The sequence below is a fragment of the Triticum aestivum genome, chromosome 1B, assembly GCF_018294505.1.
Source record: "Triticum aestivum cultivar Chinese Spring chromosome 1B, IWGSC CS RefSeq v2.1, whole genome shotgun sequence".
Lineage (NCBI taxonomy): Eukaryota > Viridiplantae > Streptophyta > Magnoliopsida > Poales > Poaceae > Triticum > Triticum aestivum.
In genome coordinates, this window is record NC_057795.1 from 621,381,605 (window position 1) to 621,453,693 (window position 72,089).

The 72,089-nt window shown below is 43.8% G+C and overlaps 2 protein-coding genes across 3 annotated transcripts in view; one reads left to right on the plus strand and one right to left on the minus strand.

The window, feature by feature from the left end:
- LOC542804 (ABA-inducible protein PHV A1) overlaps positions 1-2,486 on the plus strand; it is a 15,223-nt gene extending 12,737 nt beyond the window's left edge. Inside the window, exons 1-2 of one of the 2 annotated variants that reach the window (XM_044561718.1) lie at positions 1,449-1,691; positions 1,792-2,486. In XM_044561718.1, the coding sequence (XP_044417653.1) occupies positions 1,632-1,691; positions 1,792-2,241 (510 nt within the window). In that variant the 5' untranslated portion in view covers positions 1,449-1,631 and the 3' untranslated portion in view covers positions 2,242-2,486. Of the gene's footprint in view, positions 1-1,448; positions 1,692-1,791 lie in introns of those variants that run through there. The other variant, XM_044561698.1, reaches the window with a different exon arrangement.
- A 37,012-nt stretch (positions 2,487-39,498) lies between these two features.
- LOC123142984 (uncharacterized) lies at positions 39,499-43,652 on the minus strand. The gene is made up of 6 exons (XM_044561726.1): positions 43,331-43,652; positions 43,096-43,246; positions 42,329-42,589; positions 41,471-41,552; positions 40,204-40,397; positions 39,499-39,965 (listed from the first exon to the last, which is right to left on the minus strand). Exons 1-6 carry the CDS (start codon positions 43,567-43,569, stop codon positions 39,657-39,659), a joined length of 1,236 nt encoding a protein of 411 aa, XP_044417661.1. The 5' UTR covers positions 43,570-43,652; the 3' UTR covers positions 39,499-39,656.
- Positions 43,653-72,089: the final 28,437 nt, after the last annotated feature.

The following is a 72,089-nucleotide window of genomic DNA, read 5'->3' on the forward strand; positions in this document are numbered from 1 at the left end:
CTTCCAACCACAAGCAAAATCCCAATAGACGTAGTCGTTGTCAAAAACAATTAACTTCCGACAACGTACGGAATCAAACGTATGCATAATTTGAGGTGAAGAAACATTTTAATTTTTTTTAAAGCACATCTTTTCTGAAACACTGGCTAACACAAGGTTACTGCCCTGCGAGGATATGAGATAAAAAATCAATTATTAATTCACTGAACTAGTTGTCGAACATGTTACATGTGCCACGAAGAGTGCATAAGTTAGAAGCTGCGCAAACTACGAACTACATCGCACGAGCCGACTTGCACTAAAAACATATGCTTAATGAATTCATCGCGGCGGCAAAATAAATGGCACTTACTATCATGTCAATCCGGGTGTGTAAGGTTGTCTATAGTCAAAACTACTCCATGGTTTCAAAGCCAGAAGAAGATCTTCACTCAAAGTGGTGGTAGCGGCGCTAGGCAGGACGCACTAACGAGGCAAACAACAGAGCATCAGTGTTGAACAATGCTGATATATCTATAATGAACAAAGAAACTGCCATCACGCCCCAGGCCACGGGCCTTGCTGCCTAGGGCTTGACGCCACCACGAACTAAAAGTAACACATAGCTGGACACACATGACACCAAATTTGATCTCCCATTTTCTCCACTCAACTCGACCATGCCATGATTCTTGCAGTCTTCTAATATCTTAATTTCATCTTCAGTGGCTTTCGAAGCTACATCCATCTCGCACTATTTCCCCTTCAGCGTGCACCAGCTTCTCGTGTGTCAGATGGCCATCCATCATACGACACGTTCTAGCTCATTGAGGCACAACTTAGAAAATCGAGCAAATTATGGCTCAATTCTTTTGGCCGATTTTTTCAGAATCTTGAGAAACAGACAACCTCCTAAATAGCTAGGATTATTAAAAAAAAAGTTCAAGATTCTGAGAAAAATCTAAGAGGAGGTTTGATTCTTAAGATTCTGTGAGAATTAGCCAAAATAAACTAGGCTCGTGCTTAAAAAATCTAGGCCTATGTTTCGCTCTTAACAAATTGTAGTATGATGAGAGTGGTTTCCCTTGTGGTAAGAAAGCACGGCTCTACTAAACACCCAAGAATAGAAAGAAAAAAAAATGAAATCTTGCAATGAGAATTGGACACGTAGATCAAACAGGGGCTAGGGCTTTGAAAAAATGAAAACAGATGTTAAAGCTAGGGCGTGGCCCGCCGATCACCTCATATCCTAGTTGCAGTACATTTTCTACCATTTCTTTGCATCGTGAGTAACGTCGGCATTGGACTTCACCGTCACACTGCCCCACCCAATCTCCTTCCTGAACCTGCCTTTACACTTGTGTTTGTGTCCTACTTGGCCTTGCATGTGTTGGATCGAATCAGCAGCTCGTGATATGGGTGAGCGATCGAGCTTCGCGAAGCTACTTTCAATACGTGGCGGGCTGGCGGCCACCGCCGCGCGACGTGTCCCGTTGCTTCTACCTATAAATGCCAACGGCTCCAATCTCCTTTCCAACACACACAAGCAGTCGATCGATTCATCCAAGCCAGAGTTGAGCAATACTAGCAGTGAGATTTACAGTGATTTCACTTCGTGTTTGTTGGTGAGAGAGAAGAGCAGAGAAGACAAGATGGCCTCCAACCAGAACCAGGCGAGCTACGCGGCCGGCGAGACCAAGGCCCGCACTGAGGTAACCGTCGTCTCCTGTAGTGCTTACCATCTCATCCTGCTGCCGCGCGCATGCGCCGTTGCTTCCGGCGGTGATCTGAAATGCTCTCTTGGTTGTGCAGGAGAAGACCGGGCAGATGATGGACAAGGCGGGGCAGGCCACGGAGGCCACCAAGCAGAAGGCCGGAGAGGCCAAGGACAAGACGGCCCAGACGGCGCAGGCGGCCAAGGACCGCGCCGCCGAGAGCAAGGACCAGACCGGCAGCTTCCTCGGCGAGAAGACGGAGGCGGCCAAGCAGAAGACCGCCGAGGCAACCGATGCGGCCAAGCAGAAGGCGTCGGAGACGGCCCAGTACGCGCAGGAGAGGTCCTCCGACGCGGCGCAGTACACCAAGGAGTCCGCCGTGGCCGGCAAGGACAAGACCGGCAGCGTGCTCCAGCAGGCCGGCGAGACGGTGGTGAGCGCCGTGGTGGGCGCCAAGGACGCCGTGGCGAACACGCTGGGCATGGGCGGCGACAACACCAACACCGCCAAGGACAGCACCACCGAGAAGATCACTAGGGATCACTAGACGCATACATGCGTCCAATCTTGCTAATTTGCTTCCTTTACTCGTTTGGTCGTTCGCGGGCCCTTTACATATTTGTATGTTTCCCTCTTTTGTGATTTCCGCTCATTTAGTGTAAGTTTGCCTTCGATTTGATGTACTACTCGTGTCCGGTTCTGTAATGAGTTACTTATAATCCATGTTTTACTTTGGTGTAAATGGATAACGAGGACAGTCGAAGGTGTCAATAAAGTTCTTTTAGCACGGCATATTTTTGAAGCTTCAGAAGCTTTCTTCACTTCCTATCTTTTTTTTTTTGGAACGGGAAACGCGCTCAAGGCGCCAAATTACAATCAGCTCAGTATTGCGTGAATTACACATCCATGTAGATCTTGAAGAGATAACAGAGGAAGAACAGGGCAATGAGTGTGCCTAGGAGCTAAATTGGAACATCCGAAGACAGGTTGAACTGAACTGTTCAGAACCTGGTGAGCAACATTATGGGCAATGCCATTGAGACTCCTAGAAATGAGAGCTTTCTGAGATGGCAAAGAAATCTGCTAGTGATTGTCTGATAGCACAATGAATTTTCTCTGAAGTCACATCTCACATCCCTAGTTGCCGCAGCCGTCGCCAAAGTAAGATTATCTGTAAAATAATTGGGCTGATCGACATGAAGAAGTTTGGCTTTTGCTCCTGCAAGGAGGAGACTTGCTGCTTCAGCTTGCAATGGAGAATTTGTAGGGGGGGTAAGAGGCTTAAATTTGTACTTTTGTTCTCCATTCTCCTCCTGGGATGAAAATGAAGATGCCAATTCCTATAGCTGTTTAATTGGGTTGAAACCTGGAATTTTGAAGTGTTAAAAAAGCATCCGAATATATTCTTGGTCCTGCAATAAGAAGATCGTGTTTGATCTTCTTATTGACAGTGCAAGATATTGAAAAAAGGTTCATTTGGGACCTAGTGGTGATCTATGGTGAGGCACAACCAGAGAGGAAAACTTTGTTCCTGGCTGAGCTATCCAGAGTTTTCCAAAATTCTATCAACCCTATTTTGATTGGAGGGGACTTTAATATTATTAGAAAAGCTAGTGAGAAAAATAAACCAGGATCTCCTGGACATTGGAGTTTTCTTTTCAATGCCATCTTGGAACAGACTGAGGTGAGAGAGTTGGATATGAATGGGAGAAAATTTACTTGGGGCAACAATATGCAGAATCCCACGTTTGAGAAACTAGATAGAATTCTGTGTAGCACTGATTGGGAAGAGGCTTACCCCTTGACCCAAGTAACAGCTCTAACTAGGGAGAAATCAGATCATACTCCTCTTTATTTGGATTCTGGGGATCTCCAAAAAACAGAACCAATCTTTAGATTTGAAAATGCATGGTTTATGAGGGATGGGATTGATAAAATTGTTCAGAAAGTCTGGAATGATTCTTCCATTAAAGGGGACAGCATAGACAGGTTGCTGGGGAAATTTAGAATGTTAAGACCCAAACCTAAAGGGTGGAATAGAAATATGAATGCTTGGTATGTTGAGCTAAAGAAAGATATCCTACTCAAATTAGATATTATTGATAAGAATTGTGAGGTTAATGGCCTTACAGCTGCTGATAGAAAGGAACAGATTGAGTTGAGGGCCCAGCTTGATAGATTGCTCAAACAAGAAGAGGCTAAATGGAAACAGAGAGCCAAGATTGATGAACTGCTAGAGGGAGATAGCAATACTAAATTCTTCCATGCCAAAGCAAATGGGAGACTTAAGAGGAATAAAATTTCTAGGTTAGAACAAGAGGAGGGGGTGATAGAAGGGGATAAGAATTTGATGGAATATATCACTACTTTCTATAAAAACCTATTTGGTCCCCCAGATAATTCCTCTGTTTCTCTAAATATTGATAATCCTATCAGGATTCCGATGGAATATGCTAATATTTTAGTGGATGAATTTTCTTTAGAAGAGATTAAAAAGGTTGTCTTTAAAATGGCACACAATAAATCTCCTGGGCCAGATGGCTTCACGGCTGAATTTTACCAACACTATTGGGAGCTGGTGAAATTTGATTTGAAAGCTCTACTAGATGATTTTGCCAGCAGGAAAATTGACATTAGCAGACTAAATTATGGAATTATAACCCTGGTCCCAAAAGGGATTGGTGCTAATCAAATTCAGAAGTTCAGGCCTATCTGTCTATTAAATGTATGCTTTAAAATTATTACCAAAGTCTTGATGAACAAACTTAATTTGGTAGCTGCTGAGGTCATCTCCCCTGTACAAACTGCCTTTGTTAAGGACAGATATATCATGGAGGGGGTCCTGATCTTGCATGAGGCTTTGAATAGCATTAAAAAGAATAAGCAAAGTGCTATACTTCTGAAAATTGATTTTGAAAAGGCCTATGATAAAATTAAATGGTCCTTCCTATTTCAAATGCTCAAACTGAAAGGATTTCCATATAAATGGATTGACTGGGTTATGGAAACAGTTAGAGGGGGGAAAGTTTGTGTCAAAGTTAATGAGAATTTAGGAAAATATCTTTGCTCTTATAAGGGCCTGAGACAAGGTGATTCTCTATCTCCTTTAAATTTTGATCTGGCTGCTGATGCTCTAGCAATTATGTTAAATAAGGCTAGAGAAAATGGATTAGTCAATGGGGTCTTGAGTGAATATACAAACAATGGGGTTAACATGTTGCAATATGCAGATGACACTATATTCCTGCTACAAGATGATATGGACAGTGCACACAACTTGAAATATATTCTTTGTTTGTTTGAACAAATGTCTGGTTTGAAGATTAATTTTCATAAAAGTGAACTTTTCTTATTTGGTGCGGCAATTGATAAGAAAGATGAATATGCAAAAATATTTACATGCCCGGTGGGTGCTCTGCCTATGAAATACTTAGGGTTGCCTGTTGATAAGAATAGAATTAGAAATAAACATTGGAAGCCTCCAGAGACTAAGATGGAAAAAAATGTGAAACTTGGCAAGGTAGAATGTTAGCTAGTGCTGGGAGAGTTACTTTGATCCAATCTGCCCTCAAAGGCATACCCTACTTTATGATGTCCTTCTATGGGCTCCCAATGGGGGTTGAGAAGCGTATGGATTTTTTTAGGGCTAGGTTATTATGGCAAGAAGATGATCAGAAAAGGAAATACCATTTGGTGAAATGGTCTGAGGTTTGCAGGCCAAAGGACATGGGGGGCCTGGGGATACAAAATCTAGCCTGTATGAACAAGGCTTTGCTATGTAAGTGGTGGTGGAAATTATATAAAACTGAGGGATTGTGGCAAGATATAATTCTAGAAAAGTATGTTAAAAATAAAAGTGTGGGCAATGTTTTGGCCAAACAGGGAGATTCACAGTTTTGGGGGGGGGGGTACTAAAACATAGAGATCATTTTGTCTCTCTGTGTAAGTTTAAAATTGGAGATGGTAAAAGAGCTAGATTCTGGGAAGATTGGTGGATTGGCAATGCTTCATTAAAAAAGAACTTCCCTAGACTATATGATCTATGTTTTGATAAGAGGAAAACAGTTAAAGAAGTTTTAGCGAATGGATTAGACAATGTCCAGTTTAGGAGAACCCTACTAGGAGATGCAAAAGAATTATGGAGGCATATTAAAGAGGCCTGTAGTGTGGTGACATTGAATGAGGAGAGGGATGAGATTAAATGGACTCTTGATAAGAAGGGAGTTTATACTGTTAAGTCCTTCTATAGACACCTGGTCGAAAACGGTGTAAAATATCCACACTTGTATATGTGTAAGATTAAAATGCCACCTAGAATTAAGGTGTTCATGTGGTTGGCCCTTAGGAAAAGTATTCTCGCAAAAGATAATCTGATTCGTAGGGATGGAAGGGAGATAATAAATGCCCTTTTTGTGGGCAAAAAGAGGATATAAACCATCTTTTTTTGGCTTGTTCGGTTGCTAGATTATTATGGAACATATTAAAATGTTCTTTCAATCTTAAGGACATTCCAGATACGCTAGATGTTGTTATGAGAACTTGGGTAAATACCTTTGGTAAAGATGAAAAAAGTCTGGTCATGATAGGAGTCTCAGCGATCTGCTGGACTATCTGGAAACTTAGGAATAGTGTGATATTTGACAACAATAGGGTGAATGATCCCTGTGTTCTTGTTTCCCTGTTTATTAAAAACCTAAATGATTGGAATATTTTGCAGACAAATCCCGCAAGAAGTAAGCTGATGGAGGCTGGAGTGAAGCTAGTAAGTGAGGTGGCAGAAGAAGTATTCAAAGCAGCGCATGGATGGCGCCTGAAGACTGGGAGGATCGAAGGGTAGCTGAAGCCCTCCTTTGCTGCGATGGATAAATTTTGGCTCTTGCCTTTTCGTGCTGGCTCTGCTCCATTTTGCTGATATTCAGACTAAGTTGATGTCCTTGTAATATTGAGTCTACTATTAAAACTGGTAGTTTTTCCTTGTAGCCTCTGTTCTTATAATAGAGTGTGCTGTCGCTCTGGGGCTAGATTCTACGGAATCTAGACCTTGGACCACTCTTGTAGGTTCCTCCCTGCTGTCTTTGGGTTTTTGGGAGAGAGGAAGGGATGGCTTCTCCTCCTTTCCCAATATGGCAGTGGGGGTGGATCAGTTAGAAGAGTGGAGTCTCGTGTTGGGGGTTGTTATGTTGCTTTTTTCCTTTTTTTGTAACAAGACTTGGTGATCTCTGTTAATGGAAATCAGAGAGAGCACTCTCTTTTATCAAAAAAAAGAAGATCGTGTTTGATAGTTTCCCCCTGCAATAATAAAGGATCAGCAGGTTGTGATTCAATAATGGATAGGTTCTGATGTTTATCATCCTTAGGATTGTCATGGAGAGCTTGATATTCGGCAATGGCAGCAACGACATGTTGGACCTGGTGAGGCAAGCCACCTTTCCTAGCAAAAAGAGCATCATTCCTGGACTTCCATATACACCAAAGAAAATTAGAAATGGAAGGAATAGAAGCATTTGGATGATTCATATTTAACAAAGCCCATACGATATGATGCATAGAGTGAAAATTTGTAGTAAGCACAATGTCTAATATAACATGGATGATCAAACCAAGCAGCTCTAGCAAAGGTACATTTAAGAATAAATGGAGATCATCTTGCTGGTTACACCTGAAGCAATGTGAACAAAAAAACGGCCGGCTCTCATACCTGTAGGTAGAACTTTCCTAAGGAGCCTCCAAGCAAATGTTTTTACCCTATAGGTGCCATGAGCTTATTCTTCCAGACCAAGTTAAGCAAATCTTTAACCAACGACGATACTTGCTTGGGACGATTGCTTGGTTGACTCTGAATGTCCAGCAAGCAAAGCTTATAAGTACTCTTAGAGCTGCACTTACCATTAGAAGTGAGATTCCAACACAAAATGCTAGGTCCATTAGAGTGAATAATTTGGGTTTGAATTATAGCAGAGGCTATGTGCTCCTTAAACAGTGAAGTGATGAGAGGGATATCCCAAGATTTTTTATTTGTGGCCCAAAGATCTTTAACAAGAGGTGGGTAAACGAAGTTAGGTGATTGGATAATTAAATGATTGTACATGTGAGCCCAAGCAGTACACCAAGGTGTGCTCCAAAGAGATATGTTTCCTACAGTGGTTTGATAAAGTGAGCGAGCTTTTAATTTTGGGAGCAACTTGAGAACGGAGGCCCAAAATGCAGATTTAGGCAAATTGGAAGAGGCGGTTCAGATAGAGGAGTCCGAGAAATATTTGGATTTAAGGACCAAATGTAGATGGGAGGTGGGGGAGTCTGCAATCCTCCAGGCAGCTGCTAGGATGAGACCTTGATTAATGGCTTGGAGATTTCTTTTTTGGACGTGCAAATATCCTTCCAAGCTCGAAGACAAAGGCTCCTCGAAGAGTTGTCTTCTCTAATATCGCAGAAGAGACATTGACGCTAAAGAGAATGGCTTATTTGTTCCAGTTTGGTGTTTGTCCCGAGGAAGCACAAAAGTGTTGGATGATTTGCGCCATGGTGGTAGCCTCCTGCATGGTAGCATTCCCACAAACTAGAAGGTCATCAGATTCGTGTGTTGTTATCTTTGCCAGTGTTTTAATCGTTGAAAGACTAAAGTATTTGAACATAGAGGTTAGTTCAAGTAGAGTTATTTCCACATGCGGTGCAGAATAGACCCTTCTGAAGAACATATGTGGCATACTTCTCATAGCCAACTGAATTTAATTGTTGACCTCCTACATAACTTTTATACATATTGGGGGAAAAGGCAAGATAATTTAGACCAGAAATTTGAAAGTCTGTTAAGAGAACATCAAAAGTTAGCAGAAAAATACTTAGGTTTGAACAATAAAATTGATCTACTTCTACAAAAAATTAGAAGAATCAAAAGGAAGAAATCTTATAGTTAGTAAGAATAATGATTATATTAAAGAAGAGATTTATCCATAGGAAAGAATCTGAGTGGTGTCATAAATAAAAGCAAAGATTCATTACCAGGTGCTGAAATAAGACGCAATATACTTGAAGTTAAAAAGTTAGTACAAGAAGTAAAGACTTTAGTCATATCATAAGTGTATGAGCGCATATAACCAAGCATTAAAAGAAGTTGAAAAGTACTTAACACCTCCTGTTAAATTTTCATATCACGATTCATCGGAAGAATACTCCAGAATAATTATAAGGCTGAATAATACGATTCTGCAGCTACTACTCTATATTTTGGAGAAGCTAAATACTAAACGAGAAATCAAGAGAGGATTGCTTCTTGGAGGATATGAAGCTTGCATATTTGGTGATGAAAATAAGCTCAAGATATTCGCACCAGGCACATTCAACTTAAAGCCCAAGAGCCATTTCAATATTAATGACATCCAGAGATGCATACTAGATAATTTCTAGTATCAATACACCAATAAAAGAGAAGACAAAGGGTACTACATACTGGCAATTCTTGATAGCATATCTAAATACTTTAATTTATTGAACAAAGGCACACCCAAAGCAGCAAAAAAGGAACTGCAAAAAGAGAGGACGCTATGTATAATATTTGATGGAAGTAAACCAGGAATATATATGAATTTTGAAGATGTTTTAAAAGAAAAAATCAAGGTGAAAGAATGAAGATTCATTATGGAAAAGATATGATGATCTCAATGAAGCCCTAAAATGGGCAAGAAGCTTAATAGCGCAAAATTATTATATAGACCCAAAAGCAAAGAATATATCTAAAGTCGGAGAGGCAAAACTTACAATATGACCACTCCATTTTTTCCTAAATATACAAAGAAAGAAGCATCAAGCTCCCAGAAGGTCAAGGAGGAAGATTCCCCTAAATATGAAGCATACAAAGACTGGCTTATCAAAGGAGTTGATCCTTTGGACGGTGAATATATGGACTTGAAAATAGATGAAAAATATAAAGAGATCAGAAAATCGGTGAAGGCGGAACTAAAAGAAGAAATTTTGAAAGAATTACAGAGAGAAATGAATGAAAATTTTGAAGAACTAAAGAAAGAATATCATCAAAAATATGATTTCAATATTTCTGAGACAGATCATATGGACATTGCCGGACACGAGCAACCAATTGAATAAGAAAGCAGTGAGCATAATAACTGAATGTATCTGAATATGAATTGATATGACTATCAATTATTTGGGCGCGGAGGACCTACACCCGAATATTGATAAAATTAGAATATTGATGAGGTATTATCAATATAATGGGCGTGGTAGACCCATACCAAAAAATATATTAAATAGTAGTATTAGTAGTAGTAGTAATAGTAGTAATAATAATAATAATAATAATAATAATAATAATAATAATAATAATAATAATAATAATGCCAACTATGGAATGCATGCACGCATAAGAGCACAAGAGTATAGCTGAAGATTTCAGCCAAGAAGAGCGAAGACTACTAAAGAATGCATGGCTCCATTGCACACACAACAAGGCATGCAAAGTGTGTTGGCTTGTGTAAATAACTATGCATAGAGCTTCGCTTGCAAGCAACGGAGTTAAAATATTGGGTTGGTTTGTATACCCAACCATGTCATAACAATATTTTATCATGCAACAGGAAGCCGGTCTCTCAGCCACGACATGGTCTTCTGTCTGGAAAACGTTTTCACCTTGGAAAAAATTCTCAGTCTAGACAAAGTTCTCAGTCTGGATAAAAATACCAGCCTAGCATTGGAGTCAGCAAGGCTTGATTGTGCAAACATTGAGGCACTTCATGAAGGAAATATGCCCTAGAGGCAATAATAAACTTATTACTTATTTCCTTATTTCATGATAAATGTTTATTATTCATGCTAGAATTGTATTAACCGGAAACATGATACATGTGTGAATACATAGACAAACATATAGTCACTAGTATGCCTCTACTTGACTAGCTCATTAATCAAAGATGGTTATGTTTCCTAACCATAGACATGTGTTGTCATTTGATTAACGGGATCACATCATTAGGAGAATGATGTGATTGACATGACCCATTCCGTTAGCCTAGCACTTGATCGTTTAGTATATTGCTATTGCTTTCTTCATGACTTATACATGTTCCTGTAACTATGAGATTATGCAACTCCCGTTTACCGGAGGAACACTTTGGGTGCTACCAAACGTCACAACGTAACTGGGTGATTATAAAGGAGTACTACAGGTGTATCCAAAGGTATATGTTGGGTTGGCGTATTTCGAGATTAGGTTTTGTCACTCCGATTGTCGGAGAGGTATCTCTGGGCCCTCTCGGTAATGCACATCACTATAAGCCTTGCAAGAAATGTGACCAATAAGTTGGTTACGGGATGATGCATTACGTAACGAGTAAAGAGACTTGCCGGTAACGAGATTGAACTAGGTATTGGATACCAACGATCAAATCTCGGGCAAGTAACATACCGATGACAAAGGAAACAACGTATGTTGTTATGCGGTTTGACCGATAAAGATCTTCATAGAATATGTAGGAACCAATATGGGCATCCAGGTTCCGCTATTGGTTATTGACCGAGAATAGTTCTAGGTCATGTCTACATAGTTCTCGAACCCGTAGGGTCCGCACGCTTAAGGTTTTGATGACAGTTATATTATGAGTTTATGAGTTTTGATGTACCGAAGGAGTTAGGAGTCCCGGATGAGATCGGGGACATGACGAGGAGTCTCGAAATGGTCGAGACATAAAGATCGATATATTGGACGACTATATTCGGACTTCGGAAAGGTTCCGAGTGATTCGGGTATTTTTCGGAGCACCGTAGAGTTACGGGAATTCGCCAGGGAGTATATGGGCCTTATTGGGCCATACGGGAATAGAGGATAGAGGCCTAAAGGAAGGAGGTGCGCAGCCCCCCTCTGGTCCGAATTGGACAAGGGGTGCGGCCCCCTTTTCCTTCCTCCTCTCCCCCTCTTTCCCCCTTCTCCTACTCCAACAAGGAAGGAGGGAGTCCTACTCCCGGTGGGAGTAGGACTCCCCTTGGCGCGCCCCTCCTAGGCCGGCCGCCCCCTCCCCCCTTGCTCCTTTATATACGGGGGCAGGGGGCACCTCTAGGCACAACAGAAGTTGATCTACGGATCGTTCCTTAGCCGTGTGCGTGCCCTCCTCCACCATATTCCACCTCGGTCATATCGTCGCGGAGTTAAGGCGAAGCCCTGCGCCGGTAGAACATCATCATCGTCACCACGCCGTCGTGCTGACGGAACTCATCCCCGAAGCTTTGCTGGATCGGAGCCTGGGGATCGTCATCGAGCTGAACGTGTGCTGAACTTGGAGGTGCCGTACGTTCGGTGCTTGGATCGGTCGGATCGTGAAGACGTACGACTACATCAACCGCGTTGTGCTAACGCTTCCGCTTTCGGTCTACGAGGGTACGTGGACACACTCTCCCCTCTCGTTGCTATGCCATCACCATGATCTTGCGTGTGCGTAGGATTTTTTTTGAAATTACTACGTTCCCCAACAGTGGCATCCGAGCCTAGGTTTTATGCGTTGATGTTATATGCACGAGTAGAACACAAGTGAGTTATGGGCGATACAAGTCATACTGCTTACCAGCATGTCATACTTTGGTTCGGCGGTATTGTGAGATGAAGCGGCCCGGACCGACATTACGCGTACGCTTACGCGAGACTGGTTTCACCGTTACAAGCACTCGTGCTTAAAGGTGGCTGGCGGGTGTCTGTCTCTCTCACTTTAGCTGAATCGAGTGTGGCTATGCCCGGTCCTTGCGAAGGTTAAAACAGCACTAACTTGACGAACTATCGTTGTGGTTTTGATGCGTAGGTAAGAACGGTTCTTGCTAAGCCCGTAGCAGCCACGTAAAATTTGCAACAACAAAGTAGAGGACGTCTAACTTGTTTTTGCAGGGCATGTTGTGATGTGATATGGTCAAGACGTGATGCTATATTTTATTGTATGAGATGATCATGTTTTGTAAGCGAAGTTATCGGCAACTGGCAGGAGCCATATGGTTGTCGCTTTATTGTATGAAATGCAAACGCCCTGTAATTGCTTTACTTTATCTCTAAGCGGTAGCGATAGTCGTAGAAGCAATAGATGGCGTAACAACAACGATGCTACGATGGAGATCAAGGTGTCGCGCCGGTGACGATGGTGATCATGACGGTGCTTCGAAGATGGAGATCACGAGCACAAGATGATGATGGCCATATCATATCACTTATATTGATTGCATGTGATGTTTATCCTTTATGCATCTTATCTTGCTTTGATTGACGGTAGCATTTTAAGATGATCTCTCACTAATTATCAAGAAGTGTTCTCCCTGAGTATGCACCGTTGCGAAAGTTCTTCATGCTGAGACACCACGTGATGATCGGGTGTGATAGGCTCTACGTTCAAATACAACGGGTGCAAAACAGTTGCACACGCAGAATACTCAGGTCATACTTGACGAGCCTAGCATATACAGATATGGCCTCGGAACACGGAGACCGAAAGGTCGAGCGTGAATCATATAGTAGATATGATCAACATATTGATGTTCACCATTGAAACTACTCCATCTCACGTGATGATCGGACATGGTTTAGTTAATTTGGATCACGTGATCACTTAGATGACTAGAGAGATGTCTGTCTAAGTGGGAGTTCTTTAGTAATATGATTAATTGAACTTTAATTTATCATGAACTTAGTACCTGATAGTATTTTGCTTGTCTATGTTTGGTTGTAGATAGATGGCTCGTGCTGTTGTTCCGTTGAATTTTAATGCGTTCCTTGAGAAAGAAAAGTTGAAAGATGATGGTAGCAATTACACGGACTGGGTCCGTAACCTGAGGATTATCCTCATTGCTGCACAGAAAAGTTACGTCCTGGAAGCACCGCTGGGTGCCAGGCCTGCTGCTAATGCAACTGACGACATTAAGAACGTCTGGCAGAGCAAAGCTGATGACTACTCAATAGTTCAGTGTGCCATGCTTTACGGCTTAGAACCGGGTCTTCAACGACGTTTTGAACGTCATGGAGCATATGAGATGTTCCAGGAGTTGAAGTTAATATTTCAAGCAAATGCCCGGATTGAGAGATATGAAGTCTCCAATAAGTTCTATAGCTGCAAGATGGAAGAGAATAGTTCTGTCAGTGAACATATACTCAAAATGTCTGGGTATAATAATCACTTGATTCAACTGGGAGTTAATCTTCTTGATGATAGTGTCATTGACAGAATTCTTCAATCACTGCCACCAAGCTACAAGAGCTTCGTGATGAACTATAATAAGCAAGGAATGAACAAGACTATTCCCGAGCTCTTCGCGATGCTAAAAGCCGCGGAGGTAGAAATCAAGAAGGAGCATCAAGTGTTGATGGTTAACAAGACCACCAGTTTCAAGAAAAAGGGCAAAGGGAAGAAGAAGGGGAACTTCAAAAAGAACAGAAAGCAAGTTGCTGCTCAAGAGAAGAAACCCAAGTCTGGACCTAAGCCTGAAACTGAGTGCTTCTACTGCAAGCAGACTGGACACTGGAAGCGGAACTGCCCCAAGTATTTGGCGGATAAGAAGGATGGCAAAGTGAACAAAGATATATGTGATATACATGTTATTGATGTGTACCTTACTAATGCTCACAGTAGCACCTGGGTATTTGATACTGGTTCTGTTGCTAATATTTGCAACTTGAAACAGGGACTACGGATTAAGCGAAGATTAGCTAAGGACGAGGTGACGATGCGCGTGGGAAATGGTTCCAAAGTCGATGTGATCGCGGTCGGCACGCTACCTCTACATCTACCATCGGGATTAGTTTTAGACCTAAATAATTGTTATTTGGTGCCAGCGTTAAGCATGAACATTATATCTGGATCTTGTTTGATGCGAGACGGTTATTCATTTAAATCAGAGAATAATGGTTGTTCTATTTATATGAGTAATATCTTTTATTGTCATGCACCCTTGAAGAGTGGTCTATTTTTATTGAATCTTGATAGTAGTGATACACATATTCATAGTGTTGAAACCAAAAGATGCAGAGTTAATAATGATAGTGCAACTTATTTGTGGCACTGCCGTTTAGGTCATATCGGTGTAAAGCGCATGAAGAAACTCCATACTGATGGGATTTTGGAATCACTTGATTATGAATCACTTGGTACTTGCGAACCGTGCCTCATGGGTAAGATGACTAAAATGCCGTTCTCCGGAACTATGGAGCGAGCAACTGATTTATTGGAAATCATACATACTGATGTTTGTGGTCCAATGAATGTTGAGGCTCACGGCGGATATCGTTATTTTCTCACCTTCACAGATGATTTGAGCAGATATGGGTATACCTACTTGATGAAACACAAGTATGAAACATTTGAAAAGTTCAAAGAATTTCAGAATGAAGTAGAAAATCATCGTAACAGGAAAATAAAATTTCTACGATCTGATCGTGGAGGAGAATATTTGAGTTACGAGTTTGGTCTACACTTGAAACAACACGGAATAGTTTCGCAACTCACGCCACCCGGAACACATAAACGAAATGGTGTGTCCGAACGTCGTAATCGTACTTTACTAGATATGGTGCGATCTATGATGTCTCTTACTGATTTACCGCTATCGTTTTGGGGTTATGCTTTAGAGACGGCCGCATTCACGTTAAATAGGGCACCATCAAAATCCGTTGAGACGACGCCTTATGAATTGTGGTTTGGCAAGAAACCAAAGTTGTCGTTTCTTAAAGTTTGGGGCTGCGATGCTTATGTGAAGAAACTTCAACCAGATAAGCTCGAACCCAAATCGGAGAAATATGTCTTCATAGGATACCCAAAAGAGACTATTGGGTACACCTTCTATCACAGATCTGAGGGCAAGATTTTCGTTGCTAAAATCAGATCCTTTCTAGAGAAGGAGTTTCTCTCGAAAGAAGTGGGTGGGAGGAAAGTAGAACTTGATGAGATAACTATATCTACTCCCTTATTGGAAAGTAGTTCATCACAAGAACCGGTTCCTGTGACAACTACACCAATTAGTGAGGAAGCTAATGATATTGATCATGAAACTTCAGATCAAGTTTCTACTGAACCTTGTAGATCTACCAGAGTAAGATCCGCACCAGAGTGGTACGGTAATCCAATTCTGGAAGTCATGTTGCTTGACCATGATGAACCTACAAACTATGAGGAAGCGATGATGAGCCCAGATTCCGCAAAATGGCTAGAGGCCATGAAATCTGAGATGGGATCCATGTATGAAAACAAAGTATGGACTTTGGTTGACTTGCCCGTTGATCGGCAAGCAATTGAGAATAAATGGATCTTTAAGAAGAAGACTGACGCTGATGGTAATGTAACTGTCTATAAAGCTTGACTTGTTGCGAAAGGTTTTCGACAAGTTCAAGGAGTTGACTACGATGAGACTTTCTCACCCATAGCGATGCTTAAGTCTGTCTGAATCATGTTAGCTATTGCTGCATTTCATAATTATGAAATTTGGCAAATGGATGTCAAAACTGCATTCTTGAATGGATTTATGGAAGAAGAGTTGTATATGATGCAGCCAGAAGGTTTTGTAGATCCAAAAAGTGCTAACAAAGTGTGCAAGCTCCAGCGTTCCATTTATGGACTGGTGCAAGCATCTCGGAGTTGGAATAAACGCTTTGATAGTGTGATCAAAGCATATGGTTTTATACAGACTTTTGGAGAAGCCTATATTTACAAGAAAGTGAGTGGGAGCTCTGTAGCATTTCTGATATTATATGTAGATGACATATTATTAATTGGAAATGATATAGAATTTCTGGATAGCATAAAGGGATACTTGAATAAAAGTTTTTCAATGAAAGACCTCGGTGAAGCTGCTTATATATTGGGCATCAAGATCTATAGAGATAGATCAAGACGCTTAATAGGACTTTCACAGAGCACATACCTTGATAAAATTTTGAAAAAGTTCAAAATGGATCAGGCAAAGAAAGGGTTCTTGCCCGTACTACAAGGTGTGAAGTTGAGTCAAACTCAATGCCCGACCATAGCAGAAGATAGAGAGAAAATGAAAGATGTTCCCTATGCTTCAGCCATAGGATCTATCATGTATGCAATGCTGTGTACCAGACCTTACGTATGCTTAGCAATAAGCTTGGCAGGAAGGTACCAAAGTAATCCAGGAGTGGATCACTGGACAGCGGTCAAGAACATCCTGAAATATTTGAAAAGGACTAAGGATATGTTTCTCGTATATGGAGGTGACAAAGAGCTAGTCGTAAATGGTTATGTCGATGCAAGCTTTGATACTGATCCGGACGATTCTAAATCGCAAACCGGATACGTGTTTTTATTAAACGGTGGAGCTGTAAGTTGGTGCAGTTCTAAACAAAGCGTCGTGGCGGGATCTACATGTGAAGCGGAGTACATAGCTGCTTCAGAAGCAGCAAATGAAGGAGTCTGGATGAAGGAGTTCATTTCCGATCTAGGTGTCATACCTAGTGCATCGGGACCAATGAAAATCTTCTGTGACAATACTGGTGCAATTGCCTTGGCAAAGGAATCCAGATTTCACAAGAGGACCAAGCACATCAAGAGATGCTTCAATTCCATTCGGGACCAAGTCCAAGTGGGAGACATAGAGATTTGCAAGATACATACGGATCTGAATGTTGCAGACCCGTTGACTAAGCCACTCTCACGAGCAAAACATGATCAGTACCAAGACTCCATGGGTGTTAGAATCATTACTATGTAATCTAGATTATTGACTCTAGTGCAAGTGGGAGACTGAAGGAAATATGCCCTAGAGGCAATAATAAAGTTATTATTTATTTCCACATATCATGATAAATGTTTATTATTCATGCTAGAATTGTATTAACCGGAAACATGATACATGTGTGAATACATAGACAAACATATAGTCACTAGTATGCCTCTACTTGACTAGCTCATTAATCAAATGGTTATGTTTCCTAACCATAGACATGTGTTGTCATTTGATTAATGGGATCACATCATTAGAAGAATGATGTGATTGACATGACCCATTCCGTTAGCCTAGCACTTGATCGTTTAGTATATTGCTATTGCTTTCTTCATGACTTATACATGTTCCTATAACTATGAGAAATATGCAACTCCCGTTTACCAGAGGAACACTTTGGGTACTACCAAACGTCACAACGTAACTGGGTGATTATAAAGGAGTACTACAGGTGTCTTCGAAGGTACATGTTGAGTTGGCGTATTTCGAGATTAGGTTTTGTCACTCCAATTGTCGGAGAGGTATCTTTGGGCCCTCTCGGTAATGCACATCTTTATAAGCCTTGCAAGCAATGTGACCAAATGAGTTGGTTACGGAATGATGCATTACGGAACGAGTAAAGAGACTTGCCGGTAACGAGATTGAACTAGGTATTGGATGCCGACGATCAAATCTCGGGCAAGTAACATACCGATGACAAAGGGAACAACGTATGTTGTTATGCGGTTTGACCGATAAAGATCTTCGTAGAATATGTAGGAACCAATATGGGCATCCAAGTTCCGCTATTGGTTATTGACCGAGAATAGTTCTAGGTCATGTCTACATAGTTCTCGAACCCGTAGGGTCCGCATGCTTAACGTTATGATGACGGTTTTATTACGAGTTTATAAGTTTTGATGTACCAAAGTTTGTTCGGAGTCCCGGATGTGATCACGGACATGACGAGGAGTCTCGAAATGGTCGAGACATAAAGATCGATATATTGGAAGCCTATATTTGGACATCAGAATCGTTCCGGGTGAAATCGGCATTTTACCGGAGCACCGGGAGGTTACCGGAACCCCCCGGGGGGTTATTGGGCCTACATGGGCCTCAAGGGAGAAGAGGGAAGGAGGCAGGAGGGGGTCGCGCGCCCCTCCCCTTCCTAGTCCGAATAGGACAAGGGAAGGGGGGGCGCCCCCCCCCCTTTCCTTCCCCTCTTCCTCCTCTTTCCTCCCTTCTCCTATTTCAACTAGGAAAGAAGGGAGTCCTACTCCTGGAGGGAGTAGGACTCCCCCCTTGGCGTGCCCTCCTTGGCCGGCCGCCTCCTCCCCCCTGGCTCCTTTATATACGGGGGTGGGGGGCACCCCATAGACACACAAGTTGATCTACGGATCGTTCCTTAGCCGTGTGCGGTGCCCCCCTCCACCATATTCCACCTCGGTCATATCGTCGCGGAGTTAAGGCGAAGCCCTGCGCCGGTAGAACATCATCATCGTCACCACGCCGTCGTGCTGACGGAACTCATCCCTGAAGCTTTGCTGGATCGGAGCCCGGGGATCGTCATCGAGCTGAACGTGTGCTGAACTCGGAGGTGCCGTACGTTCGGTGCTTGGATCGGTCGGATCGTGAAGACGTACGACTACATCAACCACGTTGTGCTAACGCTTCCGCTTACGGTCTACGAGGGTACGTGGACAACACTATCCCCTCTCGTTGCTATGCCATCACCATGATCTTGCGTGTGCGTAGGAATTTTTTTTGAAATTACTACGTTCCCCAACATATGGTACTGTCCAATCTGGAGTGATCACTAAAACTTCCATGATCAGGTCGACCACTGCTGGGACTTCGACCTCAGTCGGATCCGCAACACTCTTAGGTTGCGGAGCTTCATCGGTAAAAGGATCTTCTACGACTGACGGAGTGTGGATATGCTCCAAGAACACATCGCTGGGGATGGCTTCTCTCTTGGATCCTATCTTCGCCAGATCGTCAGCTGCTTGATTTTTCAGTCAGGGTATGTGGTGGAGCTCTAACCCTTCAAACTTCTTTTCGAGCTTCCTCACTGCATTGCAGTATCCAGTCATGGATGGGCTTCTAACGTCCCACTCCTTCATCACCTGATTGACCACCAAATCTGAATCGCCATAGACCATCAGGCGACGGACGCCGAGTGAAATGGCCATGCGCAACCCATACAAGAGTGCTTCATATTCTGCTTCATTGTTGGAGGAATCAAAGTGGATCTGGAGCACATATCTAAGCTTGTCTCCTCGGGGGGAAACCAAAACAACCCCAGCACCAGAACCATTTAACATCTTAGAGCCATCAAAGAACATGGTCCAATGCTCCGAGTGAACTTGAGTCGGCTGCTGTTGCTCAATCCACTCGGCAAGGAAATCTGCTATAGCCTGGGACTTAATGGCTTTCTTTGCCTCGAATTTGACATCAAGGGGAAGGAGTTCAATCGCCCATTTAGCCACTCGACCAGTTGCATCTCTGTTGTGCAGAATCTCTGACAATGGTGCGTCGCTGATGACTGTAATGTCATGATCAGAGAAATAATGAGCAACCTTCTTCATGGTCATGTAGATCCCATATACAGGCTTCTGATAATGAGGATATCTTTGCTTCGATGGGGTCAAAACTTCAGAGAGATAATACACTGGGCACTGAACTTTGAAGGCTTTCCCTTCTTCTTCACGCTCGACCGTAAGTACTGTACTGACGACTTGTCCTGTGGCTGCAATATAAAGCAACAGAGGCTCTTTGCTGATTGGAGCAGCAAGCACCAGCTGGGTGGAGAGCAGAGTTTTTAACTCGGCAAACGCTGCATCAGCTTCTGGAGTCCACACGAACTTGTCTGCCTTCTTCATCAGTCGGTAAAGGGGCAATGCCTTTTCACCGAGGCGAGAGATGAATCGACTTAATGCGGCCAAGCATCCAGTAAGCTTTTGGACGTCATGCACACGCACAGGGCGTTTCATTCGGAGTATGGTGCCAACTTTTTCTGGGTTAGCATCGATTCCTCGTTCTGAAACGAGAAAACCGAGTAACTTTCCGCCAGGTACTCCGAATGTGCACTTCGATGGATTGAGCTTGATATCATACCTTCTCAGATTGGCAAATGTTTCAGCTAGGTCAGTCAATAGGTCGGAACCCTTTCGCGACTTGACCACGATATCATCCATCTACGCTTCCACATTCCGACTAATTTGAGTGAGTAAACACTTTTGAATCATTCTCATGAACGTGGCTCCGACATTCTTGAGGCCGAATGGCATGGTGATATAGCAGAAGCACTCGAATGGAGTGATGAAAGTTGTTTTGATTTCGTCAGGTCCATACAGATGGATCTGATGATACCCGGAATAAGCGTCTAAAAAAGACAATCTCTCGCACCCTGCGGTCGAGTCGACAATTTGGTCGATGCGAGGGAGAGGAAAATGATCTTTTGGGCAGGCCCGATTGATATGTTTGAAATCAATGCACATGCGGAGTGAGTTGTCTTTCTTGGGAACCATGACAACATTGGCGAGCCACTCGGAGTGGTATATCTCTCGGATAAACTCTGCTGCAAGGAGTCGAGCCACCTCCTCGCGAATGGCTTTTTTCTTCTGAACGGCGGACCATCGAAGATGTTCTTTAACAGGTTTCGCTTTTGAGTCGACTCTAAGGTGATGCTCAGCCAGCCCCCTGGGAACACCCGGCATGTCAGCTGGCTTCCATGCAAAGATGTCCCAGTTCTCACGGAGGAACTGGATGAGCGCTTCTTCCTATTTAGAGTCGAGTGTTGTGGAAATATGGGTCGGAGCTGCATTGGGGTCAGTCGGATGGATATGGACTGGCTTCGTCTCCCCAGACGACTGAAATGCTGACTCCGTGGCGGGCTTCTTGGCCCGCAGCAAATCACTCGGATCTGCATTCTTCTTGTATTCCTCCAGTTCTACCACTGTTATCTGGTCATCTGCAATCTTTGAGCCTTTCTGGAAACACTCTTCTGCCTTCTTCTGGCTGCCAGTGATAGTGATTACGCCTTTGGGACCAGGCATCTTCACTTTGAGGTACACGTAACATGGTCGAGCCATGAAGCGGGCATAGGCTGGTCTTCCCAAAATAGCGTGGTAGGCGCTTCGGAAATCCACGACTTCAAATGTCAGCTTCTCTTTGCGGAAATGCTTCGAGTCGCCGAACACTACATACAAGGCTATTTGGCCGAGTGACTCAGCCTTCTTTCAGGGATGACTCCGTGAAAACTCATGTTGCTGGAACTGAACCTGGACATCGGAATGCCCATTCCCTTGAGCGTTTCTGCATACAGTATATTCAATCCACTGCCGCCATCCATCAATACCTTCGTCAGTTGAGTGCCTTCGACGACTGGGTCGACCACCAGCGCTTGCCTCCCGGGGGTGGCAATGTGAGTAGGGTGATCAGAATGGTCGAAAGTAATGGGAGTTTGTGACCATCTCAGATAGCTTGGTGTCACCGGGTCGACCATATTAACCTCACGGTTGATCACTTTCAGTCGACTTTTGCTCTCTACATCAGCAAAAATCATCAGAGTGGAGTTGACATGAGGGTACTCTCCATCACTGTCTTCGGCCTTGTCCTCGGCCTTGTCCGACTCCTTCTCTTTGTCCTTTGGTTGCTTTCCTTCAAACTGCTAGATTAAGAGCCGACACTGGCGAGTGGTATGCTTTGGGTAGATAAAGTTACCCTCTTCGTCTTTCTTCGTGTGGATGTGACATGGCAGATCCATCACGTCATTACCTTCTTTATCCTTTACTTTCTTGGGGTTCCAAGATCCTTTGGGCTTCCCTTTGAATTTGCCCTGAGTCACGGCCAGAGAGCCTCTCGGAGCAGCTGGCTCGGCCTTCCGCTTCTGCTTCCGACTGGAGTTTCCTTTCTCCGACTGACTCGGCTTGTACTTGCCACTCCGGAGTCGGTCCTCTTCTTCGCCATTGGCGTACTTGGTGGCTATTTCCATCATCCGACTCAGGGTCATATCTCCAGTTCGACCAAACTTCAGGCTCAACTCTCTGTTCTTGACACCATCCTTGAAGGCGCAGACCGCTTGATGGTCTGACACATTCTCCACAGTGTGATGCAAAGTGATCCATCTTTGGATGTAATCTCTCAATGTTTCACTCGACTTTTGTACACAAACTTGCAGCTCTGTCAATCCGGCCAGTCGCTTGCAAGTTCCTTCGAACGTCCTGACGAACACTCGGGAAAGATCTTCCCAGGTGTAAATGCTGCTAGGAGCTAACTGATTCAACCACGCCCTGGCCGAACCCTCTAGCATAAGTGGAAAATGCTTCATGGCCACCTCATCATTACCGCCACCAATTTGTACAGCCACTCGGTAGTCTTCAAGCCAAGTTTCGGGCTTAGACTCTCTGGTGAACTTACTTACTCCAGTCGCCAACCTGAAGTTGGGGGGTATCACTGCGGCTCTGATGGCTCTGCTAAAGCATTCTGGACCTGAAACGTGGACTCGGCTGCTTGTGGGCACATCTCTGTCATGGTCACCTCTGTGAGCTCTGTTCCGGTCGACCAAACCTTGCACGATGATGGATCTCATGTCAAAGCCCGGCTCTCTGGGGTCGACTGGAACTCTCCGCACAACACTGAGCTGGCGCCTGTTGTCTTGCTGCCGATGGGCGTTAGACCCACTTCTCAGGGGAGGAGTGGGCACTTGATGCCTATAATCATGATCAAAACGATCGTCATAGTGGTCTCGCCGGCCTTCACGTCCCACTCGCCTCGGAGGCGACCTTGGGATGGGAGCCGACTGAACAGTATTCGCAGCGACGGATCGACTATGAATCCTGTTGCGTGACTGCGACACAGCTGAATTCTGATCTCCTGCCGCCCGGAGAAAATCTCTGATCTGCATCAAGCCTCTTCCAGCCTCCGACTGGGAGGGCTGAATTGACTCCGCTATACGGGCTGCAGCTGCCAAATTTTGAATCGGGGTTCGATATACCTGAGTCGGTTGTGGAAAGAGATGACACCGGCGGGAGTCGGGTACTCGCTGACGCGCACGCTCGTCGAGTGCTCGCTGGAGGTTCTCCAGTCGAGTGCGTTCAGCCAAGTTGGCCAAACGCACCTCTTCCAGGGCTCGAGCCTTCGGAGTTTCTCCTGCAATTGGAGTATACAGGGCATCCATGTTCCGGCGGCAAAGTTCTTCCCTCTACTGAGAAGTGAGTGGCTCGGGATGATACTCTTCGTGGGCCTGAGCGGGGTCGCCCCCATCGTCCATCCCGTCGTTGCGGGGGAAACCGGGAGGGCTACGAGGCCCATTGATCATCAGGACCTCCGCCGATGGATCACTGCTGTCGCACTCGGATGCAGTCTCTACGGAGCCAGTCGACAGATCGAACAGGCCGTAGAGAGATTCGTTGGGCTCAATCGCCGCGACTTGGGTGGTGGCCGATTGGCGAGCCACTGCGTGTCTCACCCATCGCTGAAGCCTCGACCGACCAGAGCGCTTGTGCTGGCGGGAGACAGGGAGGGAAGACGGCACAGGAGTCGACCGGTATGGGGTCGACGGCTACCGCAGCAGGACGCCGCGGACACACGCCCGAAAGTGCGTCGCCCCGCGGACGGGGAGCGCGTCGATGTCGAGTGGTGCCTCCTGGAGCCAAGCGGAGTCGTCGGCGATGAAAGCGAGCGCGCCGAGACGGATCTCGCGGCCCTCGACCAGAGCTCCGCCAGAAACCATGATGAAGGCAATCGGACAAATTGCAACTTCTCCAAAAAGTCGCTAAGACACCCGCCCCAAGGTGGGCGCCAACTGTCGTGGTTCTAAGTCTGACAGTAGAATGGGGGGTAGGTATGGAGAGGCAAGATCCTAGCTATGGAGTAGTTGTACACACGAGTGTTTAGCGAGTTCAGGCCCTTCTCGGAGGAAGTAACATCCCTACGTCTCGGAGCCCGGGGGCGGTCGACTGGTTTCTGTGCATATGTGTTACAGGGGTGCGAACCCTTTACACTGAGGAGGGGGGCGGCTTATATAGAGTTCGCCAGACCCCTCCAGCCCTCAGTTATGCAGGGTTTAAAGTATATTAAGACAGGGGGTTACTGGTAACGCCCTCATAAAGTGCTATGAAGACTATTAAAGCTACTTAATGACAGACCATTGCGTGTTGAGTGACTTTAGGTCTCCTGGCCATCGAGTGGTTGGCTTCATGGTCGAGTGGCTATCTTCATCGTCGAGTGAAGTCTCTCTTGGTCGAGTGCAGTCCCTCTTGGTCGACTGGAAGGTAGCTTCTTCTAAGGATGTCCTTAGGTAGGGTATCCTAGATAGGTCCATGACCCTACCCTAGATACATAACCACATCAGCCATGTCATAACAATATTTTATCATGCAACAGGAAGCCGGTCTCTCAGCCACGACATGGTCTTCTGTCTGGAAAACGTTTTCACCTTGGAAAAAATTCTCAGTCTAGACAAAGTTCTCAGTCTGGATAAAAATACCAGCCTAGCATTGGAGTCAGCAAGGCTTGATTGTGCAAACATTGAGGCACTTCAATGGTGCATAAGGTGTGTCAAGCTACGGTATACTCCAGGCTCCAGCTATGACGCAGATGAATAAAGAAAGGACCTTCTAGCATCCCCCGCGAACTATAAAGGAGGAGGACTGAGCGCAGTGAGAAACACACAGACACAACACCAGACTCTAGAGCATCTCATCATCCAAGCACCACAACCCTCACACTCCTTAGTAGTCATAGTAGTAGTTGCTATCTCCCGTTGTAATAAAGCCTTTGAGGCATTGCATCATTCCGTGGTGGAGGTAGGCAGAAGGTGGTCATCTTTTTCTATTTGTAATCCCTTCATAGTCTCCTGAAAGGGAAACTCATATATAAATTATGTTGTCAAAATGAAGTAGTTTCGTACTTCACTTGGTTTTCCTGCTATAAATTTATAAGATGAGTTCTTACGCTAGGGATCCTATAGAAGAAAACCCTTCCAGTAGTTCTTTGTTTAGCATGTGTGGCGTTTCAGAACCTTGTAGCCATAGACAAGTGTTCTCTTCGGGTGGAACCGTCTGAGAAGACAGTAGGAATTTATCCCATAAGTTTATAATATGAACATCAAGTGAAAGAATTTAGCTGCTTCTGAAGCAGCATGTGTCACGGCCAATATGCGACCCTATCCAAAAAGAAATAGAAGGTCCCACCAAGGATAGACCCGCATATTGAAACGCTTTTGCAAGGTGGATATCATTACATCAACATTACATAATAGATGGGGATACATACAAGGGGCATACAATGCCACACGAATACAACATCACAATACAAAAGAGCATCATCCGACTATGGATGAATCACAAACAGAAACTCAAATGACATCCACCCTGCTAGCCCAGGCTGCCGACCTGGAACCTATCCCCTGATCGAAGAAGGAGCAGAAGAAGAACTCCAATACAAGCAAACATCGCTCTCGCGTCACGATCATCGCATAACCTGTACCTGCAACTGTTGTTGTAGTAATCTGTGAGCCACGAGGACTCAGCAATCCCATTACCATGGGTATCAAGACTAGCAAAGCTTAAAGGGAAAGGAAGGGGTAAAGTGGTGAGGTTGTAGCAGCGACTAAGCATATATGGTGGCTAACATACGCAAACAAGAGCGAGAAGAGAGCAAGCAGAACGGTCGTCAACTAGTAATGATTAGGAAGTGATCCTGAACTCCTACTTACGTCAAGCATAACACAGAAACCGTGTTCACTTCCCGGACTCCGCCGAGAAGAGACCATCACGGCTACACACACGACTGATGCGTTTTAATTCGGATCTGGTGTCAAGTTATCTACAACCGGACATTAACAAATTCCCATCTGCCTATAACCGCAGGCACGGCTTTCGAAAGATTATACCCTGCAGGGGTGTCCCAACTTAGCCCATGATAAGCTCTCGCGATCAACGAAGGATATACCTTCTCCCAGGAAGACCCAATCAGACTCGGAATCCTGATTTACAAGACATTTCGACAATGGTAAAACAAGACCAGCAAAGCCGCCCGAATGTGCCGACAAATCCCGATAGGAGCTGCACATATCTCGTTCTCAGGGCACACCGGATTGTCCAAACTTCCGGCAGGCCAGCCCAGAGTTGCCCCTGGTGGCCTTCGGCGGCTGACAGGTTGGACCAACACCGACGATGAGCACTGGCCCGGGGGGGGTAAAATAAAGATGACCCTCGAGAGCGTGACTCCCAAGGGAAAAAGGGCTAGGTGAGGCAAATGGTAAAACCAAGGTTGGGCCTTGCTGGAGGAGTTTTATTCAAAGCGAACTGTCAAGGGGGTCCCATAAATCACCCGACCGCGTAAGGAACGCAAAATCCGGGAACATGACACCGGTATGACGGAAACTAGGGCGGCAAGAGTGGAACAAAACACCAGGCATAAGGCCGAGCCTTCCACCCTTTACCAAATATATAGATGCATTAATAATATAAGAGATATTGTGATATCCCAACCAAAATCCTGTCCACCATGGAGAAATCTTCAACTTCACCTGCAACTAACAATGCTATAAGAGGGGCTGAGCAAAAGCGGTAACATAGCCAAGAAATGGTTTGCATAGGAAAGGTGTCAAAGGTTAGAGGTTCATGGCAATATGGGAGGCTTGATAAACAGGTGATAGGTAGCGCAGCAAAGCGATAGAACGAAGCAACTAGCATAGCAATGATAGTAGTGAGATCCAGGGTAGCGGTCATCTTGCCTGAAATCCCGCTAGGAAGAAGAACGAGTCCATGAAGAAGACGAACAGATGAAGCCACAAAGACGAACCAAGCGTAGACGAACGAATCCTCATGATCGCAACGGAAACAGGAACTATCGAAAAGAAGCACACAACATAGTAAACACACCACACATGAACAAGGCATGATGCATGAACAAGCATGATGCAAGACAAGACTACATGAGGCTACTCATGGCAAGAGATGATGCAAACAAGAGCAACATATCAAGGCAAGTTTAAATGAGGCCGGGAACAACATAGAACAATTCCGGTAAGTCCTCATATGCAAATTTCGAAGTTGGTCCAGATCTGAATAAACCTTATGTTCAAGTTGTTAAACAGCAAGTTAAGATGCACAAAGATGATCTACACGAGATTCTAGTCAAGTTACATATAAAGTTCATTTAGTTCGGAGCTACGGCCTAGAACATATGAGCAAAACAAGTTAAACATGGCATTGATGCAAAATGCATACAAACATCAAGCAAACACCTCAAAACAAGGATGCAACATGATAATATGAATCTACATTCAAAACCAAGAAAGTTTCATATATAGCACACTCAAAACGGAGCAACGGTTCAACACACACACATGAAACAAGTTTGAAGGACAAGTTGTCCAAAACAGCAACTAGGCATATTGCAAGCATCAAAACAACAAGCTACAGCATCTCAACAAGAAAATAGAAGGAATGGACATGATGTAGAGGTTAAGCGTAACAAAACATGAACAATGAGCTATCTCCAGAAATCACACGAACATGCTCAAACACACATGGTAAGATTGCAAACAATAACAATTCAGACTTTGCAGAAAATAACATCAGGTTGCAATGTTTAGAGCTATCAAACAACATGTTACAGGAATTTATCATGGCAAACAAAGGCATGGCATGATACTACTAAATGCATAGATCAAAAGTCCCTTACTGACCATAAGCCAAAAAGGATCAGAAAATATGATGGCACCCATGTAAACATAGCAAGTTATATTACAGATTCATACATGGCAGAAACAGAATTATGAAGGCATGTTGGTGAGCTTGTTACACTCACCACAGAGCAATACATGGCATGGCAAGGCACCCAACAGTAATAAGACATATTTATGAAGCTAAGCATGGCAATAGCAAGTTCATAGGGTGCATGGAACACTAGGAAAACACATGGCAACAACTGAACTTAATGTTAACAGGCTGACAGCAACATTATCAAGCAACTTTGGAGCAAGATTACGACAAGTTAAAGCAAGCTATAAATGCAACCAGGGGCATGGATGGATAGAGCATGACATGCACAACAAAACACATTTAGTGATCATCTCCAGATTATGCATAGAATGATTAGTAGAAGCAGGTTTACATAGCATCACGAAATAACAGAATCAGCCTAGCAAAACAGCAACAGCAAGTACCCTACTTAACAAGCTCGATTCACTCACCACAAGTCATTGCATAACAAGATAAGCATAGAATCAGCAATAAGACATGTTTATGCAACAAACCAAGGCAAGAACAAGTTCATAGCATGCAAGGATCAACTACAACAACCTAGGCAAAATTGAATAACATGTAAACAATCTGCCAGGAAACATTTTGAAGCAAAAGTAGAGCACACAAATGACATGCTAGACTACTCCATAATTTCAACCAAGGGCAGGGATGTATAGAGCAAAACCATAAGTTCAAAACACCGTTACTGAAGTATCTCAAAATATGCATGGATCTCTCTGTAGCATCAAGTTTACATGGCATCAAAATAACAGAAGAACAGGGACTAAAATCAGTAACATCACGATGCCTAGTTTGCATGCTTGTGCTAGTCACCACATTGATCACAAAAATACATAGATGGCACCACTGTAAAGAAGACATAGCATAGATCAAAACACATATAGACATCAACCTCATAGGATGCACATATCAAACATGGCAAAAATGACAAAAGTGCATGTTCTGTTAACAGACAGCAGACAACATCATGAAGCACTCTTGCAACAATGATTCAGGCATCAAGATGACCTCAAATGAAAATGATGTGATGGAATGAAACGATGTACTCGTTGAGGCGAACAATTTGACATATTACACGCACGAAACGGAGCTACGGATGCAGAGATACGACGCGATGAACATGGCATGATTATGACAAAATATCAGGGACTTGGTGGATTCGGGGTCAACCTTCAGCTTGCACGGATATCGAGGCGGCGGCGCGAGCTCGCCGAAGAGATCGCCGGAGTAGACAGGGAAGACGCCGGGGAGGCCGGAGATGGCGGATCCGGGCCGGATCTCGCCGGATCCGGCCGGGGCGAGCCGGAGGGGCGACGAGGGTGGCGCGGCAGCGCTCGGCGGCCGGCCGGAGGGGCGCGACGGCGGGGAAGCATGGACGGCTCCGGCGAGGGTGGGGCCGCGGGGAGGCATCCGGCCTGGCGAGGGGCGGCGGAGGCGGCAGAGGGGCGCCGGGGCGGGGCCGGTTGCGGGCGGCGCAGGCGACCGGAGGGAGGGCCGCGGCCGGGCGGAGGCGGAGGCCGGCGGAGAGCGGCGACGGCGAGGCGCTGGCGGGCGGCGGGGCCGCCACGGGAGGCGGGCGCGGGCGGTGGCGCGCGCTCGGGCCGTAATGGGCTCGGGCGGGCGCCGCTCGGGCCTGGGCGGGCCGGAGGAGAGAGAAAGCGCGGGGACAGGTGGCACTGTTTGGTTGGCTGCGGGCGCGGCGGCGGACGTGTCTGGCCGGGGGCGGACGCGTCCAGCGGCGCGGGGAGGAATTCGCTAGGGTTTGGGGTGTTTGGACTGCGAAATCTCGGGGAAGAGGCCAATATATAGGTAGAGGGAGCTAGGAGAGTCCAAATGAGGAGCGGTTTTTGGCCGCGCGATCGTGATCGAACGACCGAGAGCATGGAAGAGACTTAGATGGGTTTTGGGCCACTTTGGAGGGGCGTTGGGCTGCAAAGAGAAAGGGGGGTTTCGGGCTACGCGGTTAACCGTTGGAGTATCAAACGAACTCCAAATGGCACCAAACTTGACAGGCGGTCTACCGGTGGTATACCAAAGCCACTTGGCAAGACTCGGTCCATTCCGAGAATGTTTAACACCCGCTCAAAACAAGAGGCAAAAGGGAGAACTCCGGAGGGCATAGGAGTGCCGGATTGCGAAACGGACAACGGGGAAAATGCTCGGATGCATGAAACGAACATGTATGCAAAATGAAATGCACATGATGACATGATAAAATGCCACACGCAAGCAAATGACATGGCAACGACGGCGAATAACTGGCGGACACCTGGCGCGTCGAATTCGGGGCGTTACAACACTCATCCACTAACAAGAGATCTCGTCCCGAGATCTTAGGACCGAGACGTAAAAGAAAAAGGGATGAGGTGAAACAAGAACTCAAGAGAAGAAGTAAAAAATCGAGAGCACTCGAGAAGAAGAGAGGAACGACGAGAATGACGAGAATCGAAAGCTCACGGAATCAGATAGACTATGAAACCACTCCGGTTAAAACGAGATAAGAAAAAGGAATAAGACTGAAAGGATTTAGGCAGCACTCCGGTTGAAACATGGAGGAATAGAACACGAACTTCACAGATGGAATGACACTTGACGAGATGAACAACGCAAAGCCTCCAGAAGAATTGGAAGAAAGGAATGAAAATAACTTAGAAGGAAGGGTTGAATGGAGTTGTTGAGAAAATCAACAATGAAAAGAATAAGCTTGTTGTGGACTTATGGATAACATCTCAAAATTTATGAGCTGATCACCGACCACAAGCGGAAAAGATTAAATAGCTGAGAAGAACGAAGAAATGCAAAACTCCACTTCAAAAGAATACGGAGAATTAAATGCACTTCGAGACGCGAGAAGAAAAGATACTTGAACTCCGCCAACAAGAATCTTGATGAACACTTGAAGAATGAATTAAATCATGAAGAACCATCATGAAAAACTCCGGTAACAAAAGGATGATGAGATAGAATGAAGGATAAACGAATAAGATGAGCCTTGCGATGATTTAGATGGAGGTTCCGACAAAATAGCCGAGGAAAATTTGAACTCCGGAAAAGAAAAAGATGAAAAACACTTGGAACTAGAATTTATTCATCAAGAACAAACTCTGAAGGAAGGGATTAATCACCTTGAGGAAATAAGAATAAGATTTATTGTATGCTTATCCTTCATCAAATTAAATTGATGACAAGCAATGGATTTTGCATACTACTTATTCTCGTTGAACAACGATTAAGAAGTGACATATCGCAAACTTGAGAAAGTCTTCATGAACCACCGGTAGGATTGGAAAGGACGAATGAATTAATATGATAATCAAAGAAAAATAATCTTGAACGAATCACCGTAAGAATTCGAAATTAATTGATGAAAGAGACTGAATCACCGGGAAGAATTAGAAGAACAAATATGTTAAAGGAGATTTAGATGCAAGAGAACGGGAAGATCATGAGTTGACTAAAGAACACTTGAACGGAGCACCGGGATAAATGGATAACGGTAGCTGAAATGTGAGGACGGAGTATTCTTCTAGAACGATGGCCTCCGATGAAAAGAAATGGAAAAACAACTTTTGACATACTCCGTATGGGTAAGAAAGAATATCTGACAAACTGAAATAAATCGAGAGGATGATATGAAGCTAGAACCATGAATCTTCGAGATGACGGACAAGATTTAGAGGAAAACTCTTCTTCGATCTTCAAATGACGACGACAAACACCACCAAAATACTGAGATACTCCGGTAGAATGGAAAGCGAAGAGGTTGGGCTAACAATGAAATGATTTGAAATTGATCTTGGAAAAGGCATGTGACTTATGGAATCCATTCTTACGTCCCACTTGAAAAGAATTGAGAATAACTCCGGGGGAATCAGAAGAGTCAGGTAAGATCCTGGGAAAAGACCTGTGGGTTAGGGCCCGCTGAAGAGAAAAACACCGTTGAAAAGGATTCTTGAAAAGATAGATGATGCACCGGAACAATTGAAAAATTTGAATGAGGTGACAACCTCGAATTAATTGGAACACAGACGAATCTCCTGAGAAGTCTTACAAACTCCGGGATGATTGAATGGTGAGATGCAAATGGGCAGGGAAAACACTTCGAGGAAAAAGGATATGATCTACCGAAAAACTTGAATTGAGTCCACCGAAGAAGAAAAAGAGATGAAGAATGTCCACCGAGACGAGAATTCACCGGTTGAAATGATTGAGGGAAGACTGAAGAAGCTCCACACAAATGAAATAGATGGTCGAAACAGACTCAGGCTCCGGGAAGAAGAGGGTGGGAGGGCGGGAAAGCAAAGACAACTTGGAAGGGGAAACCGATGAATATCTTGAAGAGAAAGCACCAGTTGAAATCATTGAGGAGAGAGAGCAAAACTTCACACGAGTAGGATGGATACTCGATTACGGACTCCGGTTTCAAGAAGAAGAAGGGGTGGGCGGGTGGGAAAAGAAAACAACTGAGGATTGAACTCAAAGATGAAGAGGGTCGAGTCAACTTGACAAGAAAAGCACCGGATGAAAAGAGCCAAGGAACAACGAACGGAAAACCAACTGCGTGAACCTAAAGAAAATTTGAAGGGGAAGAGGAGTAATTCTAAACACCTACGTCAAGATTCCTTACCAGAGCGACGAAGGGGCTGAGGAGTAAAAAGAATTCCTACTCTCTGATATAACTAGACTCATAAAATAGTTTTCTTCTAGACTCAACAATGGCTAAACTACACGATCAATCAAGGGGGCTCCTAAGGTCGGTCGAGGCTCTGATACCAACTTGTCACGCCCAATATGCGACCCTATCCAAAAGGAACTCGAAGGTCCCACCAAGGATAGACCCGCATATTGAAACGCTTTTGCAAGGTAGATATCATTACATCAACATTACATAATAGATGGGGATACATACAAGGGGCATACAATGCCACACGAATATAACATCATAATACAAAAGAGCATCATCCGACTATGGATGAATCACAAACAGAAACTCAAATGACATCCACCCTGCTAGCCCAGGCTGCCGACATGGAACCTATCCCCTGATCGAAGAAGGAGCAGAAGAAGAACTCCAATACAAGCAAACATCGCTCTCGCGTCACGATCATCGCATAACCTGTACCTGCAACTGTTGTTGTAGTAATCTGTGAGCCACGAGGACTCAGCAATCCCATTATCATGGGTATCAAGACTAGCAAAGCTTAAAGGGAAAGGAAGGGGTAAAGTGGTGAGGTTGCAGCAGCGACTAAGCATATATGGTGGCTAACATACGCAAACAAGAGCGAGAAGAGAGCAAGCAGAACGGTCGTCAACTAGTAATGATCAAGAAGTGATCCTGAACTCCTACTTACGTCAAGCATAACACAGAAACCGTGTTCACTTCCCGGACTCCGCCGAGAAGAGACCATCACGGCTACACACACGGTTGATGCGTTTTAATTCGGATCTGGTGTCAAGTTATCTACAACCGGACATTAACAAATTCCCATCTACCTATAACCGCAGGCATGGCTTTCAAAATATTATACCCTGCAGGGGTGTCCCAACTTAGCCCATGATAAGCTCTCGCGATCAACGAAGGATATACCTTCTCCCAGGAAGACCCGATCAGACTCAGAATCCCGGTTTACAAGACATTTCGACAATGGTAAAACAAGACCAGCAAAGCCGCCCGAATGTGCCGACAAATCCTGATAGGAGCTGCACATATCTCGTTCTTAGAGCACACCGGATTGTCCAAACTTCCGGTAGGCCGGCCCAGAGTTGCCCCTGGTGGCCACCGGCGGCTGACAGGTTGGACCAACACTCACGACGAGCACTGGCCCGGGGGGGATAAAATAAAGATGACCCTCGAGAGCGCGACTCCCAAGGGAAAAAGGGCTAGGTGAGGCAAATGGTAAAACCAAGGTTGGGCCTTGCTGGAGGAGTTTTATTCAAAGCGAACTGTCAAGGGGGTCCCATAAATCACCCGACCGCGTAAGGAATGCAAAATCCGGGAACATAACACTGGTATGACGGAAACTAGGGCGGCAAGAGTGGAACAAAACACCAGGCATAAGGCCGAGCCTTCCACCCTTTACCAAATATATAGATGCATTAATAATATAAGAGATATTGTGATATCCCAACCAAAATCGTGTCCACCATGGAGAAATCTTCAACTTCACCTGCAACTAACAACGCTATAGGAGGGGCTGAGAAAAAGCGGTAACATAGCCAAGCAATGGTTTGCATAGGAAAGGTGTCAAAGGTTAGAGGTTCATGGCAATATGGGAGGCTTGATAAACAGGTGATAGGTAGCGCAGCAAAGCGATAGAACGAAGCAACTAGCATAGCAATGATAGTAGTGAGATCCAGGGTAGCGGTCATCTTGCCTGAAATCCCACTAGGAAGAAGAACGAGTCCATGAAGAAGACGAACAGATGAAGCCACGAAGACGAACCAAGCGTAGACGAACGAATCCTCACGATCGCAACGGAAACAGGAACTATCGAAAAGAAGCACACAACATAGTAAACATACCACACATGAACAAGGCATGATGCACGAACAAGCATTATGCAAGACAAGACTACATGAGGCTACTTATGGCAAGAGATGATGCAAACAAGAGCAACATATTAAGGCAAGTTTAAATGAGGCCGGGAACAACATAGAACAATTCTGGTAAGTCCTCATATGCAAATTTCGAAGTTGGTCCAGATCTGAATAAACCTTATGTTCAAGTTGTTAAACAGCAAGTTAAGATGCACAAAGATGATCTACACGAGATTCTAGTCAAGTTACATATAAAGTTCATTTAGTTCGGAGCTACGGCCTAGAACATATGAGCAAAACAAGTTAAGCATGGCATTGATGCAAAATGCATACAAACATCAAGCAAACACCTCAAAACAAGGATGCAACATGGTAATATGAAGCTACATGCAAAATCAAGCAAGTTTCATATATAGCACACTCAAAACGGAGCAACGGTTCAACACACACACATGAAACAAGTTTGAAGGACAAGCTGTCCAAAACAGCAACTAGGCATATTGCAAGCATCAAAACAACATGCTACAACATCTCAACAAGAAAACAAAATGCATGAGCATGATGTACAGGTAAAGCATAACAAAACATGAACACTGAGCTATCTCCATAAATCACTCGAACATGCTCAAACACACATGGTAAGATTGCAAACAATAACAATTCAGACTTTGCAGAAAATAACATCAGGTTGCAATGTTTAGAGCTATCAAATAACATGTTACAGGAACTTATCATGGCAAACAAAGGCATGGCATGATACTACTAAATGCATAGATCAAAAGTCCCTTACTGACCATAAGCCAAAAAGGATCAGAAAATATGATGGCACCCATGTAAACATAGCAAGTTATATTACAGATTCATACATGGCAGAAACAGAATTATGAAGGCATGTTGGTGAGCTTGTTACACTCACCACAGAGCAATACATGGCATGGAAAGGCACCCAACAGTAATAAGACATATTTATGAAGCTAAGCATGGCAATAGCAAGTTCATAGGGTGCATGGAACACTAGGAAAACACATGGCAACAACTGAACTTAATGTTAACAGGCTGACAGCAACATTATCAAGCAACTTTGGAGCAAGATTACAACAAGTTAAAGCAAGCTATAAATGCAACCAGAGGCATGGATGGATAGAGCATGACATGCACAACAAAACACATTTAGTGATCATCTCCAGATTATGCATAGAATGATTAGTAGAAGCAGGTTTACATAGCATCACGAAATAACAGAATCAGCCTAGCAAAACAGCAACAGCAAGTACCCTACTTAACAAGCTCGATTCACTCACCACAAGTCATTGCATAACAAGATAAGCATAGAATCAGCAATAAGACATGTTTATGCAACAAACCAAGGCAAGAACAAGTTCATAGCACGCAAGGATCAACTACAACAAGCTAGGCAAAATTGAATAACATGTAAACAATCTGCCAGGAAACATTTTGAAGCAAAGTAGAGCACGAAAATGACATGCTAGACTACTCCATAATTTCAACCAAGGGCAGGGATGTATAGAGAAAAACAATATGTTCAAAACACCGTTACTGAAGTATCTCAAAATATGCATGGATCTCTCTGTAGCATCAAGTTTACATGGCATCAAAATAACAGCAGAACAGGGACTCAAATCAGTAACATCACGATGTCTAGTTTGGATGCTTGTGCTAGTCACCACATTGATCACAAAAATACATGGATGGCACCACTGTAAAGAAGACATAGCATAGATCAAAACACATGTAGACATCAACCTCATAGGATGCACACATCAAACATGGCAAAAATGACAAAAGTGCATGTTCTGTTAACAGACAGCAGACAACATCATGAAGCACTCTTGCAACGATGATTCAGGCATCAAGATGACCTCAAATGAAAATGATGCAATGGAATGAAATGATGTACTCGTTGAGGCGAACAATTTGACATTTTACACGCACGAAATGAAGCTACGGATGCAGAGATACGATGCGATGAACATGGCATGATTATGACAAAATATCAGGGACTTAGTGGATTCGGGGTCAACCTTCAGCTTGCCCGGATATCGAGGCGGCGGCGCGAGCTCGCCGGAGAGATCGCCGGAGTAGACAGGGAAGACGCCGGGGAGGCCGGAGATGGCGGATCCGGGCCGGATCTCGCCGGATCCGGCCGGGGCGAGCCGGAGGGGCGACGAGGGTGGCGCGGCAGCGCTCGGCGGCCGGCCGGAGGGGCGCGACGGCGGGGAAGCACGGACGGCTTCGGCAAGGGCGGGGCCGCAGGGAGGCGTCCGGCCTGGCGAGGGGCGGCGGAGGCGGCAGAGGGGCGCCGGGGCGGGGCCGGTTGCGGGCGGTGCAGGCGACCGGAGGGAGGGCCGCGGCCGGGCGGAGGCGGAGGCCGGGGGAGAGCGGCGACGGCGAGGCGCCGGCGGGCGGCGGGGCTGCCGCGGGAGGCGGGCGCGGGAGGCGGCGCGCGCTCGGGCCCCGATGGGCTCGGGCGGGCCCCGCTCGGGCCGGCGGCGAGCTGGAGGAGAGAGAAAGCGCGGGGACAGGTGGCGCTGTTTGGTTGGCTGCGGGCGCGGCGGCGGACGTGTCCGGCCGGGGGGCGGACGCGTCCGGCGGCGCGGGGAGGAATTCGCTAGGGTTTGGGGTGATTGGACTGCGAAATCTCGGGGGAGAGGCCAATATATAGGTAGAGGGAGCTAGGAGAGTCCAAATGAGGAGCGGTTTTCGGCCACGCGATCGTGATCGAACGACCGAGAGCATGGAAGAGACTTAGATGGGTTTTGGGCCACTTTGGAGGGGCATTGGGCTGCAAAGAGAAAGCGGGGTTTTGGGCTACGCGGTTAACCGTTGGAGTATCAAACGAACTCCAAATGGCACGAAACTTGACAGGCGGTCTACCGATGGTATACCAAGGCCGCTTGGCAAGACTCGGTCCATTCCGAGAACGTTTGACACCCGCTCACAACAAGAGGCAAAAGGGGGAACTCCGGAGGGCATAGGAGTGCCGGATTGCGAAACGGACAACGGGGAAAATGCTCGGATGCATGAAACGAACACGTATGAAAAATGAAATGCACATGATGACATGATAAAATGCCACACGCAAGCAAATGACATGGCAACGACGGCGAATAACTGGCGGACACCTGGCGCATCGAATCCGGGGCGTTACAGCATGTGTGATAAATACGGTGAGTATCGAGTAGGATTAACACAACCGCTGCATATCCGTAGGTCGTCTCGTCGGTTTGCCAACTCATAAAAGATCATGCATAAACACATAACATATAATAATTAGTGTATCTAATTAAATTATGTTAATCTCGTATACATTAATTAAATAAAATTTAATACTAATCAATTTCGAAATTTTTAATTAACAAAGTTTTCATACTAAATTATTTCATATTTCGCACAAACATGTCCTGACAGAAATAGAACTTGTTAGATAAGTGGATTTGCTGTATCACAACACTTAAAGAGAACAACGAATGTTGTTTTCGTATGGTAAGGCACCCCTTCGATATCAACACCTTCCAACCGCAAGCAATACCTGTGCGAGTTACTTTTCTGGCCGTATGTCACCGTCAAAAGATTATCTTTGGGTCGTAGCGAGTCAAACAAGATCAACTACTCTATGGTGAAGCTGCAACTTCTGGGTGGAACTGCAGCAAAGTAGATTTGATGGAGTGGAGTTGATTTTGAAAGGATAGAACAGTCCCAAACAGGCTCTACATAGTGGTTTCCTTGTGGCGTTCCTCACCATGCTTGTTTCGTGGACTGTCTGGAACGAGCGAAACGCAAGGGTCTTCAAGCACAAGAGTGCTCCTCCAACTATTTTGCTTGCCTTTATAGAGACCGAGGCCAACCTTTGGGTCATCGGCGGTGCCAAAAAATTAGAGTCCATTATTTCGCGAGAATGATGTCATGCCGTGTATTGAGTGACTTGTATCAAACTCTATTCTCTCTTATTCAATGGATGAGGCAAAGTTTTTGCCTCCGTTTCAAAAAAAAAAATCACGTGCGATCTCGTCGATAGCTGCAATTCTTCATGCTTGAAACTACTCCCACCGTCCCATAATATAAAAACGTTTAGAAAGGTTCAAACCTTCATATAACCTTATTCCTTTTTATATGCTTCAATGCTTAATGTCGATGTGTATCGCCTTCATTGCAAAGTATCAAGCTGACTTTGCAGCTACTAGCTGTGCAAGCTTACCATGCTTATTTATATATTAACCTTTTGCATTTTAAAGTCATTGCTATAATATATTTCAGATTATAGGTTCCTATGATTTGTTGTTGAATTCTATCGCTTCGATAATTATATTTCAAGAGTGGGAAAAATAATTGATTAGGACTGTAAGTGTATATGGTGTGTGGTTTATTCATGAGAAAAGGCTTAACTGACAGTCTGTTATTCCTATATTTGGTACAGATGCACATTTTGCATCTTATTTATTTCCTACGTATGCACATAAGCAGCAGAATGAGCAGCAGAATGCGTGCCCGATATCAGCTGTGAAAAAAGACAGGTCTGCATGGATTCGAACTTCAAAGTACTTCGTCCGTTTTTACATATTTGTCTTTCTAGAGATTTCAATAAGTGACTTCAAGATGAGTGAATCTACACTTTAAAATATGTCTATATACATCCATATGTGTAGTCCATTTGAAATCTCTAAAAAGACAAATACTCCGTATTTAGGAACGGAGGGAGTAGGAAATATTCTGGTTTGCTAACATTTCATGGAAGCACAGAGCTGAGGAAAAATAACTGAATGTCACCCATGTGCTAAATGGAGAACAAAAGTTATTTCAAAACTTATCATTTACATAATTTGCGGCCAAGAACACTGTACAAAATCATGCCTTTTTCAATTTCAAGTAAGTAGTAAGTACTCAGTTTGTAAGGATAAAACGGTAGCATCAACAGCTTAAGCCGGACCTAGTACTACTGCATGGGCACCGTCGCATCAGTTCTTCCCCTTGGCGAAGAGCCTGATTCTTTGTCCTGCTTAAAGGCCTTCTTCAGGAAGAATGCCATGGCAAGCTGTGCGCCGAGGTTAGACCGACCTTTCGACAGACAAACAATGCTTCCAATTAGCAAAAGTCCACTTGCAATCGTTTCCCGTGATGACTTCTTCCCTAGCTGCTTGCAGGGAGAAGTTCCGGATGAAGGTGTAGGAGGAGCAACAGCTGCAGCTGTATTCACCGGAGATCGATTACTTTCATCCACGTTGATCTGCAAGTCCTGGGGAAACTGATGCAAGAAAAAAAATTCATCAGAATGACATTCAGACATCATGTGGATACATACATAATTTTAAATTCAAATTCAAAAGAGTAGGCTGATACTACTTATGAACATATTGCATCTCCAAAACAATTGCATTGCCTGCATTGTTGTATCTTAATCATGGTAGCAAACAAGAGACAACTTACAATCCATAACAAGCAATAAACTAACATGAATCGACAAACTGGTAAGAAGCACCAACCTTCTTGGTAAGTCTTCGCATGGTCAAAATTGATATCGACGGACCACGGTGCTGAGGATACCGGCGTAAAGCATTGTTCATTTTACAAATATAATTCCAGATGCCCTTGGAAAAGGCCAGCTTTGCCATCTCGATGTTCATGCCATTGTCTTCATGGTGCAGCACTGTGATTTCACATGCGTCTCTTCCAGGGACTACAAGGTAAATTGTAGGTGTAACATTACCAACAGACCACGTAGATGATATAACTACCCCATTCCAAAAATGATGAACCTAGAAAGTGTGCAATAAAATTTCTCTAACTTTTACTATTTATATGTAAAAGGATTAATGAGACAGATCAAATGAAAATACTAACATCATTAGATTTGTCCTGAAATCGTTTCATAATTATGTATGCTTTTAGCTTTCTTTGCTAATAACGATCGAAATTGCATCTTCAAAACTTAGTCCATGTGTACAACGTCATGTAGTAAGATATATCCAAAAAAGATACTCCCCCTGTTCCAAAATAGTGTTACAGTGTATTTATTTGGTATTACTGATGTTGATAGTTTCATCTATGAACTTGGTCAAGCTTTACGAAGCTTGACTTCTGAAAAAATCTATACACACTATGTTTTGGAATGGAGGGTACTTGGTAGATGAATTTACTGCACATTTCAAGCAAATAATAATATACAAGGATTAACAAGCTATAAATCAAACAGATAATTATAAACCAATATTAAAAAGGTTTAAAATGGCACTTTCTATTCGTTCCAACTTCCGATTTCCATCAGAGGGGCACATATCAGGTTATACAGGAAATTAACTCAATGGGTACAGAAATACACTACTCAGTACAACTCAGTACACATAGCATTTCCAACTTCCGAGTTCTATTTGTTTTGAGTTCCTATCAAACGTGCACATAGCATTCAGTACAACTCAATGGGTACAGAAATTTTACACAAAGCCTCAGGTTCTTTTATTAGACAAAGTACAAGTCAATCCAATCCACATATTGATAAAGATACAGAGTTGTGATATAGTAGTTGCATTTGAATCTGAAAACTATGTATATATTTATATCTTATGGACATTATATAGGCTGATATTTCCTGTTGTAACAAAAGCTAGTCACATAATAGCATTCACTCAATGTCATTCTATATGCCACTTTTTAAAAAGCTACAATCACCACCAAACGAGTCACTGAAAGAAGATAGCTTAGTCTAAGCTAAATAAATACCAAATAGAAGGCCTTGTATCAATCTTCACTTACCTTTCCTAATACACCACCCCGATCTCAGAAGTCGTACTCGAACAAATTTTCTTTGTATTGGCGCAAGAGAGTGTTCACATTCCTGCCAGGATAAACTAATTAAACAAGGCAACCAGGTAATTTTGCAATAGCAATGTCATTCTCGTTCAGACTGCATATGGAGCAACTCAAGCGTAAACTGAGTGACAGTTTTTTTTTAGAATGGCAGCTCAACTTTATTTCAAGTGACTAATGTTTCCTGGTTCAATTTCATTCAGGTGAGTGTTTTTCAACATCAGTTGATACAATTTTTTCTTTTTTTTTCTTTCAAGTGATTTTATGTTTATTTGGTTCAAGTGACTTTACTTTTTTTTTGTTTAACATTAGTTCGAGTGATTTCATGTTTATTTGGTTCAACCTTAGTTCTAGTGATTGTAATTTTTTGGTTCAACCTTGGTTCATGTGATTGTATTTTTTTGGTTCAACCTTAGTTCAAGAGATTTTATGTTATCTATAATGGGCATAACATTACTGCTATAATATGTGTATGCAGTCACATCAATGAATTTTCAAGCATAAGAATGGAATCTTGAATTTCAGGTTAGAATAGAACATTTTAGATGTAACTGTGGCTCCATCAATTTGATTCTGTAATTTACTCCAGGAACATTGCTACCTTCTAGGTGACACAGGACGAGCTAATATTTTCATTTCAGGAGAAAATTACTGCATCCGTACAAAAACCATAAATAGCACTACTGCAGATAAATCGGCATCTGAAAAGATGTCACATATATATATCACTGATGCACAGTTGTGTGAAACTGCAAATGAATAGTTTATGCAAGAGGCAGGGAGGGTGAGGGAGATGTGACTAACCTTGACCAAGCAATAGAAAGAGTTCTCATCTGATGCCCAAACTCGCCATGCCAATATGTACTCTCTTGGTGTTAAAAGAGGGAACTTCTTAACTGTACGCCCTATCTCGATTCCGCTATCTTCATCACACTGCAGCTGCTCATGCTTTATCACGGTGTTATCCCACTCCATTCTGTACTCATTATCCATGTAAAAGTCCCTCAAAAGCTCTGTTGAGCATCCCTCATAAGTTGTCACACTAAGATATCTAGGCGGGCCATCCTGCATTCGAGAACGTTGTTCAGAATCCAGAAACAACCCATAGGCCCTATGAGATTTGATTTATCAGTAATTAGTGATTAACTCTTGCGACCATTATGAGTTCTAAATAATTGCAAAGCCTTAATTTCACACGTCAATTTCATGTAAAAGAAAACAGATACAGTTCCAATTCACCAGGAGAAAAAACATAACAATTATTCAAAAAAATTGTCTGTCACCATCTTTGAGAATTTTTCTAGTGGTCAGGTGGTGGCCGACTACCAAGGATTACGAGTCGATTGGTCGAGCGAAATGTTAATCCTTGTTCGACTAAACCCCTGAATTGATCGCAACGAGCACGTGCTATGATGTACTTATGTGGTACAAATCTTAATGTGCTTCTATCTAGCCTAATATCTCTAGGCTGAACCCCAAGAGCAATAGCCAAACCCTGGCACATATTTATGTGTAAGATGAGAATGAATACAAATCAATGAGAAACAGGGATAAAGAGGCAGCGTTGCTACCTTGGTCCTCTCGCACCACGCCTTGTAGGAGACGGCGTCGTTCCCCTTGGCGATGACGGGGTCCCAGCCCTCGAGCTCCGGCTGGCGGGCGCCGACCCCCAGGCTGCCAACCAGCCGCCTCAGATCGTCCTCCGTCACGAGGCCCTCCACCCTGCGGGAAACACAAACACCCCCATCCGATCAAATCAATCGCACGCATTCGACCAAGGGGCAAACAAGGGGATATCTGACCGACCCTGTGCTGGACCCGGAACCGGAGGAGGGGGAGGGTGAGGCGGGGGCGGGCGCCGCGGGGGCGTCCTCCTGCTGCCGGGCGAGGCGTGCCCGCCCCCGGCGGCGGCGGCGGACGAGGAGGACGGAGAGGTGGGCGACGAGGAGCAGGAGGAGCGCGGCGGCGGTGGCCCAGCCGCCGGCCCCGCGCGCCGCGGGGCGCCAGAGCTCGGCGGCGCCGAGGAGGGCCTCCAGCGGCGGCATGGGACGGGATGGGTGGCGCGCGCGCTCGGCTCGGTCCGCGGCCTTGGGGTTCCCCTCCCCTGCCTCGTTCCTTCCGTGATGGGGGAGAAAGCGAGGAGGCTAAAAGGAGAAAAATAATAATAGTCGGAGGAAAATAGGGGAAAAGGGAGAGGCGGGTGGCCGTGCTCGGACGGTCGCCGCAAGTTTTGTGACGGGCTGGGTTTATGCCCCCTTTTTTCCCCCTGGGTTCAGACCTTGAGTGTAGTGGCTCACAATGAACTTTGAGTGGGTTACAAGAAATGGGCCACAAGAATCTCCTCTTTTTCTCACTGGATGAGTGTGATGTGCTTGAATCTTGGTGGTGGCCTTGGATAAGATGCGCGGCATGGTCCCGCTGGATGTCTCCTCTCATATTGTTATTTAACTGGTTTCCTGAATTGTAGGAGAAGAGAAGATAATTGCAGGAGAAGATTTTGACACACAGCGGAGCTTTATTTCGCTACTAGGAAGATCAGAGCACCTCTTGTTTTCATCTACGGTCTCTGCTTTGAATTGCTAGTGCGGAGTAAACAATTGATCATAGGATAGCATTCATATATAGTGTAAGTGTTTATAATAACAATTGAGAATATACAATATTTTTTATTAAAAGAAAGGCCTCTCCCTTCGATTTTCATTAAGAAAACCCAACTGGTTCATACAGACTACTAACAGAAAAAAAAAAAAGGTCCAAAGGCAGCGATATCTCCAGTCTAATTAACAGAACAGATGAGCAACACAACACAACACCTGCCAACAGCAAAGTACCATTACAACGACGCAACTTAAAGCATAAAAGTTTCCAGGAACAAGCAAACTAGTCTTATGACTTCCAAAGGAAAGACAATATAGATGCAAATGTTCTATATTTAGATAATGAATGTACATGTTCATTGAAGAATTCCATTCCCTTGTCTCGGTGGCCATGTAAATATGATACCATGTAACTATATTTACCCTTTTTTAGAGAGAGTTGAATATGGCGAGGTTGAAGCAGTTGAATTTCTATGTCTCTACTCTTTCGGTGGTGGTTCTTTGATTTAGTTTACACATGGGAGTTCAAAATCCTAGAGGGGAACTTACTACCCAGAGGATACATGTCATCAAAGAGATTTTTTTAAGCTGGGACTAACTATTACCTCGAATGATATTAATCTTAGGTAACAACATCACTCCAGGTAATGTTATTTGGATGTTTAGTTTGTGCACACATTATAATATTATGTATGTATGTTAGGACGACAAATGGCATGCTTTAAAATTTTGATATTTTGCACCACATTTTTGCGCAAGAAGATATATACATCATAGTCTTGTGCATCTGTCGACTCATGGAACCTATGTTGCATCCCACAGAGCCCAGATGGTGGAGCAGAGTTTGCTTTTTGGGTCGATTATGAGGGAGCAAAGTTAATGGCATTCCATGATGAAGCATGAGACAAAGCTTGGATGTCTAGGCAGGCCTCGTCATAGAGCCGAATCAAAGGCGCTAGCTTGGTGACTTGCTTTACCTTGCATAGGTAGCTTACCTTGTCATGTGGGATTGTATCACCTACTTGCATGTTTAGAGAACTAACTTCATCACATTTATCCCCAACATTGTAAATAAAAGCTAAAAACCCAAAGCCGTTTATCCACCCCCCCCCCCCCTAGTTGAAATCTTTGATCCTTTCAGTACGCCCCAACCATCCGTCCTACCACGACATGGAAATATCATGTACTCCTTGAGAACGTTGCTCCAACTTTTATTAGAGGGAATGATATTTGGTCCGGTGGAGCTTCCTTGTGAGAAACGGTAGACCGAGCTACAAGCAAGAAAATGATCCTTAACAAGCGAGTAGTGGGGTGTTCAAATCAATTTTTGCTCTAGAGGTTTTCGTGCTTTCTTAATTGAGAATTTCAAATCAATATTAATATATTTTTTAGTCAATATCATTTGGATTTCTCTATAAAGAAATACTCTAGAAGGATATTAAAGTATACAGACATACACATACATATATATACAATAATTTAAAGAGTTGTGAAAATATTAAAATAAAAATTCAAATACGCATGCAATTTTGTCATTTAAAAAAATCACATTTACGAGATTTGCTTTCACGGTCTTGTTACGGCAAATGTCTATAAAATGATAAAACCGGCATAACTTAATACTAATTGCATCTAGCGGAATTAAAATGTGGTTTGCAATTATCTATAATAAAACTATATAACAAAAAACATATAATTAATATTTAGCATTATTGTTATATAGTAGTGTGGTAAGCAATCCAAACAATTGAAAAAACTAAGAAATTGAAAAATATACATGTTTACATTGTGTTATGCTAAAAATGAATTATAAAGAAGTATACAAGTTTAATATGAATTATATTTATTTTAACTCATAATGAAAGTTGTATTGTCCTTTGGTGCGGTAATGTCTATTGATGTAGAACAACATATCTATAAACATTAACAAATTACTTGAAGCGATAAGTTTTGATCGCTTTTCTTAGGATACTACCGCACTGATGTGATGGCGGCCTGATCTTTCGATAAGGGTGGGAATAACTATCGATTTGTTGGATTTTGACCTTGAAGATCCGGCTATACCGTACTCGACGATATGCCTCAACAATTGCTAAACCAATCTCCGATGGTTATTGACCTTGCCTTAGACACGATCAACCTGAAGAATGAGGTTCGAGTTCCTGCAAGCAACCGAAGAATCGGCAAGAACAAAGGTGAATTGCAATCTCGAATTACGGATGAAAAAATGAGCACACCTAATAGATGAACAAGTTGGGGTTTCACTGTGGACCTGACAGGATGGTAGTCCTATGCGTCTCGTAGATGCAAATTGTAGTGATGACTAGACAATAAAATTAAACCCGAGTCATAACTTTGACCTAGATGTTTCACTACTGCTCCCGGTCGAAGGCGTCTGTGAATCGGACTGCTCAAAAGTTGTACGTGGTTGGCCTTGCTGGAAATTAGAGGCAAACACCTGACGGCGTAGCCGAGAACTCTAGAGGCCCACCCACGTAGTGATGTTGGGCCATGGAGTCAACTCCAAATCCTTTGGTCCTGCATGTGATGGTTCAGTGCATGTAGTGCTACTAAAGTGATCTTCATCTTTAATTGATTCTTCAATCTCTTTATTTCTGAGTACAAGTAAATCAGAAAATGAGCGTAGCATCATATTCTCGTCAGTTAAATCATGTGTACAAAAGAGCGATAATACCTGACCATTTATTTATCGTGCACATGCTCTAGTCATAGGACCAAGTGGAATAATTAATGTAAGAGTCACGGTGGGTGTAACAGCAGAACAGATGTCCTCATCAGATACAATGTTGAGAAATGGAAGATAAACTCATCTCCAGTTTTAGTACAACTGGGAGGGCAACAAAGGTCTTATTTAGACGCAGGAGATTGGGGTGCGTTTATTTATTCAATTGTCTATTGATTTTGAGCTTGGGTACGCAAGATCCAACCAAGACCCTAGAAAGATATTGATAATGGTATTGTATTTTAGTAGGATCCTGAAAGGTGGATTTTCCTGGATGTATTTTGCTTACTGCTCAATACATGATATGTTCATATCTTTACATGAACTTTATTTTGCACCTCATTATTTGAGATATATTATGTCATAAGTAATGTGCTTAATATAAACAGGGAAATATATTGTAGAAGGTATGCATGATGTATGACATTTTTAAAGTAATTGGAAAAATGGGGCAGACTATAAATTGTATGTACAAAAGGTCCATATATCACTAATTAGGTAATTGTAATTGATGACATGCTACTGAAGAGTAAATTGGAGACATGGTATATGTCCTCAAAATAGTTACTGGACATTTAATTATATGTAGTTTTGTTTATGATGAGGACATCCCTTCTGCTGTTATATGCTATTATAAAATGCTGAAGAATACGGTGAGTGTAACAGCAGTAGTTTTGTTTATGGTTCACATCCTCTTAGTCGCCATGTAATTATATGTCGAGTGTAGTTAGTAGTAATATCTGGAAGCATTACATGTGAGAAAAAATGACTTACAAAAGGCTGAGGACCTGGATCCATTTTTTTCCAATTTATAACAACATCATGGATCGTGGAAAGAATGGATCCGGGTCCCTCAGTAGTCATTAGAGATCCAACATCATATTTGCAACGCCATGGCAGCAATTGGCCATGGTCAACAACGCACTGCATGTTGGCTCTCTAATATACCCCAGGAGATTAGCTCTATCATTAGTGAGGAATGTAAAACCATAATCAATTAACGAAATGCCCCCCCCCCCCCCCAAAAAATAGATTTGCCGGGTAGACGTATCACTAGGGTCGGCAATCTGTCCAGTGGGGCGCCTGCATAGGTGGGGTTGGCAGTTCGCAAACCGTGTCTATAGCGGGCCAAATGGGCCGGGCCTGGCATGCCGGACCGCAAGCACACTGGCACGGCACGTGATGGGCCAAGCCCGGCACGCTCTAATCGGGCCGTGCCAGGCACGCGGCACGCCTTGGGCCATGTCTGGGCCTGAAGGCTGGGCACGCGGGCCGGCACGGCACGGCCCGTTTATCTTTTTTATTTTTTATCCAGATTTTTTTATATATAACACATAAAAAACAGCCCAGCTGGCCAAAATCATCCCAAGAAACAGCCTAGCAGGCCATCAGGCTAGTGGGCTAGCGTGCCTGACGTGCCGTCGGGTCGGCCCGTTTGACTCTTGGGCCGTGCTTGGGCCGGAGGAGGCAGAACGCGGGCCGGCATGGCACGGCCCGACTAATAAGCGTGCCATGGCGGGTCGGGCCGTGCCAGGCATGATTAAGGTGGGCCGGGCCGAGTCGGCCCGTTTGGCCAGCTATAGCCGTGTCGTTGCACTTACTAGGTTTTGGAATAAAATATATATTTGCATTTCCCTTGAAATTTCAAATGAGTTAAGTAGTTCTTTAGTAGAATATGTCCTACTTGCCTTGCATTTGGTACATTTATATCTTATACCAAATAACAACAATACTCTGCTTTTGGTATACTATGAGCACTCGTCTAGGCGCTGCCATTACACTTTCGACCAGGTGCGCAAGTTATTGGTGCTGGATATACATACTAGTTTGGCTCACTGTTAAAGTATACTTGACCCACATGTTAGGGCATCTTCTACGGCAACCCGAAAAAATTCCCGCATCCGTCCGCGAACAGGGGATCTTTCCACGGACACGGATTCGAAAGGCAGCCATCCAACGCTAGCCGTATACATTTTTACAACCACTCAAACCAACCAGACGAAATTCATGCAAACACGGACGGATTTCATAGAAACTGGACACAAACGGTTACATTTTGGAAATATTTTAACTAAAAAGTTAAAACTATGTGCACGCACGATCACGCGAAGCTCCACTCCACGACACGGGTACACTACACTAGTCTATGACCGGCCGCGGTGGATCCCTTCGTCACCGGACTACCAGGAGTCCTGGAGGCATATTCTTCCCCCGTATCACCCCTATGTCCGGTTGTGTCGCTCATCGGAGTGTGACGAAGAGGGTGCTCCAGCTGGAGGGGAAGGGTGCTTCCGTGGATGCCCAGGCCAAGGTGGCCTAAGATAAAGAAGAAATCGGGCACGTGACCAGCTGTACAAGCCGGCGACGCGCCGGCGGTGGCCTTCCTGGGACCCAAGCGGCGGCAGCCTCCCGTGTTCTATTTTCCCTCGAAGTTGCCAGAGTTAAAAGGAATTATTTGTCGTGGTTAGCCCCAACCGTCTGGCATATCTTTATATTGATAGATCAACTTGTACAACGAGGAAATACAACGGGTATACAACACGTACACATATACATAGGGAATACAACTCTAACACCCCACCTCAGTCTAAACCGTCCTGAACAAGGTTGAGATTGGAACGGAATCGACGAAGTGTGAGCTGAGTAGAAGGCTTCGTGAATACGTCAGCCAACTGATCACCAGTGGAGATGAACCGAACATCAAGAGCACCCAAGGCAACCCGCTCACGCACAAAGTGAAAATCAACCTCGATATGCTTCATGCGGGCATGAAAAACTGGATTGGCAGATAAGTATGTGGCGCCAACATTGTCACACCACAAAACAGGAGGGTGGGGAAGAAACACACCAAGCTCCTTCAACACCGACTGTATCCATATAGCCTCAGCGGTGCCATTGGCCAAAGCCTTGTACTCTGCCTCACCACTAGAGCGAGAAATCGTGGGTTGCTTGCGAGAACTCCAGGAAACCAGATTGGATCCAAGAAAAATGGGAAAACTTCCCGTAGACCGTCAATCATCAGAACAATCCGCCCAATCTGCATCAGTGAAAATACTCAGCCCCATAGAAGCAGAGCACCGGAAACGCAAACCAGTGGACACGGTGCCTCGGATATATTGAAGAGTTCGCTTCACGGCCTCATAGTGAGCGGTAGTAGGCTGCGACAAGTATTGGCACACCTTGTTAACAGCAAATGACAAGTCTGGACGTGTCAGAGTTAGGTACCGGAGACCCCCAACAAGACTCCTGTACTTGAAAGTATCCTCAGAGCTGAGCGGTTGTCCTTAATCTCAAGATAATTTGTCGGAAGTAAACATGGGAGTAGTAAAAGGCCGACATTGCTCCATGTTGGCCCGATGCAAGAGATCAAGAGCATATTTGTGTTGCGTCAAATCCATACCCTCAGAACTGTAAGTGGCCTCAATACTAAGAAAATACTCCAGACGCCCAAGGTCCTTGTTAGGAAAAGAACCAGAAAGGGTGGTAACCAGCTTCTCAACATCAGACGAAGAGGATCCAGCCAAGACGATGTCATCAACATAGACGAGCATATATATGACAACCCCCTGATGATCGAAGATAAACAGAGAGGTATCGGCCTTGGTAGCAACAAAACCGAGCTGATGAAGCTTGTCACTCAAGTGTGCATACCAGGCACGAGGCGACTGTTTGAGACCATAGAGAGCACGCTGCAGTTTGCAAACATACCGAGGGTACCGAGAATCCTCAAAACTAGGAGGTTGCTGCATGTATATGTCCTCAGACAGAAAACCATGAAGGAAGGCATTACTCACATCAATCTGACGAAGGCACCAACCGCGAGAGGCAGCAACAGAAAGCAGCAGGCGAACTGTGACTGGTTTAACCACAGGGCTGAAAGTATCATGATAATCTATACCATACTATTGTGTGAAACCTCGAGCCACAAGCCTCGCCTTGTATTTATCAACTGAACCATCAGGACGGAACTTCGTTTTGAAGATCCATTTGCTGCCAATAATGTTAGTGCCAGGTGGATGGGGTAACAATATCCACGTCTTGTTAGCCTGAAGAGCCTCGAACTCAGCCTCCATAGCAGCACGCCAAGCTGGCTCAGAGAGAGCGATGCGATGAGATGATGGCTCCACCATGAACGTTCGGCGATGATAGGGATCATACCGAACCGTGCCATCCCGATACACCTTGGGACGGGAGATATCATTATGTCGTCGTGTGACGATGACCCGTGCGGATTCAGCAGTGGGAGGTGCTGGAGGCGGCGACGAGGGTGATGAAGCGGGCGGCGACGAGGTAGACCCGTCACGAGCCAGAGACGCGGGCGCTGACGGGGTGAGCGAAGGAGACCCATCACGAGCAGCAGACCGCCCAGGCGACGGAGAGCGGGAACGCGGGCCGTGGTCAAGGACCGGGACCAGCGTGTTGGCCTGGGCGGGGTCAGCACCAGGAGTAGCGCAAGAGGCCGACCCGGGGTTGGCCAGCGTGCCTGCATGCAGGTGGGACCCGGGCGTGCCGTCCGAGGCATGCAGAGGCTGTGCCAATCCGGGTGTGGCCTGTGGGCCTGCATGGGACCCGCGCGTGCCATGGCCGTGCGCTGAAAATAAGCATGGAGGCGGTGATACTCACCCCCCTCCCCAGTCTGACTGAACAGAACGAACCTTAGCATTCAAGAGACGCTCAACATGGTTTTGAAAAGTGTAAAAGATGCTCTCAACATCAGATTTATGTTTGATCAAGTATATCCAGCAATAATGACTATAGTCATCAATGAAGCTGACATAGTACTTAAAACCCCCGGAATATGGCAAAGCAGGCCCCCAAACATCGGTATGAATAAGCTCAAGTGGTGATGCAGAGACACGAGTAGAATAATTATATGGTAATTGGTGACTTTTAGCACGCTGACAAGCATCACAAATAGAAGACTCAATGTTTGGAGAGCACAACAATTTATTGGAACTAACGATTGTATGAACTATTTTATTCGAAGGATGACCAAGACGCTCATGCCACTGCTCGGTAGTCAGCCTAACACCTGAAGACGCATGACGCCCAGAAGCTACGACGCGGCTTAACGGAAGAGGGTAGAGGCTGCCACTACTCCTACCGCGAAGAAGGATTTTCTTCATGACCTTGTCCTTGACATAGAAAAAGAATTTATGAAACTCAATGAAGATTTTATTGTCAGAAACAAGGCGATAGACAGAGAGCACATTAGTGCTAAGTTCAGGAACAAGAAGAATATCTTTGAGTTCTATTGGAGTGGATAACCAGGTAAACGAGAGTGGCCAACATGCGTAATAGAAAAACCTATACCGTTGGCGACTTGCACTTGATCCGTGCCGGTGTAGCGCTCCTGGATGTTCATCCGGCTCATGTCGTTGGTGAGATGTTCCATGGCACCGGTGTCGAAGAGCCAACATTGGCTGGGGCCGGGTTGGTAAGAGGCCGAATTGCCAGCACGATTCTCGTCGTACTGAAACGCATGGTTGTAGCGTTGTTTACACTGGAGAGCATCATACCCCCTGTACTGGCAAACTTGACAGTGGGGGCGCTCGCGCCGGTTGTTGCGCCTGCCACCGCCATTGCCCTGTCCTCCTCCGCTGTTACTCGCACCATCGCCCCATTAGTTGGAGCGGTTGTTACCACGGGCGGCCTGATACGTCGCCGTCGTATCTATAATTTTTCATTGTTCCATGCCATTACTCTACAACTTTCTTATACTTTTGGCAACTTTTGATATTATTTTTGGGACTAACATATTGATCCAGCGCCCAGTACCAGTTTCTGTTTGTTGCTTGTTTTATGTTTCACAAAAAACCCATATCAAACGGAGTCCAAACGGGATAAAAAATGGACGGAAAATATTTTTGGAATATTTGTGATATTTGGGAAGAAGAATCAACGCGAGATGGTGCCCGAGGGGGCCACGAGGCAGGGGGCGCGCCCCAGGAGGCAGGAGCGCCCCTGACCCTCGTGGGCACCCCGTAAGGCGGTTTCTGCTATTCTTTTGCCGCAAGAAAGCTAATTTTTGGAAAAAAAATTGTGGCGAAGGTTTCAATCCAATTGGAGTTACGTATCTCCGGATATATAAGAAACGGTGAAAGGGCAGAATACCGGAACGCAGAAATAGAGAGAGACAGAGAGATGGATCCAATCTCGGAGGGGCTCTCGCCCCTCCCACGCCATGGAGACCATGGACCAGAGGGGAAACCCTTCTCCCATCTAGGGAGAAGGTCAAGGAAGAAGAAGAAGAAGGGAGGATCTCTCCCCCTCGCTTCCGGTGGTGCCGGAGTGCCACCGGGGCCATCATCACCACGATCTACACCAACAACTTCACCGCCTTCATCACCAACTCTTCCCTCCTCTATGCAGCAGTGTAACCCCTCTTTTACCTGCTGTAATATCTACTTAAACATGGTGCTCAACGCTATATATTATTTCCCAATGACGTATGGCTATCCTATGATGTTTGAGTGGGTCCGTTTTGTCCTATGGGTTAATTGATGATCGTGATTGGTTTGAGTTACATGTTTTATTATTGGTGTTGTCCTATGGTGCTCTCCGTCTCGCGCAAGCGTGAGGGATTCCCGCTGTAGGGTGTTGCAATACGTTCATGATTCTCTTATAGTGGGTTGCTTGAGTGACAGAAGCATAAACCCGAGTAAGGGGGTTGTTGCGTATGGGATAAAGAGGATTTGATGCTTTAATGCTATCGTTGGGTTTTACCTTAATGATCTTTAGTAGTTGCAGATGCTTGCTAGAGTTCCAATCATAAGTGCATATTATCCAAGAAGAGAAAGTATGTTAGCTTATGCCTCTCCCTCAAATAAAATTGCAATAATGATTACCGGTATAGTTATCAATTGCCTAGGGACAAATAACTTTCTCGTGACAAAAAGCTCTCTACTAAAACTAACTTAGTTGTGTCTTCATCTAAACAGCCCCTACTTTTTATTTACGTGCTCTTTATTATCTTGCAAACCTATCCTATCACGCCTGCAAAGTACTTCTAGTTTCATACTTGTTCTAGGTAAAGCGAACGTCAAGCGTGCGTAGAGTTGTATCGGAGGTCAATAGAACTTGAGGGAATATTTGTTCTACCTTTAGCTCCTCGTTGGATTCAACACTCTTACTTATCGAAAGAGGCTACAATTGATCCCCTATACTTGTGGGTTACCAAGACCTTTTTCTGGCGCCGTTGCCGGAGAGTCATAGCGTGTGGGGTGAATATTCTCGTGTGTTCTTGTTTGCTTTATCACTAAGTAATTTTTATTTGCTGTTCTTAGTTGTTTTCTATCTTTAGTTATGGATATGGTACACGAAATACCAAAAAAATTAGGTATACTTGCTACTCATGGAGATGGGGAACCTCCTAAAACCCTCGATGCTGGTTATGTGAAAAATATTATGTACTACTTTGATAATCCTGAGAAAACCCCATTCAATTATGTTATGGGAGACACGTTGGATCAACGTGAATACTTTAGGGATTATCGCTTGACACAAAAAGGGAAACAATTATGGGATCAAATTCATATGTTACATTGGTATGCTCGTCAACTATGCTTGAGATATGATTATTCTTGTTGCTCTAGGATGAAGGCTCCACACCTTCCCTTTTCATGCCAATTCAATGTTGATAAAACCTTGGCTTCTTGTGCTAATGGTATCTATGATTACTATGATGTGGAACAAATAGAAGAATTCGTTGCTTTTATGGATGCTTATGAAATTGAATCATTGTTTAAAGAGTGTGAAAATCTTGATGTTGTTGTTTACAGACCTTGACATGAGCACATACCTTCAAATGAGCACATACCTTGACATGATCTTGAAGGTGTTCAAGATGGATCAGTCAAAGAAGGAGTTCTTGCCTGAGTTGTAAGGTATGAAGTTAAGAGTTAAAGCTCGACCACGGCAGAAGAGAGAGAAAGGATGAAGTTCGTCCCCTATGCTTCAGACGTAGGCTCTATAGTATGCTATGATGTGTACTACACCGGAAGTGTGCCTTGCCATGAGTCAGTTAAGGGGTACAAGAATGTTCCAGGAGTGGATAATTGGACAGCGGTCAAAATTGTCCTTGGAGTAAATAAGGACATGTTTCTCAATTATGGAGGTGATAAAGAGTTCGGCGTAAAGGGTTATGTCGATGCAAGCTTTAACACCTATCCGAATGACTTTGAGTAGCAAACCGGATACGTATAGTGGAGCAACCATTTGGAATAGCTCCAAGTGGAGCGTGGAAGCAGCATTTACAATATGACATAGAGAATTGCGAAATTGCGAAATACATACGAATCTGAATGTCGCAGACCCGTTGACTAAAACCTCTCTCACAAGCAAAACATGATCAAACCCCAGAACTCATTGAGTCTTAATCACATGGTGATGTGAACTAGTTTAGTGACACTAGTAAACTCTTTGGATGTTGGTCACATGGCGATGTGACCTATCAGTGTTAATCACATGGCGATGTGAACTAGATTATTGACTCTAGTGCAAGTGGGAGACTGTTGGAAATATGCCCTAGAGGCAATAATAAATTAGTTATTATTATTATATTTCCTTGTTCATGATAATCGTTTATTATCCATGCTATAATTGTATTGATAGGAAACTCAGATACATGTGTGGGTACATAGACAACACCATGTCCCTAGTAAGCCTCTAGTTGACTAGCTCGTTGATCAATAGATGGTTATGGTTTCCTGACCATGGACATTGGATGTCGTTGATAACGGGATCACATCATTAGGAGAATGATGTGATGGACAAGACCCAATCCTAAGCCTAGCACAAAGATCGTGTAGTTCGTATGCTAAAGCTTTTCTAATGTCAAGTATCATTTCCTTAGACCATGAGATTGTGCAACTCCTGGATACCGTAGGAATGCTTTGGGTGTACCAAACGCACAACATAACTAGGTGGCTATAAAGGTGCACTACGGGTATCTCCGAAAGTGTCTGTTGGGTTGGCACGAATCGAGACTGGGATTTGTCACTCCGTGTAACGGAGAGGTATCTCTGGGCCCACTCGGTAGGACATCATCATAATGTGCACAATGTGACCAAGGGGTTGATCACGGGATGATGTGTTACGGAACGAGTAAAGAGACTTGCCGGTAACGAGATTTAGCAAGGTATCGGCATACCGACGATCGAATCTCGGGCAAGTACAATACCGCTAGACAAAGGGAATTGTATACGGGATTGATTGAATCCTTGACATCGTGGTTCATCCGATGATATCATCGTGGAATATGTGGGAGCCAACATGGGTATCCAGATCCCGCTGTTGGTTATTAGCCGGAGAGTTGTCTCGGTCTTGTCTGCATGGTTCCCGAACCTGTAGGGTCTACACACTTAAGGTTCGGTGACACTAGGGTTGTAGAGATAATAGTATGCGATAACCCGAATGTTGTTCGGAGTCCCGGATGAGATCCCGGACGTCACGAGGAGTTCCGGAGTGGTCCGGAGGTAAAGATTTATATATAGGAAGTCCAGTTTCGGCCACCTGGAAAGTTTCGGGGGTCATCGATATTGTACCGGGACCACCGAAAGGGTCCCGGGGGTCCACCGGGTGGGGGCACCTATCCCGGAGGGCCCCATAGGCTGAGGGGGCGTGGGAACCAGCCCCTGGTGGGCTGGTGCGCCCCCCTTTGGGCCTCCCATGCGCCTAGGGTTAGAAACCCTAAGGGGTGGGGGCGCCTCCACTTGGCTTGGAGGCCAAGCCACCCCTAGGGCCGCCGCCACCCTCCCTAGATGGGATCTACAAGGGTCCGGCGCCCCCCCTAGGCCCCTATATATAGTGGAGGGGAGGGAGGGCAGCCACACCTGAGTCCCTGGCGCCTCCCTCTCTGCCGTGACACCTCTTCCTCCCCGCTTGCGCTTGGCGAAGCCCTGCTGGGATGCCGTACTTCCACCACCACGCTGTCGTGCTGCTGGATCTCCATCAACCTCTCCTCCCCTTGCTGGATCAAGGAGGAGATTTCTCTCCCAACCGTATGTGTGTTGAACGCGGAGGTGCCGTCCGTTCGGCGCTAGGATCATCGGTGATTTGGATCACGACGAGTACGACTCCTTCAACCCCGTTCTCTTGAACGCTTCCGCTTAGCGATCTACAAGGGTATGTAGATGCACTCCCCTCTCTCTCGTTGCTAGTTTCTCCATATATAGATCTTGGTGACTCGTAGGAAAATTTTGAATATCTGCTACGTTCCCCAACAGTGGCATCATGAGCTAGGTCTATTGCGTAGATTCTATGCACGAGTAGAACACAAAGTAGTTGTGGGTGTTGATTTTGTTCAATATGCTTACCGTTACTAGTCTTATTTTGATTCAGCAGCATCGTGGGATGAAGCGGCCTGGACCGACCTTACACGTACTCTTACGTGAGACAGGTTCCACCGACTGACATGCACTTGTTGCATAAGGTGGCTAGCGGGTGCCAGTCTCTCCCACTTTAGTCGGATCGGATTCGATGAAAAGGGTCCTTATGAAGGGTAAATAGCAATTGACATATCACGTTATGGTTTTTGCGTAGGTAAGAAATGTTCTTGCTAGAAACCCATAGCATCCACGTAAAACATGCAAACAACAATTAGAGGACGTCTAACTTGTTTTTGCAGGATATGCTATGTGATGTGATATGGCCAAAAAGAATGTGATGAATGATATGTGATGTATGAGATTGATCATGTTCTTGTAATACGAATCATGACTTGCATGTCGATGAATATGACAACCGGCAGGAGCCATAGGAGTTGTCTTAATTTATTGTATGACCTGCGTGTCATTGAACAACGCCATGTAACTACTTTACTTTATTGCTAACCGGTAGCCATAGTAGTAGAAGTAATAGTTGGCGAGACAACTTCATGAAGACACGATGATTGAGATCATGGTGTCATGCTGGTGACGATGATGATCGTGGAGCCCCGAAGATGGAGATCAAAAGGAGCAAAATGATATTGGCCATATCATGTCACTATCTTGATTGCATGTGATTTTTATCATGTTTATGCATCTTATTTCCTTAGAACGACGGTAGTAAATAAGATGATCCCTCATTAAAATTTCGAGAAAGTGTTCCCCCTAACTATGCACCGTTGCGAAAGTTCGTGGTTTCGAAGCACCATGTGATGATCGAGTGTGATAGATTCTAACGTTCACATACAATGGGTGTAAGCTAGATTTACACACGCGAACCACTTAGGTTGACTTGACGAGCCTAGCATGTACATACATGGCCTCGGAACACAAGAGACCTAAAGGTCGAGCATGAGTCGTATAGTAGATACGATCAACATGAAGATGTTCACCGATGATGACTAGTCCATCTCACGTGATGATCGGACACGGCCTAGTTGACTCGGATCATGTAATCACTTAGATGACTAGAGGGATGTCTATCTGAGTGGGAGTTCATAAGATGAACTTAATTATCCTGAACATAGTCAAAAGGTTTTTGCAAATTATGTCATAGCTCATGCTTTAGTTCTACTGTTTTAGATATGTTCCTAGAGAAAATATAGTTGAAAGTTGATAGTAGCAATTATGCGGACTGGGTCCGTAAACTGAGGATTGTCCTCATTGCTGCGTAGAAGGCTTATGTCCTTAATGTACCGCTCGGTGTGCTGAACCTCGAACGTCGTCTGTGGATGTTGCGATCATTTGATATACACGTTTTGATAACTATGTGATAGTTCAGTTAAACGGTTTAGAGATGAGGCACCAAAGAAGATTTTGAAACGTCGCGGAACATGTGAGATGTTTCGAGGGCTGAAATTGGGATTTCAGGCTCGTGCCCACGTCAAGAGGTATAAGACCTCCGACGATTTTCTTAGCCTGCAAACTAAGGGAGAAAGGCTCAATTGTTGAGCTTGTGCTCAGATTGTCTGAGTACAACAATCACTTGAATCGAGTGGGAGTTGATCTTCCAGATGAGATAGTGATGTTTCTCCAAAGTCATTGCCACCAAGCTGCTAGAGCTTCGTGATGAACTATAACATATCAGGGATAGATATGATGATCCTTGAGATATTCGCGATGTTTGACACCGCGAAAGTAGAAATCAAGAAGGAGCATCAATTGTTGATGGTTGGTAAAAACCACTAGTTTCAAGAAGGGCAAGGGCAAGAAAGGATACTTCATGAAATGGCAAATCAGCTACTGCTCTAATGAGGAAACCCAAGGTTGAACCCAAACCCGAGACTAAGTGCTTCTGTAATAAGGGGAACGGTCACTGGAGCAGAATTACCCTAGATACTTGGTAGATGAGAAGGCTGGCAAGGTCGATAGAAGTATATTGGATATACATTATGTTAATGTGTACTTTACTAGTACTCCTAGTAGCACCAGGGTATTAGATACCGGTTCGGTTGCTAAGTGTTGGTAACTCGAAATAAAAGCTACGGAATAAACGGAGACTAGCTAAAGGTGAGCTGACGATATGTGTTGGAAGTGTTTCCAAGGTTGATGTGATCAAGCATCGCACGCTCCCTCTACCATCGAGATTGGTGTTAAACCTAAATAATTGTTATTTGGCGTTTGCGTTGAGCATAGACATGATTGGATTATGTCTATCACAATACGGTTATTCATTTAAGGAGAATAATGGTTACTCTATTTATTTGAATAATACCTTCAATGGTCTTGCACCTAAAATGAATGGTTCATTGAATCTCGATCATAGTGATACACATTTTCATGCCAAAAGATATAAGATAGTAATGATAGGACCACTTACTTGTGGCACTGCCATGTAAGTCATATTGGTATAAAAATGCATGAAGAAGCTCCATGTTGATGGATCTTTGGACTCACTCGTTTTTGAAAAGTTTGAGACATGCGAGTCATGTCTATTGGTGTATACGCATGAAGAAACTCCATGTAGATGGATCGTTTGGACTCACTTGATTTTGAATCGCTTGAGAAATGCAAATCATACCGCATGGGCAAGATGACTGAAAGCCTCATTTTCAGTAAAATGGAACAAGAAAGCAACTTGTTGGAAGTAGCACATTTTGATGTGTGCAGTCCAATGAGTGCTGAGGCACGCAGTGGATATCGTTATGTTCTTACTTCACGGATGATTTGAGTAGATACTGAGTATATTTACTTGATGAAACACAAGTCTGAATTATTGAATGGTTCAAGTAATTCCAGAGTGAAGTTGAAGGTCATCGTGACAAGAGGATAAAATGTCTATGATATGATCATAGAGATGAGTATCTGAGTTACGAGCTTTGGCACGCAATTAAGAAATTGTGGAAATTGTTTCACAATTAATACCGACTGGAACACCATAGTGTGATGGTGTGTCCGAACATCATAGTTGCACCCTATTAGATATGGTGCGTACCATGATGTCTCTTATCGAATTACCACTATCGTTCATGGGTTAGGCATTAGAGACAACCGCACACACTTTAATAGGGCACCACGTAATTCTGTTGGGACGACATCGATTGAACTATGGTTTGGAGAAACCTAAGTTGTCATTTCTTAAAAGTTTGGGGCTGCGACGCTTATGTGAAAAAGTTTCAGGTTGATAAGCTCGAACCCAAAGCGGATAAAATGCATCTTCATAGGACACCCAAGAATAGTTGGGTATACCTCCTAATTCAGATCTGAAAGCAATAGGGATTGTTTCTTGAATCGGGTCCTTTCTTGAGGAAAAGTTTGTCTCGAAAATTGAGTGGGAGGATGGTGGAGACTTGATATGGTTATTGAACCGTCACTACAATTAGTGTGTAGCAGGGCACAGGAAGTTGTTCCTGTGGCACCTACACCAATTGAAGTAGAAGCTTATGATAGTGATCATGAAACTTCGGATCAAGTCACTACCGTACCTCGTAGGGTGACAAGGATGCGTACTACTTCGGAGTGGTACAGTAATCCTGTCTTGAAGGTCATGTTGCTAGACAACAATGAATCTATGAGCTATGGAGAAGCGATGGTGGGCCCATATTCCGACAAATGGTTAGAAGCCATGAAATCCGAGATAGGATCCATGTATCAAAACAAAGCATGGACTTTGGTGGACTTGCCCGATGATCGGCAAGCCATTGAGATAAATGGATCTTTAACAAGAAGACGGACGTGAACGGTAATGTCACCGTCTGTGAAGCTCGACTTGTGGCGAAGAGTTTTTCACAAGTTCAAGGAAGTTGACTACGATGAGATTTTCTCATCCGTAGCGATGCTTAAGTCCGTCAGAATCATGTTAGCATTAGCAGCATTTATGAAATCTGCCAAATGGATGTCAAAACGAGTTTCCTTACCAGTTTTCGTAAGGAAAGGTTGTATGCGATACAATCAAAAAGGTTTTGTCGATCCTAAGGATGCTAAAAGGTATGCTAGCTCCAGCGATCCTTCTAAGGACTGGAGTAAGCATCTCGGAGTTGGAATGTATGCTTTGATGAGATGATCAAAGATTTTGGGTTTATACAAAGTTTATGAGAAACTTATATTTCCAAAGAAGTCAGTGGGAGCACTATAGAATTTCTGATGAGTATATGTTGTTGACATATTTAATGATCAGAAATGATGTAGAATTTCTGGAAAGCATATAGGGTTATTTGAAAAGTGTTTTTCAATAGAAAACCTGGAATAAGCTGCTTGAACATTGAGCATCAAGATCTATGAGGATTGATCAAAAACGCTAAATGGTACTTTCAAATGAGCACATACCTTAACATGATCTTGAAGGTGTTCAAGATGGATCAGTCAAAGAAGGGGTTCTTGCCTGAGTTGTAAGGTATGAAGTTAAGAGTTAAAGCTCGACTACGGCAGAAGAGAGAGAAAGGACGAAGGTCGTCCCCTATGCTTCAGACGTAGGCTCTATAGTATGCTATGCTGTGTACGGCACCGGAAGTGTGCCTTGCCATGAGTCAGTCAAGGGGTACAAGAATGATCCAGGAGTGGATAATTGGACAGCGGTCAAAATTGTCCTTGAAGTAAATAAGGACATGTTTCTCAATTATGGAGGTGATAAAGAGTTCGGCGTAAAGGGTTACGTCGATGCAAGCTTTAACACCTATCCGAATGACTCTGAGTAGCACACCGGATACGTATAGTGGAGCAACCATTTGGAATAGCTCCAAGTGGAGCGTGGAAGCAGCATTTACAATATAACATAGAGAATTGCAAAATACATACGGATCTGAATGTTGTAGACCCGTTGACTAAAACCTCTCTCACAAGCAAAACATGATCAAACCCCAGAACTCATTGAGTCTTAATCACATGGTGATGTGAACTAGTTTAGTGACACTAGTAAACTCTTTGGATGTTGGTCACATGGCGATGTGACCTATCAGTGTTAATCACATGGCGATGTGAACTAGATTATTGACTCTAGTGCAAGTGGGAGACTGTTGGAAATATGCCCTAGAGGGAATAATAAATTAGTTATTATTATTATATTTCCTTGTTCATGATAATCATTTATTATCCATGCTATAATTGTATTGATAGGAAACTCGGATACATGTGTGGGTACATAGACAACACCATGTCCCTAGTAAGCCTCTAGTTGACTAGCTTGTTGATCAATAGATGGTTACGGTTTCCTGACCATGGACATTGGATGTCGTTGATAACGGGATCACATCATTAGGAGAATGATGTGATGGAAAATACCCAATCCTAAGCCTAGCACAAAGATCGTGTAGTTCGTATGCTAAAGCTTTTCTAATGTCAAGTATCATTTCCTTAGACCATGAGATTGTGCAACTCCCGGATACCGTAGGAATGCTTTGGGTGTACCAAACGTCACAACGTAACTGGGTGGCTATAAAGGTGCACTACGGGTATCTCTGAAAGTGTCTGTTGGGTTGGCACGAATCGAGACTGGGATTTGTCACTCCGTGTAACGGAGAGGTATCTCTGGGCCCACTCGGTAGGACATCATCATAATGTGCACAATGTGACCAAGGGGTTGATCACGGTATGATGTGTTACGGAACGAGTAAAGAGACTTGCCGGTAACGAGATTGAACAAGGTATCGGCATACCGACGATCGAATCTCGGGCAAGTACAATACCGCTAGACAAAGGGAATTGTATACAGGATTGATTGAATCCTCGACATCGTGGTTCATCCGATGAGATCATCATGGAACATGTGGGCGCCAACATGGGTATCCAGATCCCGCTATTGTTTATTGGCCGGAGAGTTGTCTCGGTCATGTCTGCATGGTTCCCGAACCCGTAGGGTCTACACACTTAAGGTTCGGTGACACTAGGGTTGTAGAGATAATAGTATGCGGTAACCCGAATGTTGTTCGGAGTCCCGGATGAGATCCCGGACGTCATGAGGAGTTCCAGAGTGGTCCGGAGGTAAAGATTTATATATAGGAAGTCTAGTTTCGGCCACCGGGAAAGTTTTGGGGGTCATCGATATTGTACCGGGACCACCGGAAGGGTCCCGGGGGTCCACCGGGTGGGGCCACCTATCCCGGAGGGCCCCATAGGCTGAGGGGGCGTGGGAACCAGCCCCTGGTGGGCTGTTGCGCCCCCCTTTGGGCCTCCCACGCGCCTAGGGTTAGAAACCCTAAGGGGTGGGGGCACCTCCACTTGGCTTGGAGGCCAAGCCACCCCTAGGGCCGCCGCCCCCCTCCCTAGATGGGATCTACAAGGGGCCGGCGCCCCCCCTAGGCCCCTATATATAGTGGAGGGGAGGGAGGGCAGCCGCACTTGAGTCCCTGGCGCCTTCCTCTCTCCCGTGACACCTCTTCCTCCCCGCTTGCGCTTGGCGAAGCCCTGCCGGGATCCCGCTACTTCCACCACCACGCCGTCGTGCTGCTGGATCTCCATCAACCTCTCCTCCCCTTGCTGGATCAAGAAGGAGGAGATTTCTCTCCCAACCGTATGTGTGTTGAACGCGAAGGTGCCGTCCGTTCGGCGCTAGGATCATCGGTGATTTGGATCACGACGAGTACGACTCCTTCAACCCCGTTTTCTTGAACCCTTCCGCTTAGAGATCTACAAGGGTATGTAGATGCACTCCCCTCTCTCTCGTTGCTAGTTTCTCCATAGATAGATCTTGGTGACTCGTAGGAAAATTTTGAATTTCTGCTACGTTCCCCAACAAGTAACTCTTCAACTCATACATTGTTTTATTTCCCTTCGTGCTTACTGAAGGATGATTGCTATGATGATTGTTATGATCATGTTGATTCTCTTGAAATATCCCTTTTTGATGATGCTTGTGGCCAAGATGCCAACATGAATTATACTTATGGAGATGAACTTTCTATAGTTCCTTATGTTAAACATGAAATTAATTATATTGCACCCACGCATGATAGTCCTATTATATATTTGAATTCTCCTGACTACACTATATCGGAGAATTCTGCCCTTATTAAGGATTATATTGATGGGTTGCTGATAACCCACGAGTGTAGGGGGTCGCAACAACTTTCGAGGGTAAAGTACAACCCAAATTTATTGATTCGACACAAGGGGAGCTAAAGAATATTCTTGACTATTAGCAGTTGAGTTGTCAATTCAACCACACCTGGATAACTTAATATCTGCAGCAAAGTATTTAGTAGCAAAGGTGGTATGATTATAGTGGTAACAGTAGCAAAAGTAAAGATAAATGTTTTTGGGTTTTTGTAGTAGTTGTAACAGTAGCAACGGAAAATTAAATAAGCGAAGAACAATATATGAAAAGCTCATAGGCAATGGATCGGTGATGGATAATTATGCCGGATGCGATTCCTCATGTAATAGCTATAACAGAGGGTGACATAGAACTAGCTCCAGTTCATCAATGTAATGTAGGCATGTATTCCGTAAATAGTCATACGTGCTTATGGAAAAGAACTTGCATGACATCTTTTGTCCTACCCTCCCGTGGCAGCGGGGTCCTAGTGGAAACTAAGGGATATTAAGGCCTCCTTTTAATAGAGAACCGGACCAAAGCATTAACACATAATGAATACATGAACTCCTCAAACTACGGTCATCACCGAGAAGTATCCCGATTATTGTCACTTCGGGGTTGTCGGATCATAACACATAATAGGTGACTATAGACTTGCAAGATAGGATCAAGAACACACATATATTGATGAAAACATAATAGGTTCAGATCTGAAATCATGGCACTCGGGCCCTAGTGACAAGCATTAAGCATAGCAAAGTCATAGCAACATCAATCTCAGAAAATAGTGGATACTAGGGATCAAACCCTAACAAAACTAACTTGATTACATGGTAAATCTCATCCAACCCATCACCGTCCAACAAGCCTACGATGGAATTACTCACGCACGGTAGTGAGCATCATGAAATTGGTGATGGAGGATGGTTGATGATGACGATGACGACAAATCCCCCTCTCCGGAGCCCCGAACGGACTCCAGATCAGCCCTCCCGAGAGAGATTAGGGCTTGGCGGCGGCTCCGTGTCGTAAAACGTGATGAAACTTTATCTCTGATTTTTTTCTCCGCGAGACGGAATATATGGAGTTGGAGTTGAGGTCGATGGAGGTCCAGGGGGGCCACGAGATAGGGGGCGCGCCCTACAGGAGGGGGGGGCGTGCCCCCCTGTCTTGTGGACAGGCCCTGGGCCCCCTGATGTATTTCTTTCGCCCAGAAATTCTTATTAGTTCCAAAAGGTGCCTCCATGGATTTTCAAGACATTCCGAGAACTTTTCTTTTCTACACATAAAACAACATCATGGCAGTTCTGCTGAAAACAGCATCAGCCCGGGTTAGTTTCATTCAAATCATGCAAGTCAGAGTCCAAAACAAGAGCAAAAGTGTTTGGAAAAGCAGATACGTTGGAGACGTATCAACTCCCCCAAGCTTAAACCTTTACTTGTCCTCAAGCAATTCAGTTGATAAACTAAAAGTGATAAAGAAAAAATTTTACAAACTCTGTTTGCTCTTGTTGTTGTAAACATGAAAAGCCAGCATTCAAGTTTCAGCAAATATTATGAACTAACCATACTCACAATAATACTTAGCTCTCACAATCACTCATATCAATAGCATAATCAGCTAGCGAGCCATAATAATAAAACTCGGACGACAAAACTTTCTCAAAATAATTATAACATGATATAAGAAAATGGTATCTCGCTAGCCCTTTCTGAGACCGCAAAACATAAATGCAGAGCACCTTTAAAGATCAAGGACTGACTAAACATTGTAATTCATGGTAAAAGAGATCCAGTCAAGTCATACCCAATATAAACCAATAGTAATGAATGCAAATGACAGTGTGCTCTCCAGCGGGTGCTTTTAATAAGAAGGGTGATGACTCAACATAAAAGTAAATAGATAGGCCCTTCGCAGAGGGAAGCAGAGATTTGTAGAGGTGCCAGAGCTCGATTTTAAAACAGAGTTTGAATAACATTTTGAGCGGCATACTTTCGCTGTCAACGCAACATCTATGAGATGGCTATATCTTCCATACTACATGCATTATAGGTAGTTCCCAAATAGAAGGGTAAAGGTTTATACTCCCCCAACCACCAACAAGCATCAATCCATGGCTTGCTCGAAACAACGAGTGCCTCCAACTAACAACAGCCCTAGGGGCGTTTTGTTTAACTATTTTGATTTGCTTTGATCTTTCTGGATCATGGGACTGGGCATCCCGGTTACCGGCCCTTTCTCGTGAATGAGGAGCGGAGTCCACTCCTCGTGAGAATAACCCACCTAGCATGGAAGATATAGGCAGCCCTAGTTGTAACATGAGCTGCTCGAGCATACAAAACAGAATTTCGTTTGAAGGTTTGGAGTTTGGCACATACAAATTTACTTGGAACGGCAAGTAGATACCGCATATAGGAAGGTATAGTGGACTCATATGGAACAACTTTGGGGTTTAAGGAGTTTGGATGCACAAGCAGTATTCCCGCTTAGTACAAGTGAAGGCTAGCAAAAGACTGGGAAGCGACCAACTGAGAGAGCGACAACAGTCATAAACATGCATTAAAATTAATTCACACCGAATACAAGCATGAGTAGGATATAATCCACCATGAACATAAATATCGTGAAGGCTATGTTGATTTGATTCAACTACATGTGTGAACATGTGCCAAGTCGAGTCACTCAATACATTCAAAGGAGGATATCATCCCATCATACCACATCATAATCATTCTAATAGCATGTTGGCACGCAAGGTAAACCATTATAACTCATAGCTAATCAAGCATGGCACAAGCAACTATAATCTCTAAATGTCATTGCAAATATGTTTACTTCATAATAAGTTGAATCAGAAACGATGAACTCATCATATTTACAAAAACAAGAGAGGTCGAGTTCATGCCGGCTTTTCTCATCCCAATAAGTCCATCATATATCGTCATTATTGCCTTTCACTTGCACGACCGAACGATGTGTATAATAATAAGAGTGCACGTGCATTGGACTAAGTTGGAATCTGCAAGCATTCAACTCAAGAGAGAAGACAAGGTAATATGGGCTCTAAGTTAAATAAACAATCATGCATATGAGAGCCACTATGCATTTTCAATATGGTCTTCTCGACCCCCAAAGGAAAGAAAAGAAAATAAAACTATTTACATGGGAAAGCTCCCAACAAGTAAGAAGAAGAACTAGAAATCTTTTTGGGTTTTCATTTTAATTTCTACTACAAACATGGAAATTAAACTAAATATTTTTTTTGGTTTTTCTTAAGGTTTATCAAGCACACAAGAAGAAAACTAGAAAAGGGAATTTAAACTAGCATGGGTAATACAATGAAAGAGTATGAGCACCGACGACTAGTGTGTGAACATGAATGTAAGGTCGGTGAGAAATATGTACTCCCCCAAGCTTAGGCTTTTGGCCTAAGTTGGTGTAATACCAAGGACCGCCGCTACTCTCTCCGGTGTAATGAGAGGTGTAATCAGGATAATACTGGCTGGTCATCTCTGGATCCCACTGGACAGATGATGCACGATAAGGGTCTAGTTCAGGTTCTGGCTCAAGTTCAGGTTCTGGAGTAAAAGCTTGGGCTCGATGATTGTTTACCGCTTCCGGTGTGACGAGAAAATTTTCTCCAAATATGGGGCCTTTCTTCACCGAGGAACCACCTTGGTACATTCTCCTAAGCATATTTCCTTTTCTGAAATAAATCTGAAATTTTTAGTAACTTCAAAATAAAAGCAAATAAAACTAAACAAGATTGATAGCAACTACTCCTACAAGTGCCTAGTGCCTATATCATGCATAAGAATTGCTTGGGACCTCATAAATTTAACATGCAAGCTCAAGAAAAGGGTCACCTATGCAGCAGAAATTTGCAATGAATAAAGCACTAGAACAAAAACTATTTGGACCAATGGAGGAGTTACATACCAAGCAACAATCTCCCAAAGCAGCTTTGTGAATGGAGCTTTGAGCAAGGAGATCGAAAATCGCAGCAAAATGAGATAGAACTCGTGCTTGAGCTGGATGGGGATTTTTTTGGGTAGAAGATGAAGTGTGTGGGTGCTGGCATAAGTGGAGGGGGGCCACCAGGGGCCCACGAGACAGGGGGGCGCGCCCTCCACTCTTGTGGCCTGGTGCTTGCCCCTCCTGCAGTGATTTCAGTGCCTAAAATCCTCAAATATTCCAGAAAAATCATACTAAATTTGCAGGGCATTTAGAGCACTTTTATTTTTGGACTATTTTTTATTGCACGGATAATTCAGAAAACAGACAGATAATACTATGTTTGCTTTATTTAATCTAAATAACAGAAAGTAAAAAGAGGGTACACAAGGTTGTGCCTTCTAGTTTCATCCATCTCATGATCATCAAAATGAATCCACTAACAAGGTTGATCAAGTCTTGTTAACAAACTCATTCTGAATAGCACGGAACCGGAGAAATTTCGAATAACACTAAGTTACCTCAACGGGATATGAAAATCCCCAACAATAAGAATATCATACTTTTTCTTGACAGTAGGGAGAGGAAATTCAAAACCTCCAAAAATAGTAGTTGGAACTTTTTCAATAGAATTGATGCTATGAACTTGAGATTGTTTCCTCGGAGTATGCTCATTACCATTAACATGAAAAGTGACATTGCCTTTGTTGCAATCAATAACAGCCCCTGCAGTATTAAGAAAAGGTCTACCAAGGATAATAGACATACTATCGTCCTCAGGAATATCAAGAATAACAAAGTCCATTAAGATAGTGACATTTGCAACCACAACAGGCACATCCTCACAAATACCGACAGGTATAGCAGTTGATTTATCAGCCATTTGCAAAGATATTTCAGTAGGTGTCAACTTATTCAATTCAAGTCTACGATATAAAGAGAGAGGCATAACACTAACACCGGCTCCAAGATCCCATAAAGCAGTTCTAACATAATTTCTTTTAATGGAGCATGGTATAGTTGGTACACCCGGATCTCCAAGCTTCTTTGGTATTCCACCCTTAAAAGTGTAATTAGCAAGCATGGTGGAAATTTCAGCTTCCGGTATCTTTCTTTTGTTTGTAATGATATCCTTCATATACTTAGCATAAGGGTTTGCTTTCAGCATATCAGTTAAGCGCATACGTAAGAAAATAGGTCTAATCATTTCAGCAAAGCGCTCAAAATCCTCATCATCCTTTGACTTGGATGGTTTAGGAGGAAAGGGCATGGGTTTCTGAACCCATGGTTCTCTTTCTTTATCGTGCTTCCTAGCAACAAAATCTCTCTTATCATAACATTGATTCTTTGATTGTGGGTTATCAAGATCAACAACAGGTTCAATCTCTACATCATTGTTTTTGCTAGGTTGAGCATCAACATGAACATTATCATTAACATTATCACTAGGTTCATGTTCATCACCTGATTGAGTTTCAACATCAGAAATAGAAAAATCACTGGGCTTATCAGGTGTGTCTACAGTAGGTTCACTAGAAGCATGCAAAGTCCTATCATTTTTCTTTTTCTTCTTTTTAGAAGAACTAGGTGCCTCTAAATTATTTCTCTGAGAATCTTGCTCGATTCTCTTAGGGTGGCCTTCAGGATACAAAGGTTCCTGAGTCATTCTACCAGTTCTAGTAGCCACTCTAACATCAATGTCATTTTTATTATTTAATTCCTCAAGCAAATCATTCTGAGCTTTAAGTACTTGCTCAGCTTGAGTAGCAACCATAGAAGCATATTTGCTAACGAGGTGAAGCTCATCTTTAACTCTAGCCAGATTATCACTTACACGTCCTACCTCGAAAGCATTATTCTTTAACTCTCTACCAACATAAGCATTAAAACTTTCTTGTCTAGCCATGAAGTCATCAAATTCATCTAAGCATGGGCTATGAAATTTAGTAGAGGGGATTTCAACTTTATCATATCTATAGAGAGAATTTACCTTTACTACCTGTATCGGGTTATCAAGACAATATGGTTCTTCAACAGGTGGTATATTAAGACCATGTATTTCTTCAATAGGAGGTAAATTCTTAACATCTTCAGCTTTAATACCCTTTTCTTTCATTGATTTCTTTGTGTCTTGCATATCTTCAGGACTGAGAAATAAAACACCTCTCTTCTTTGGAGTGGGTTTAGGAACAGGCTCAGGAATTGGCTCAATTGGTTCAGGAATTGCTTCAGGAATTGGCTCAGGAAGAGTCCAATTATTTTCATTAGTCAATATATTATTCAATAATATTTCAACTTCGTCGTCTGTTCTTTCCCTGAAAACACAACCAGCCCAACTATCCAAGTAGTCCTTGGAAGCATCGGTTAGTCCATTATAAAAGATATCAAGTATTTCATTTTTCTTAAGAGGATGATCAGGCAAAGCATTAAGTAACCGGAGAAGCCTCCCCCAAGCTTGTGGGAGACTCTCTTCTTTGGTTTGCACAAAATTATATATTTCCCGCAAGGCAGCTTGTTTCTTATGATCAGGGAAATATTTAGCAGAGAAGTAATAAATCATATCCTGGGGACTACGCGCACAACCAGGAGCAAGAGAATTATACCAAGTCTTAGCATCACCCTTTAATGAGAATGGAAATATCTTAAGGATATAAAAATAGCGAGATCTTTCATCATGAGTAAGCAGGGTAGCTATATCATTCAACTTGGTAAGATGTGCCACAACAGTTTCAGATTCAAGGCCATAAAAAGGATCAGATTCAACTAAAGTAATAATTTCATGATCAACAGAGAACTCATAATCCTTATCAGTAACACAGATAGGTGAAGTAGCAAAAGCAGGGTCGGGTTTCATTCTAGCATTAAGAGACTGCTGCTTCCATTTAGCTAATAATTTCTTAAGATCATTTCTATCATTGCAAGCAAAGATTTCCCTAGCAACTTCTTCATTCATAACATAACCCTTAGGAACAACAGGCAATACATAATCATTGGGGGAACTTTCATCATCACTATCATCAATAATAGCATCTTTAATATATTCATCCCCCCTAACTCTAGCAAGTTGTTCATCAAGAAATTCACCTAATGGCAAAGTAGTATCATGCACAGAGGTAGTTTCATCATGCATAGCAGAAGTGGCATCATCAATAACATGCGACATATCAAAATTCATAGCAGTAGCAGGTTTAGGTGTCGCAAGCCTACTAATAACGGAAGGAGAATCTAGTGCAGAGCTAGATGGCAGTTCTTTACCTCCCCTCGTAGTTGAGGGCAAAATCTTGGTTTTGGCGTCTTTCAAGTTCGTCATAGTGATTAACAGATATAAATCCCAAGTGACTCGGAGAATAGAGCTATGCTCCCCGGCAACGGCGCCAGAAATTAGTCTTGATAACCCACAAGTGTAGGGGATCGCAATAGCTTTCGAGGGTGAAGTACAACCCAAATTTATATATTCGACACAAGGGGAGCTAAAGAATATTCTTGAGTATTAGCAGTCGAGTTGTCAATTCAACCACATCTGGATAACTTAATATCTGCAGCAAAGTATTTAGTAGCAAAGGTGGTATGATAATAATGGTAACAGTAGCAAAAGTAAAAATAACTGTTTTTGGGTTTTTGTAGTAGTTGTAATAGTAGCAACGGAAAATTAAATAAGCGAAGAACAATATATGAAAAGCTCGTAGGCAATGGATCGGTGATGGATAATTATGCCGGATGCGATTCCTCATGTAATAGCTATAACAGAGGGTGACATAGAACTAGCTCCAGTTCATCAATGTAATGTAGGCATGTATTCCGTAAATAGTCATACGTGCTTATGGAAAAGAACTTGCATGACATCTTTTGTCCTACCCTCCCGTGGCAGCAGGG

Bases quoted from the DNA above. Each gene is read 5' to 3' on its own strand.
- LOC123142984 (XM_044561726.1), bottom strand. From the start codon at position 43,569: ATGCCGCCGCTGGAGGCCCTCCTCGGCGCCGCCGAGCTCTGGCGCCCC. The intron at 41,553-42,328 runs GTTAGTCACATC...TTATCCTGGCAG, and splicing joins CTTTCTATTGCTTGGTCAAG to GAATGTGAACACTCTCTTGC. The intron at 40,398-41,470 runs GTAAGTGAAGAT...TTTACCTTGTAG, and splicing joins GGGGTGGTGTATTAGGAAAG to TCCCTGGAAGAGACGCATGT.